We start from the raw sequence: 72,089 nt of genomic DNA, 5'->3' as shown, positions 1-72,089 counted from the left end.
GAACCGATTTTAGCACATTAGGAAGTATAGTTTTTGTACTTGCAATTCAAGCATAGAGGATTTATCCATGAACTTTTAGTAAATGTAGGTTAGATCATACAAACTACATGATGGAAGTTTAAAATGACAACAAAGTCTTGATTCTTATGCTAGAGACTAATCTAGAACCACGTCTTACCCTTGACTTATCAAATTTGGGTATGAAAATTTCTCCAAATGTTGGTTTTATATGAGCTTGGAATTGAAGAAACACAAATGGCCTAGGATATCCTTCATTGTAATATATGTTAGATCTAGGCCACACATGCCATTGTAGGGTAGTCTAGGAGACTAATTCATTTCCTTAGGAATATTCACATATCTGTTTTTAAGTTTAGCTAGGTCTACCATAGTAAAAGACTAAGGGTAGCAGAAAGATTATGCATATTGAGGATAGTATGACAAATTGACTATTGAAAAATTTTGTATCCAAGCAAGTCAAACTGTTTTTGACCCAAGATAGCCTAATGGGCGATTGTGGACAATAGATGAAATCCTTGAAGGGCTTTCATCAATTTGCGAGGGCTAATTGTGTGGAAAAAAAGGTGCATCAACAATTGCCTCGGTATTAGACTTCAATTATGTTAAGAGCTAAAAATAAGACTTAATGAAATACCAGGAGCTTGATAAAAGTATTAGGACTTTAGATGCAAGGATACTATAACAATTTAAGTATTGTAGAGGCCATGCATGGAGTATCATCTAACTTAAGTGGATTGGATGAAGGAAGATGATTATGCTAGATAGTTGTATGTTAAATCAAAAGCGAGGCCACTCCCAAATAGTCAATACCTACAAGGATGAAGAGAAAACGTATAAAACAAAGGGCTATCCTATCTATTTAGCCATGAATTGAGGATCAAAAACTGAAATGTTGGATTCTTGTTATTTGCAGGCTAGGAGTTGGAACATGTACATGGATAGTTGAGTTGATGTCCCTCCCTTGCAAAGAATTTCTAACGTGTTGATGTTGATTGAGGAAGTGCCTTTGCCTTTCAATTGCTTAATCTATTTGCCATCTTGGTTACATGCAATGATCTTCGCATAGGTACCGAATATGTTGGTTCTTACTCTATTATGCTCTCATATCAAAAGCTATAATCATGATACCCACTCTTGCAATACAAAGTAACTATCTATGCATTAGTCTTGTAGTGGATTTTCTACATCAACTCCATCCTATATTCTTTTTTGGTCTATGTTGTTGATTTACAATAATGATACTAATTTGCTCCTTTTGAAATCTAATATTAATTGATAGGTTATTGGTCATGCTAGATTTGGAGTCCTAATTTACTACCTAATAAATATCCCCATAAGAACATAGAAATTGTTTTAGTATATAGAAAGATAAACATGTTAGAAGGTGGAACGGTCATGTATACAGACTATGAAATTTTAACAATGGTGTACGCCTATTTAGGCCATTTATAGTAAGGATATGTTTTAAACAATTGGATATTGGATTTTGACCTAAATTTTCCTTTTTATTTCATCTCGATTGGTTTTGTGCGTAACAATCGTGCATACAATTTTCTAGACATGTACGCTCTCATTGGAATCTATTTGTATTCATCAAAGATTGCTCTACATGAACTTGCCTTATTATTATCCTTAGAGACATTATTGAAGTGTTTTCCTCACTCATCACTTCAAATCACTCAATCCCCTTTAAGTAATCAGGCCCTCCTATTTTGACACAATAAAGAGAATATGAGCAATCCAAGAGAGTAGAATCTATCTTAGTCTCGACAATGGAACCAAAATGTCGGGCTCTACAAGAGCTTAGCACATGCATAGAATTGAATGGAAGGCTTCTTTCAAGCTCTCTACTCTCTAAGCTCAAGTATGTTTTGTTATGTCATACTTTTATGACGATGTTCAACTACCATGTGCTTTAAATAATAGTATCAATGCAAGCAATACTTGCCTAATTAGTAGAATAGACTAGGTCATTGACTCTACAACATTTTCAGATTTACAAATTTCTCCACCCGCCTTTGTAAAAGGAAAACTTGATAGGATCACTTCAACTTTATGAATACAATCTTGGTACAATCATGTGCTTGTATGAGCTCTTGGATGTAGTTTTTGAAACCAATATAGTACCAATCCTCAATTATTTGCAATGATAAATCCAAGAAATCCTCGTATTTTAATCTTACATTATCCAACTCTAGTTTCTGCTCACAAACTTACAAACAAAATATAGGTTGTGGTGGTTACCAATGCGTTTAATTCTTTTTTTGGTATGATTCAATACACATCTAAAACTAATGAGGCTCGTGACATGCTACAGGCTCCAAAAAAATCTCCCTTCGATACCTTATCTTCTTCACATGCTCCACCTTGGATGTTATTTTCAAGTCTTTGTGGATGAGCTCTCTAATCCATGTTCACCCACTTTGAACCCCCCAAAACACCATCAAGTATAAATATATCAAAACCTAGTAGATAAATACATAACCTAGTAAACAAATGCATACTAGTATAGTAACCATATCCAATTTACACTAAAAATTTTCCAAACCATATTGACTACACTCAAATAGAAATATATACATGCGATAATGTGGCATAGACCAACACAAACACAACAACAAAGATCCATGCAGTATCATTAGGTTTTGCAACCCCTTTAGATATGTGTTTGGTATAGACCCTAGACTTTCATTACACAAACTAAGAATCTATGTGATTAGATGGTATCATGGATATTGAATATCAATTTCTTGGACTTGCATGTAAGTTTTGTTACATAAGCATAATAGCTTGATCATAGCATTGAGTACATGTGTTCAAATCCCACTTCTGACTTTTGAGGAATTATGTCCCATGGTTTGAGAGAAAATCCAACTAAATACATCTAAAGGAGAAATGGTGACAATCTTGTATTTAAATGCCAAAGCTAAAGGTAAGAATAAGATGGATGGAAAGAAGAGGTAGAAAGGGAAGTCCACTGTACTAAGAAGAGAGTGGCCAAAAGGCAAAGGACTATAGAAGGAAAGAAAATGATAAGAATACAATGTTTTCTTCCCAAGAAGATACTACTTGGACATAACATGAAGCTAATTTATAGTTATCCTTAGCATGTGAGAGGGTTTGTTCCTTAGCTTAGACTTCAAAGGTTCATGAATATTGGGTGCTACATAGTGGAGCTTCTGATCACATGACCAACAATAAATAGTGATACAATTCTCCATGGCCTCTAGGGGAACTTGGTAGTATTGAGAACATTGCAAATGCCCATTTGTAAGAATAAGCATATTTTCCTTTTCAAACTTGAATGGTGTTAACTGCAAGAAGCAATACACAAAAGAAGGAGTTGCTAATCATACAAATGCATTGTGCTAGCTACAACAATCCAAGGATAACCATTGGCAATGCGCCAAAGCAATGTCACTATTATTATGTAAATCATGAAGCAATTGCATTATTTGTATTATTAAATTTGTAGATCTGAGAGCCAATGCTTGATCTTATGCAATTTTTATTTTTTGCGGTAGACCCCCAAGGCAAAGATGGGAAATTATATTATAGTTTCACCTTAGAAAAAGCATGCAATAAGGGATGACCAATCATATGACCACAAAAGTGGACTAGATGCCCAAAGGGAATGGGGAAACCCTAACCCTAAAAATCATGTATGAAAGGGATGAAGAAGAATAGCACAATCTATTCATGTGTGCTAACTTTGTTTTCTATCTCTCTTACTATTCTATTTTCCAAGTATATGAGAGTGAAGGAGAGAGAGTGAGGGACAATGTATGTGAAGTGAGGGACCTGTGGATAGTGAAGGTTCATCCTTCCCTTATTTCCTCTTCATCGACATCCCTTCATGGTGAATTGAGAGCTTAGGCTAGAGTGCATGGTGTTGAGTTTGTGGGGGAGGAAGGATGTGTAATGCAAAACTCTTCTCCATCTCTTCTCATTCATGACATCAACTCCTCCCAATTGAGTGGATGACAAGGGAAGCAAGTAGGCAAGTGAGCAAGTATATGCATGGCTCATGGAGCATAGCTTGCATATGTGAATGACTACAATGTGGTGTGTATTGCTAGGTTCATTCACTATATTGCATTGATTAGTTCAGATTTATGTGGGTGTGTGAGCAAGCTAGTTGAGAGATAGCCACATGCTTCATGTGTTGAAAACCTTGAATCAATAAGAATATGTCCAATGGTCCTAATATTGAGCTTCTACAACAGTGCAACATTTTGTCAGAACCAAGGACACTTTTGGCACCAAACTCACTTACATGTGTCATAAGGTGGAATAGGAGAGGCATGAAAGTGCAACTCTAAAATATGTGTGATCAATCAGGCTTCATTTTTACATGTTAGAAATAAAATGGTCGTTGTCCATTCATAACATGGTTCTTAAAACATGGTTAGGTAAGAGTGATTAATCCTTTTTGTGAACATAAAAAAGAAATGTTTATTAAAAAATGGAGGGGAAAGAAAAAGAAAAGAGAGAATGTTGACTCATAAATACATATAAAAGGAAGAAAAAGAATGTACAAAATTGTTTGGATTTTTCAATACTTGTCATGCATCCTTACATTGAGTGATAAGAGAAGAAGGAGTAAGAACATAGAAGGAGGTGGATAGAATTGTTGCACTTGAATAGAGCTTGAGTTGCAATCCTAAAAAGAAAGAAGAAAGAGATAGAATTATTTGTGGCATCCCAAAAAGAAAGAAGGAAGAGACAGAATTATTTGTGGGAAATGGGGGCTTGCCACTTCTTTTTTCTCTTAATGGCTTTCATAAGGGTGGGGTAGCCCTAAGGCTAAGGTCCTCCATCATAACCATTGATGTCTCACAAACAATGCCATCACATGCAAGGCCATCACTCGACTGGATCCTCTGATGTCCACTCCCACGCCATTGACCCTTTACAAGGGGGGCTGCTCTATGCACTACCCACCACTGATTTTCTCCCCCGATGTGCAGCCATCTATTCATAAAGGCCACTAATGCCTCACTCATCTAGGCCACCGCTTGATTATGGGAGGCCATTACGACTATGTGCATCTACCACCTAGCCATTCTACACTATACCTCCCACACCACCATGCACTGCTTCCATTCATAGTCATGATCAAGAGCAAGGCCACTGACAAATCTTCCAGGATTACCAAGCACTATTGCCACTGGTAGAAAACCATCTTTGTTATGTCTGCAAACTAGTGATAATGATTACCAATTGTTTCCTATTGATAAATTCAACATGAAATGCTTCATCTTAAGGTGCAATAGCAACCAAGGTTAGCTATCTTCAGTTAGCAAGAAGCATCCTACCTACAACTACAATGCGACTCTCTTTTCTATGGTGAATGTTGTGCCCCTTGTCCTCCATTGGTGTCCAACACTTGCCTCTCCTTCACTATTATCTTTTCATCCTGACTACATTTCCCAAGCAAGCAATAGCATCCTCACCCTTGGTCTTTTGGCTCCTCCAACCACATCCACCATACCCTCCACAACTTTCGCATTAAAACCCCCCTCCCCCTTTCTACCTCTTCTCTACCCTCACCTCCATCATCTCTCCCCAATCACCAACATCACCAACACTAGCAATATTCATATGGTTGTTGATGGTTTAGTTCTAGGAGAGTGCGCAATAGAACAAGGAACACAAACAAGAGACAAAGAAATAAAGAGAGACTTCAAGAAAAGAAGAAAGAAATCTACACTGAATAAGGAAAGAATGTTGAATACAGAAGGAGGAGTGATGAATCCTTGCACATAGCTCATAGCATTAGTGACGGCACCATATTAGGTTGATGATGATGGCAATACAGAAGACGGAGGAAGATGATGGAGTCAGAGTGTGCACTTGCCAAGGAATGAGGAAGATGAATACCATTTGAGAGGGATAGGCTATATATAGCCAACTAACCCCAAATCTAATTGATTGCAATTTGAGCCCAATGATTAACATTTAATGCTGGTCTGACAAGCATTTAATGCTAACAAAATACCAAAAATATTAAAAAAATCCTAAAAAAGGTGGACAATATCTAGCTGGTGAGCCAAACTAACGAATGTGGAAACTGCCTAGGAAATTCACACAAAATACCAATTTGAGAAGAAAATGCACTAAAAGGAAATAAACTGATTGCTCTAGAATACATCCTCTATCAAAACAAGTGATAGACGGGTTAGAGCTCCTAAAGTCCTCATCATCTAACTCAAATTGAGGCTCATAGGTAGGAGATAACAAGGCATGGCAAACATGGCTGCTAACACCCCCTCTCAAATCCTAGATGTGGCAAAAGACCAAGAAAGAAACAAATCCTGGGGTGGCAAGAGGAATGCCAATGTTGACAAAATCCATTGATGTAGACTGTCGATGAAGAAATTCCTCATGATCTTAGGAACACCCCTTTGAAACATTAAGGACTAAGGAATCCACAATTGCATAACCGAGATTATCCCCCTCTAAAAGGGATGGGGGGTGGTACGAGGGAACCACCAAAAGAGAGGATGGGTGATGGGAAGGAACCTATGGAATAGATGGTGCACAAGCAGGAATGGGTGTAGCAATAGACAATTTCCTTTAAAGACCCGACGTAAGAGAAGGGGAATGGAGCTTATAAAGCCCACTCTCCTGCTAACTTGTTGCAAAATAACAGCCCCTATAGAAGAATCCTCAATACAAATGGTTTGCTCATGATGAAGACAACTCGGGTACCAAGCCTAGTAAGGCCATAAATTGAGAGGAGTGGAAAGCCCAAATCTAGAACATAAAGGGCCTATGAAAGGGAGCTTGAAGTGTGGTCGAGAAATAAAGAGAAAGTGCCAACACCACAAATAGGCACCAATACAATATCATCAATAGTGACAAAACCCTCAGAAGGGTATAGATCCTACAACAAATCACCTCACGGAGTCATATGAGTGGAAGCTCCACTATCAATCAGTCAAGGCCTCTCAGAAAACGAGGGCTCCTCCAAGTCAACAATATGAAGGAATACGAACTCATGGGTAACCACTAGAGTAGAGGTAGAAGGCTCAAATGTTTGAGCTCCATCCTTTACTCCCAGATGAAGGTGAGGGTACTTCTTCCAACATTTCTCCTCAGAATATTCTCCAAATCTGAGTCAAATCCCAAAGAACTCTCTTGTCTTTTAGCCTTTGACTTCCCTTTCTTCTTCTTCCCCCCTCCCAAACTTGCAATAAAATCTTTGTGTTGGGGGTAAAGGCACCTATGCCTAACTACCCATGCATTACTACACTAATAGGTGGTGGTGGACACCCATCACTGTTACTTCATTCTCTATTCTTTCCGTGATATTTGAATAAGGGAAGGCAAATCACACATTGTGATTGTTGGAGTTCCTACATCTTGTATCTCTCTATTTCTCTTGCTCTTACTCCTTCGACCATAGCTCTTGCTTTCACTTGCATGCTTCCACTCAGGGCTCACTCCCTTCAACTGATATTAGAGCCATCTTCCCCAAGAACTCATCGCAACCCACCATTACTTTAGCTTCCATTCGAATACCTATATCAAGGTTTCCCTATTAGCAACCATGCCTTCACCTTCAATGGTATGTATTTGATCTTAAGCTTCTTTTAGCTTATGCGGGCTTCTTCCAAGCCCCGAGTAGGATTTCTTGAGCACTCCAAAGTGCATACCCAACCCCATTGACATCAGTAAACATACTAATAGGAGCAATAGCAACAACATGAATTGCACCTATTGTTGTTGCCCGCTTCATGCTCCCATTTGGCATCTCCTCCAGCTCTTGTATGGTCATTGGCACTGGAGCAATCATCTCTGGCACCCTTGGAACTAATACTTGATATTGAGAAAGGTTTTGAGTCATCAAGCTTTAGCTATTGATTGTGCAAATAGGGCAGCCTGCTATAATACAAACAACACTTACCTCATTGTCTAAAGATCACTTATGCTTCCCAGAACGTCTATTTGATATCGAATCACTTAGAGATGCTACATCGATGTTATGAGATGCTATTGGGCTGATTTGACCGCACTCTTGGCTCAGTTTTCTTAGAGATTTCCTTGCTATAATAATAGGGTTGAATGTCATTTTTCTAGGAAAATCTTATGCCTATTGCTACTTGATGCTATCTAGGATATCTATTGGATACACTGATGTATGCCATTGATGCCACATACTTGGTCATGCTCCTGCCATGCTCTTAAGCTAAGATTGGAGATTGGATGCTTCAACATTGGCAGTCATTCAATCCATTCGATGCTACATTTACGAGCCAGAAATTCTTTACTGGGCTTGATGCTCTCGACTTATGCTACATGTATCTTAGATGTTTAGATGCTATTCAGTTGATGTATTGAGCTTGTTGCTCAATTGGCATTTGACTTTTACTTTAGTGGGAGCCATTTGGCTTTATGTATGGAGCTATTAACTTGACATTGGATGTTACATATATTGCACATTGGATTATAGTTGAGCTTGAGCTCCTTATAGTGAGACAATGGGATCTTCTCTTCATGTCTATACTCTCTATGTTGCATGTATGTAGTGGATGCCTAGTGGGCTCATCTGACGTTTGTATTTGGGCCTACACCTACCTCTATCAAATCATTTTCAATGATGCATACAACTGACATGGCTATGTATTGAGCTTCTGTTACTATTGCTCAATCAGTTGTGCCTTTAGTAGGTTTCTTCTCTTACCTATGAGACCTACTACATGCATGATTGCTATGCCATTGGATGTATTCCACTCTAAGGTTGATAGCTTTGGGTATTGATCACATGTTTGTTGACTGCTAGTTGTTCATATACATACCCCGCATTGTGTAGGATATCCCTACCATTTAGAGTTTGCAGTTTATTAGTGATAACTCATACTTGGCTTTGACTTCTTACTATTGTACTCTATTTTTAGCATGTTATAATTTCAATTCTCTGCACTATTTATAAGAGCAGTTACCTTGTCTTGATAGTTTCTTAACTACAATTTGTGGATAGCTCATGATTTTGTTAGTACCTCTTGTTTTTGACTTGATTTAGTAGTGGTTTTGGGGCTAATTTGTCGGATATTATAGCAACTTGTTTTGCCCTTCTATGCACTTGCTTAGTCTCAGTATGGCTAGTGGTTCTCACAAAAGTGCTATCTTCAATATTGAGAAGCTGGATGGGACCAACTACAACTACTGAAAGACCTAGATATGGTAGGTTTTAATGCAAAAATTGCAAGTTAGACTTCTCAAAAATGGGGGTGCCAAACCCGAAAACATTGCAGCCAAGGATTGGCATGAATTAAATGAGCTTTTCAAGTCCATAATTATTTTACCTCTCTAAGCAAGTTGACTACAATGTTGTAATTGAAAATCAGACTGCATATGAGCTTTCAATACAGACTAAGAATCTTTATGATAAGCAAAGTCCTGTATCTCAAATCTATTGGCTGTAATAGTTGATGGACCTTCACATGAAGTGCACTCGAATGAGTTTCACTCCATCGTCAACCATTTAGCTTCATAGGAGATTGAGATCAAGGATACTCTGCATCCTTTATTTCTACTTTGCACTCTACCTAAGTTATGGGACAATTTCTTGATATACTAAGGATGCACTAAAGTTGCACACCAAAGAGGTGAATACAAAGAATGTAGATGCTTCCTGTATGTCACACGCATTGACTATGAGAGGCCGATAGGATGGAAATGGCTTGGTAGAGACTCTCAAGGATCTCGGTCTAGGCACATGGACAATCTCACAGTAAGTCTGGTCTTACTTGTCATATTATTGTGGAAATGGCTATGGTACTGACTCTTAAGGATCTTAGTCTAGGACACATGGACAGTCTTGTAGTAAGTCCCGTGGCCATAAGGGTAAAGTGTAGCAAAAGAATGATGATTGTAGCATTGTGCCTAGTGAGTCTTGCATCAAGATTGAGGAGATTAATGTGGCGCAGCCTGATGTATACGATGATCTTATATTGGTAGCCTCTTTCTTGGATGTTTCACAATTGACTAATGCTTTGTTATGATATATTCGATGTTGGTTGATAGATTCAGGAGCTTCCTTTCATGTTTCACCTCATAGAGAGCGGTTTCACTCCTATCACTCTATGGCTAGATCTATCAATTTGGGTAATGACCTGGAGTTGGAGATAGTTCATATTGATGATGTCTAGCTACATATTGGTTCAAGCAACATGTTCACTCTTCATGATGTATGTCATGTGTCAGCTCTTACGAAGAGCCTTATCTCTGATAGCACCTTGGATGATGCAAGTTATGTTGTCTCTTTTAGGGATTTCTCATGAAAGATTACATGTGGGAATCTTGTTATTGCACATGGTGTTAAGTCCAGTACCCTCTATCCCTTGCTTATATTTGGGTCAATTGACCATGTTTTGGCTATTTCTTTAGTTCCATATGTATCTCTTTGGAATCATCGCCTTTGACACATGTCTTTGAAAATAATGAAAATGCTTACTAGTTTACAATATCTTCAAGGCCGAGATGGCCAAGATCCCTTATGCATCTGCAATGGGAAATTTGATGTATGCCATGATAGCCACTTACCTTGACATAGCATTTGCCATGGGAGCTATGGCATGCTATATGGCTACACTTGGAAAACGACATTGGGATATCATGAAGGATATCATGAGGTACCCAAAGGGCACAACAACTATGTGCATATCTTATGGTGGCCAAGATACAAGAGTCATGGGATACATTGACTCTAATTATGAAGGACGTACAGATAGTAGAAAGTCCATCTCTAGCTATACCTTCACTTTTGCTAGATGCACTATTTCTTAGATGTACAACATGCAAAAATGTACGGCCCTCTCTACTACCAAGACTGAGTATGTTATAGCCACATATACTTGTAAGGAGGCTCTCTAGTTAGGGCATACCTTGGCATTACTAATGTGGTCCCTACACTACATTTGGATTCTATCAGTACTATTTAGTTTAGCCAAGAATCCAGTCTTCCATGTGAAGTCAAAACACATTGAGGTGTGTTATCACTTCATCAAAAAGGTCATTGAGGCCGAGTCTATTGACCTTTGTCAAGATCTCAACTAACCAAAATCCTACCAATTTGCTCACTAAAAGTCTCTCAATGGAGTGTTTTGCCTTTCCTAGGAAGTTGATGGGCATTGGATGAGATGATATCTTTCCTCATCCTATTGTACTTATGTACATTTGTACTTCGTCACCTTTTTTCTCATTCTCTCCTTACTAGGGGTACATTTGCCTTTAAGTGGGAGGTTGTTGGGGATAAAGGCACCTGTGCCTAGCCACCCATCTATTATTACACTTTTAGTATCCACACACCTATACACTACAAGTGGCGAGTGCCCATCAGTATCACTTCATTCTTTATTCTTGCTCAGTGACATTTGAATAAGGGAAGGTTGTCACACATTGTGACTATTGGAGCTCCCACATCTTGTGTCTCTCTCTCTCTCTTACTCTTGCTCCTTCCCCCATAGCTCTTGCTTCTGGCTTGCCTACTTCCACTCTGAGCTCACTCCCTTCACTTTGGTAGAGGTGGATCCACTGGAAACCTCTTTGGTGTACTCCTCATGATCCAGAACAAGCGGGGTAAGCTCCTCCCATAGAAGCTTCTCACGAGCTCTCTTCAATGTGATGGAACCACTGAAGATACATCTATAAAAACAATAAAACATTTCTACATAGTATAGGGCATTGACATTACATTCGAAATGCCAAATTACACAAATACATAAATAGTAAAGTTAAAAGATGTACCATACAGTGGGTGATGTTGGTTTCTTCCCGTGCATTGAGAACTAGCTTTGTAAGATCATTGACTACTTTATGGAAGTTAGCTTGAGGAATGATTTGTTGATGGTTTTAGCACTATACATAATATCTTAGAATGCCGTACTTTGGCACGAGCATTCTTAAGATTTGGATCTCTTTCCAAATTTATACTAAATTTGCACAAATCTTTTCATAGATCCCACTTTAACTTTGATGGCTTGCTTGTCATCTCACTCACAAATCTTTTCATCTACATCTCATCATTGATATTTTTTGTGCTATATCATAAGTTATGCCTTGCCTTTCCTCCTCCTCTCTCCTATAGGTGCATGTGCACTTGCATTCCATACCCCCCCAACACACACACACACATGCACATGCACACGCATGCGCTCACACACGCATGTACGTACGTACATGTACACACACATATTTCACACAATTCCATTCTATATATATATATATATGTGTGTGAGATGAATGCCATATGTTGGGACAAAGAAGGGGAAGGAATACACTTACTAGGGGATGCACCTACAACATACCAATAGCCTAAGTTGAGATTCGAATCAAGGCCATTCCTCCTTTTCTTTTTGCTTTCCCCTCCACCTTATTATTTGCCTCAACATTCTCCTCCTCCTTCTCTTCATCAATGGACTCTCCCATCATGTGCATGCACACACACACACACACACACACACACACACACACGTGCGCACGTGCACGACCTTTTAGATGCATGAGAGAAACAAAAATGACTTTGCACCAAAGAGTTTGTGCTAAGGTGTGAGTTATCTCAAAATCCATTATTTGCATCATTTTGTGCCTTTGGGACCATGGCTATGTTTATGGCCATAGATATTTTTGTTGATATGCTACTTACGAGTTACAAACACAACCTCACTATATGTGTTTCCTTTTCCTTAGAATCATGATGTAACCACCCTTTGTATATGCCTCAAAAATGACATTGCTACCACACTCCTTATGCACCTTGATGAAAGATATAAGGAAAACGGTATGTCCTTGCTGTCACTGTTATATATTCATCTCTATATATGGACCTTGATAAAACCTATAAAAGTTAATAAATCAAGGCATTTTGTGTTGCACAACTACAATGAAAAATTTTGTAGAACCATACATAGATCCTTCTTGCTTCACACTATGGAAGAATTCAAAAATTTGAATTGATTTTAAACTTGATCTAGCTCTAGGATGAAGCAAACCCATATTTTTTTGAATAAGTGTATAGGTACCATTATTAAATCAAGGATGTGCAACATTGTAATTATCACAAAATCAAAGTCCCATGATCAAACCCTCCAAGCCTATATGTTAGCCATGTGGCAGTTTAAGCATTCCCTAAACATGATCATTTTGGCCAATGGGCATGTGTACAAGAAAATCAAACTCATGTCGTCCCAAATGCCACAATAATTTAACTATCAACACCCAATCTACATATATTCCTCAAGTCTCATAGCAATGCTTTGAGGCCTATCCATATATGTCCATATAGTCTTTGCATACATTCTTGCCCAAATATACCATAACATCATAAGTCATTCCATAAAATATGCAAGCCCTAAATCCACATGTCCTCAAGCATTCTAGTAAAAATAGACATCACCATCCTAAATCTTGAACCTCCATGCTATGGATCTCTAGATTGTGTATGGGTAAGTATTTAAACTCAAGCTAAAGTGGCTTGAACATAACCATCAACCATAGGTACCTTAATAACATCAAAATTCTAGTAGCTACTATGAATACACAATGTTTTAGGTGATAGGTGAAAAATGACACCTTAGATGATAGCTCTTTTAAAGGAATGGAAGGTGTTTGAAACATGGTTTTCATGTCTTAGGCTCGCTCATCTAAAGGAGCTACACATAACCAATTTCAAGCATCATGCCAACAAGAAGTATACACTTTATTTTTGAGAGTACAAATCCAATTACAAGACCTTGTCCATGTATTTTTGGGTCCCTATTTTCTCCCATTATCATTTTATTGACATAACAAGTTGGCACATTTCTATATCTATTAGTTTGGAACTTTTTCCCCCTTTCTATAACATAGATTTTGCCCTCAATTAAGTTTTCTTTTGCCTTCACTTTGTTTATTCATTCATTAATATCTATCGCCCACTCTTCAAAATCCTTGTTTTCATCATGTCATCAAAGCACACACACAATTCTTAGAATTAAATGTACCCAAAAATGGATCATTATTGTTTATGAGTGTTGTCATCAAACCTTGTATTTTTCACAACAAAAGACTTCATTGCTAGTGCAATAACATTCATCACTTCTTTGAGCACCTAGCACATCTTCCTAATAGCAAGCTAATAGATTTTTAATCATCATTGTTTATTGAGTGAGGTGTTTGATGCCAACTCCAAATCTTTTGAGATTAACCACATATAGTTCAAGGTTGTGGCTTTCATCAAAGTATGCTTGTCTCATTTATGTCATCAACTTGCTCTCACCTAGCCACTCATACAATTGACAAACTCAATGATTTGCTTGTAGTGAGCTTGCTATTGCACAATGGCTACAAACTCCATGGTTCAAGTGTGTACCCCTTCACTTCTCATCTCTTCTTGCTCCACATGCATGAAATAAGGCATAGGAGAATATTAGAGAGCTCAAAGAGAAATGGAAAGAGCTTCACTTACCATGGTTCTCTCTCTCTCTCTCTCTCTCTCTCTCTCTCTCTCTCTCTCTCTCTCTCTCTCTCTCTCTCTCTCTCTCTCTCTCTCTCTCTCTCTCTCTCTCTCTCTCTCTCTCTCTCTCTCTCTCTCTCTCTCTCTCTCTCTCTCTCTCTCTCTCTCTCTCTCAAGCAAAAACAAGAGCAAGAAAGGAAGAACACCAAGTTTGCACATACATGAATAGCTTGGTCTATTCTTTCTCATGATTTAAATACATAAAATTTAGGATTAGGGTTTCATCATCCCTCTTGGGCATCCTGCCCATTTTGTGGTCTTTCTAGCTCGTCCGGCTCTTTTTACATGCTTGTAGACCTCATTCTATGATTGAAATTTTACTAATATACTTGAAAAATTCAAAGTATCAATGGTTTATTATAATTTGCGTAGGTAGGAGGCAAGCTTTCATCAAAATAATAGCATAAATTATTCATTTGTCAAAAATTTATAAGCCTCTTTTCTTTCTTTCCTCCTTGTAGGTAACATTTTATCCCCCCTCCTAAATAAGTGCAAGTCCAATGACACTTACACCAAAGGTATGGTGCTTGTTTGGCAAGAGACTCTCAAACATCTAATGATGGATTTGATAGGGAAGGATGGTGTATTGTGCTAGAAGAGGGAACATCTCATAAGGGATTTAGTAGGGAAGGATGGTGTATTACACCATATGAGGTGTGGATGGGTGCAAAGTAGTGGTGTAGAGAAACTCAAAGCAAGATTGGTTGGAATGAAGAGAAAAGCATTCGTGATGGTTAATGTTGGAGGGATGGTGATGGTTTGAAGCCATCGATATTGATAGGCCTCGAGGAGATCCATTGTACATGTTAAGTTACTTATGCTCTTCATGTGGGACATGTCTACCTTACTTATGCAGTGGTTCAATGCGCGTGCAAGTGCAACTAGGAGTTAGGTCAAATTCCAAGCAAGAATGTTGTCCCACACTTGAGGGCCCAATTGGTGAGAGATTGCGGTGTTGTGCTATTCTCAAGGTGATAGGTCATCTAAACAAGCTTGAGATATTGTATTCGTGATATGCCTTGAGGTCATAACATTGATAGGAAAAAAGAGTGAAGGTATCCCATATTCATAAGATGTTACTAGTTGTTAGAGGAGCTTGATGAGGAGGTAGTGGTAAGTGCAAGTGGTTGATGAAGGAAGGATCAGGGTAGTTAGTAAATTCTTTTACAAAATGGAAAAAGGAGGGGACTAGGTCAATGGGTTGAAATAAGTAGATCTTATAAGCATCGATCACTTTGGTATCAGGGATCTTTGGAAAGTTGTACCTACTATACTCTTTTCCTTGATACTCTTAGCCATGCCTCCTTGGGGAGGCACAATAATCTGATCTTGTGGCCTCTTAAAGTGTTGATTATGTTCTTTTAGTTGATTTTGGAGGTCTTGAACTTGCTTCTCTTGAAGTTCTTTGAGTGTTATGTCGTATTTCTTTAGTTGGTCTTAGAGCTCTTTAAGCATCAAGTTGTGGTCTTTTAGTTGATTCTAGATATCCTCAACTTGCTTTTTAAATTCTACTAGGAAGTTTTTGTATTTATATTGTGTTTCTTCTAACCTGCCTTGGAATTCTTGATTGGTATTGAGTGCACTTGCCTTGTTCTTTTTAAGGTCAGTTGAGCAAGAGTTCTCCTGTGAATTGGTGAGGGTCACTTTAGGCATACATTTAGCTTTTGCTAGCTTACTGATCTATACATGCATATTTTCTATTTGGGCCATCAACATGCTATAAGTCCTTGTTATGTGTGGATTATCAACTACTCTTCTTTAGTGTCTATTTGGGCCATCCGAATTCCTCTGTTTGGGCTAGAAGTCCTTGTTATGTATGGATTCCTCTAGAAATATTATGATGGCCTTCTTATATCCTTCTCAAGACTACTTCATTCTAGTCTCTAATTTTCTCTACTCCTTTTTTGAGAACTTGTAGCAGCATGGATTATCAACCGCTCTTCTTTAGTGTCTCCCTCATCGGAGTCCTCTGAGGATGAACTTAATTTCTCCTCTTCTCTCTACTTCTTCTTCCACTTGCTTAGATCATTGCTAGGGCTAGGGTTTCCTATCTCTTCTCTTCACCTCTTTTCCCTTTCTATATTTTCCTCAAACAAATCCTTAGATAGTATAGGTGGCTTTGTGTGTTGTGGTGGCCGGATATCATGGAGGGGGTACCCCATTGACATCAATGATTCCAATGAGTGTGCTATCATAATTGATGATGCTATACTTGGCCTCTATGTGATTGAGCTTTACTTTAGTGTCATTTGGAAGGATCTTTTATGCTTTGGCTAGGGATTCAATGACGCATTCTAGTCATAGGGTGTTCAAGTCATGCTTGACGAGGTTTCCTATCATTATATCCTCTATGAGTCATTTGGGGATTCTAGTTAGCCTAGTTGAGGTTTTATTGTAGGTAAAGAGATGAGGAAACAATTGCACCCTTACCCTCAACTCTTCTTTTGGGATAGCTCTTAAGAGAACTCCTTCATTGGCCACCACTTTCATTGAGAATCCGTCAATTCTCACCGCTGAAGTCTTATCCACCCTTGAGAGACCTAGAGGGTTTTCTATGCTTTAATGTATTTCCATATTCCAAACCTTATACCCAAGGTCTCTTCTATTAATTTTGGGGTGAACTCAATGCTTGTCTCCTATTTGCTATAATTCTTCCTAGATTTTTCTTTTGGGATAGCTCTTAAGAGAACTCCTTCATTGGCCACCACTTCCACTAAGGCTCCATCAATTCTCATCATTGAAGACTCATCCACCTTTGAGAGACTTCAAGGGTTTTCTATGGTTTAATGTATTTCCATGTTCCAATCTTGATATCTAAGGTCTCTTGTATTAATTTTGGGTGAACTTGATGCTTGTCTTGTGTTCGCTATAGTTTTTCTAGATTTTAGGTTGTATTTAAATTTCCTTGTTTTGATGACTAGATTGTTGTTTGTGATTAGTTATGTACATGTTAGGAAGTCGATATAGGGGCTCTAATATACTCTCCAAGGCTAGAATTGGCTATGAGTTCCCTATTAGTCTGGTATTTCTCAACTAGGCTCTCAAAGTTGGTTAAAACTTGAAACACTAGGTGGCCCACTTCTCACGCGCTTGTTTCCATATTCAGTTCTTATCTCTACTTGGTAGAGAACACCAGCTTGTCCTCATTTAGTGGATCTTTAATAATACGAGCTACGATTTGGATGAGAGAAATGGGGCATGTGTGATTGCCATCTACAAAAAAGAGAGAATGCCCATTATATTTATTTGTCAAGAAAAAATCAAGCATTTAATTTACTTACCTCTTCCTTTACCTATTTTAACATTTACCACAAACAATTGTTACTTCTGTTGATGGTCAAGCTCGATGGTCATTTTTCTTGTATGGAGGAGTTGAAAGAATAGGAGATCACTGAGTTGGAAGGATTGGAGAATGCTTGAATTAAAACTCTCCTCCCCTTGCAGAAAAGAATGTAAGCTTTCAAGCTTGGAAACTCAGTTACAAAGTGTGCCAGATTTTTAAGGTCTTGGTGAACTATTAATGATAGTTTTATTAATAGTTATAGGAGAGTGTTTCTATTTATGTACAATGGTTATTGGGAACCCACTAGTCGTGGAAATCTCCATTTACTCAAGCTCGGTGAGGGTGTCTAAGTTTGTAGATTGAACCATTAGGATGCAATGTCACTAAGCAGTGTGAGGGTCCACTCAAGCGGCTAGCAATGTTGAGTTCCTATTTAGTCGATAGTGTCTTGTCCAACAATGCATGATGTAGTACTACTTTCGAAGTGTTGAGATTGCAGGATAGATAGTAAGGATTTATATTCGCAATAAGTGGGGTCGGTTTTTAGCAAAGTTACTACACATCATTTTTCAATTAAGTTGAAAAAGTGACTACCTTGGGTAGCCATGTCATGGTGCAATCGATGTTAGCTCTATCTGAAATGATTGGGAGAGGTACATAGCTATTTGAGTGTGTCAACCTTGGACTAGTCTTTAAGTTGCATAGCTATTGTGTAGGTTGAAAGGATTCGGCCCTTTTGGAGTTGTGTGCTTGATGATCCTCTTACCCTTTCCATGTAGGATCATGAAGGAAGTCTCATTGAGACCATGCCCATAAAGTAAAATGGATGAGGTTGATGGCACCAGTTGGTCAGAGGATATGATGACACAAGTGTTGGTAACAAATGCTAATTGTTCTCCTAAGCATATATTTGAGTAAGGTAGATGTTTGAGAGGGAATTGATGGGTTCACTATGAACACACAACACTATTAGTGAATTTGGAATTTTTTTAGAAGTTTAGGACTCATGGTCAAAACTTTCTCTTTGCTATAACCCTCACACCATTGCTCCAAATTTATTGTTCAATAGCTCAATAGATTCCATTTTTCATAAGGTTTCCAATGATGTGTCACATGTAGCTTTGGGAAACTTAAAATATGTCTTTTTGGAGTCTCAATATTCTAAATAATGAAGAATGGGACTTGGAAGATTCCCAAATTCAATAAAATTGTGTTTATGGAATGTTTAGGTTAATAAACCAAGGTGGTGCAAAGGCTATCGTATTGACTAAACCTCTCAAGCACAAAATTCAAGCATATAACAAAGAAAGGTGATGAAACACATCAACAATGAATACACATGTAGCATAGCACATGACAAGGTGAATGGAAGGGTCAAAATGGGCATGGATGTGAAACCATGTGTGAGGCCCCTTTAAACCCTTTTAAAGTAAGTTTCATATAAATAGATATTCTCATTTAGTTTATTCTTTATCTCAGACTTCTATTGCTCTATTTCTCATTCTCCTCATCTAGTCCATCTCAAAAGGAGGGTGACAATAGCATCAACCAAGAGGATATTAACAAGTGCAACATCTCTACTAATGAGAAAGGTGACAATAAGATGGTAAGGGCAACAATAGTGGTAACAATAATGATAGTGAGTGTAACTACAACTAAAGAACACTCAATAAGTGGCAAGGGCCCCATGTGCACCCCCACAATACAAACCTAGCAACCTAGAGCACTTCCTCCTCCTCCTCCTCCTCCTCCTCCTCCTCAACTAGCCCTTGTTGTAGTAGCCTTGACTGAGCAGCCCCAACCTCTACCCCAACAAGTGCAAGGTCTACAACAAGCACAACGAGGTCCAATTGGATCAATCTCAAGGCAAAGGCTGAATAGAAGAAAGAACTATCACTTAGTAGCCCTCAGAGAAATATGCAAGTACCAAAAGAGCATAGAACTATTGATCAAGAAAGCACCCTTCACATGAATGGTGAAGGAAATCCTTTGGTCTTATGGAGATCAATTTGGCATGTAAGGACTAATACTAGAAACTATCCTAAAGCCTCAGAAGCTTACCTTGTTGGCATTTTAGAGCATGTGTACTTGTACACAATTCATGCCAAGTGGATCACTATCATGCAGCAATACATGCAATTAGCTACAAGGTTAAAATTAGCAATGCCAAGTGCATAGTATTATTGTAGTGCCCACTACACTGCATTGCGTTTTGTAAACTTTGACATATAATTAAAAACATTTGCTTTTAACTCAACTTCAAATGTCTCGTATTATATCTGCTTTATGACTGTGTGTTTATTAAATTTGATTTGGTATATTAAAGTGAAACATTAATTAAAAATACTACAATTAAGTAGGAGTGGCACTTTGTGATTGAAATGGCTTAATATGTTCCCATCCAACCTCAAAGATGTTTTGGAATTTTTTAAATAATTTTCTTGCTCTTCTCCTTTACTAGTCAGAAAACTAAACGTGCATGTATTTAAGTGACAAAGTATAGGTGCAATGTTTTTTCTTTAAAGATGTGAAAAAAATTATTGCCTGATTACCTAGGTGGGATAATTTCGCCCCAAAATCTTACTTAGGTGGGCTAATTTTAGACCATGGAGGCCTTGGTTGCATGGGGTCTCTTGGGCCCTTTTTTTTGCTTTTCTTGGGAGTTTGGAAAAAAATTAGTCCACTTAGGCAATCAGACAACAATTTCTTTCATTCATTTTTGTATTCTATTTTTCTTGTTATCGATCACCTATGGCATCATTATCACACTTAACATGTAGCTTCAATTCATAAAGAACTTTAATATTATGCTCATCTTAAACACAAAAAGGTGCAAAATATTTAGAACAAAGAGTTTGCACGAAAAGTTTTTTTATGTTAGTAAGTAAATTACAAGGGGTGTTTTTCCCAAGGCTCCCATGATTTTTGGCGATAGTATAAATTTTATTTCATTTTCAAGTGCTTGATTCTTTGATGGGCCTACTTACATCTCTTCCTAGTCTTCAATAGTAAACCGTTCCTGACACTTTTCTCCACAGCACCCTTGCTCACCCCTATGTCCCTTCTGACACTCACAACTTGCAACACCCTCTGATCTATACATATGCTGAATGCATGCTTCACCAACTCCTTCACAATAATTATCTTGTATGTATTCAAAGTGATGGTGAAATCACATAGCATCTTCAACAAGGCCTTCAAAATGGAGACTTGAGTCCGCCCATCCATGGTGAAAGTGGCATGTATGAGGGCAATATCATCAATCAAGATCTGATCAATGTAGTGCCCTATTATTGAGGCATCCTTCCAAAAAGCTCCCCAACCCCTTTGACGACTTGTGAATTCATCAACATTGAGCATAGCCTACATTGACAAGAAGTTAGCTCAAAGTATTATGCAGAGTAAAACAAAACCTTTAAACGGACAATTGCTAGACTTATTTCTTGCTTGAAGGGTTTGGTCAATTCAAGGGGCTCACTACTTTTCATCCTATACGGGTACATCCTACCACTAAGATAGCTTGCACTACTTCTAACTCTTGGAGGCCAACTAAAACATGCTTTGTTGAGTCAATGGTGACCCCGAGAGTCGTGATTGTATGCTATACATCTTCAAGTTGTGGATTAATATCATGCCCAGGGTCTTTGATACGAGGGGGAATTCATTTGTAATTGCAATTGACAACACCTCATCCTCCCTTACTCCAAAAAATTTCTCCATATCTTGGAGAAACGCAAATTCATTGTTGTAAAGGAAGACCTTGCTCATGTTGTCAACGTGACAATATGCATTAACTGTAGATGGGGTGTCCTTTGATTCACCTAAGCCGCTCTCCATGCTAATCTTCATGGCCACTATAGCTTTGTCAACCATAAGGTCTTTTCTTTTGCCTTGTCGTGTGGTAAAGGCTTTGGGTCACATCTTTCAATAACCCTCCCACCTACTCTTCAACACTCACTATAACTAGAGGGTGTCATCGCCTTCATGGAATAGCAACACAAAGGTGGCCGCCCAAGAGAGGAGTTCTCGTGCCATGCTGATCAACTTTGTATATCTTGGCCTATCGAGGGGTGAGCTTCTTGAAGTAGACAAGGGTGAAATTTTCGAGAGATTTTCACAAAAATGACTTAGTTATTTGCTAAAGGCAATCGTGTCATTGATGTACTCAAGAAGGTCACAAGGCACCCAATTCTCAATCAATATCCTCAAAGACCATGGCATACTCTCCAAGGTAGGTAATCCATGTATTGGACAGGGTGTTGTAAGCTTGGAGCATGCCACAGGATGGTTGCATAATATTTGATGTTGGGGAAAAAGGCATAGTACATGTCTCGTCTCCAAACTCTATGCCTTGGAGAAATTGTATGAAGTTAGCAAAAGTGTGATCCATTGAGAGACGGGGGTAGGTGGCAAGTGCAAGGGGTATTTGGGAGAGGAGACGTGGTAAATGAGGGTTAGTTATTTGTTTACATAGGCAATAAACTTTAACCCTTTTATTTAAAAATCATAACTTTTTAAAACATAAATTTTAAAAAGTTGAATAAATCAAATTACAAGAGGTTTAAAAATAAATAAACCAAATTACAAAATAACCCAAAGTGTACAGTGTTAATGAATCAAAAATACATATAAAAAGTTAAAAATAAAAACCATCAATCTGTTTATCATGAATTTTTAATACATCATTTACTCTACACAAATGTCAACTTATTGCAAAGCATTCAATGCCATATAATTCTTCTCCATTCTTTTTCCATCTAAAAAAGAAAAATTTAATAAGTTTGAAAATATATTTGTCCAAACTTAAACAAAATAGTACTAATAGTAAGCAAGCTCACCTTCCTATCATCAATTCAAAAGTTAAAGCTCTCCATACTTATGCTTCTCATCAATATAAGATGCTCCCACTGATTTAACAAGCTCCAACAATCACTCCCTGTGACTAACTTAAGCATTCCAATTGGCATATGAATTTAAATATCAAAGGCTTGTCCCATCTATTCAATAGACTCCACAAGAATCCATTGGCCTACCTTCTTCATCCAGCATTGGTAATAGAAGCTCATGTATAATCATATCAAATAACGAAAGGTAACACTAGAGACCACGACTCTACACGAAAAGATATCACCTTTGTGCACCTCATCCACCTCATCCCATCCTTTCTCAAAGTTGGAATTAAAGAAGTCCTCACTTATATTCTTACAAATGAACATGGAGGGACAATTACATGTATTAGTGATTTTGAAGATATAGGTTAAGACATGATTTTGCACAAATCATAAAATGCCCATTGAACTTGAAGCTCTCACACACTTTACTGAACTATGAATGTCATGTACGATCTTCAACTTGAATGTCTGAAGCAACTACTCATTTGAAATGGGCCACTCCAAATAATTGAGAGATGGGCAAGGATGTAATTCAAGAGAACCATATGAATCAGCCAATGTAGACACTATATATAGGAATTTATAGAAACAAATCTTGTAATCTAGAAGTAGTGCGATAGCTTGCTGATCATCATTATCTCACCCACATCCACATGTAGAGCTTTGTATGTCCCATTCAAGCTTCTCAAAGGCCAATCCTCAACAATTCAAAGAAAAATTTTCTAATAGGAGAGAAGAATGAAAAACCTCAATAGCAAACAAAAATTAAGAAAATGAAAGCAGTGACTTATAATTTGAGGGAAAGACTTATCAAGTAGTCCTAAGAGGTAGTTTCAAGTCCTTCATACCATATACATGTTGAACTGATGCAATAAGACCACCATCTCAAGCCTCCTAAATCCCAAGGACTCTACCCTTCCAATGATCTTATAATACACAATGGGAAGGAACTCAATGAGGCCCAATTTTTCTACCCTTCCAATGAACTTACAATACACGATGGCAATCAGCTAGATGAGTCCCAATTGTTAAAGACTACATGTAAACCCATGAATCCTTCTCAGACATTGCTCTTTTTTGCTCATCCTTCATATTGTGTACATAGATAGAAGAGATGGAATCGTAATGTCTTCTTTGCTAACATCTAGAAGAAATTGGAGTGGATTTGAGAAGAATGCTACTTAGAGGCGAGGAGTACAAGTAAGAATACTTCAAAATAGTGGTATAAATGGAAATGGAAGAAAGGGAGGAGTTGGGAGTTGTGTAGAAGATATTGATTGTGACTATGTAGCTATGGTCGTGTGAGCATAGGAGGGATTAGATGAGAATATTTGTGGAGTGGAGATAAGAGAATGACCACATTGGAAGCATTTCTAGCAAAAAGACAACAAATTTTACTCTTTTTTTTCTGTACATGACATAGAAAGAGGATTTGGGAAGAGAAATCCCCCTTTTGGAGAGGGGGAATTTTTTCAAATGTTGGGCAATCTTTTTGGATGCTCAATGGGACCCACCTAATATAGAGGTGGTTTAAAAAAATTTGGGAGGGGAGGGGGGGTGGTAAAGGGGACATAGGGAACAAGCCTATAAGTGGTAGACCCAAGGAAAAAAAGGGAGCAGATAAAATGTGCACACCACCCCCTCTTCTATTGGTCCATCTCAGATCTCTTGCAATTAGAAAAGGTACTAACTCCTAAGTTAAAAGTCCCTTTTTGAGTCCATATTTCCCCTAATGTATTTGACATGATCCCAAGATTGTTGATCCATTGTCATTTTGGAGAGATGCAATTTTGCAATTACTATATGAATCACAAGCACAGCACATGAAATTTTGTTCTCAACAAAATTTTGATCTTTGATGCAATAATGCATTACGAAAAAACACACTATTATAAACTTTACTATCATCCTTGCAAATAAACTTGGAACTCTCCAAGAACAATGTGTTGTAATATTGCTTTTGCAAGTAAATATTTTATCTAGGTGTCATATTATCTATTACCCTTCTTCATAGGACACCATAGTATTATATTCCTCATCTTCCTCTTATATGCTTCTATGTAGAAATAGCATGTTCATATTAACACCGTCAATAAATGTATATGTTGGTCATTTGTGGAAACAAAACCACTTTAGAGAGATCATTCTAGCTACCACTGATCAACATAAATGCTACTAAGGATTTTTTAAGGAAGCAAGTGGCATAAGCAATTTGAGGCATGAAGGATGCACTACAAGGGCTTTGAAAGGCTTGCATCCAAGCCATGCATGACGTTGAGAGCACCACACGTAATGCACCCTAAATTGTGGCAAACAATTGCTCTACTAGGGTTAACAAGTTTGGCATGATACCAATTGTGTTGAGAACACACCCATAAGAAATATTATAGCTAGAGGAATGAGATAATTCCTAATTATTAGACACTTTTTGTAATATGAAGACAAATGTGGGTATTTTTGCCAATGTTATCTAAATTTATGGTAGGTGAGTCAGTAACAAAAGATGAGGTCTTCTCAATATACCTTTGGGGCCATATACCAATAACCCATCTTCTCGTGCTACCAAAAACATTTGTATCATAAAACTAGAAATCAATTTAGCACCTTATAATAATATCATCACTCTACAACTTGATTTTGCTCAACCCCTGCCTTCATTAGCAACGTGTGCAATCAGGACTTTAGCACATATTCAATCCCAACAATACGAAAACACAAAACTTAAAAATCACACTAATCTTTTTCAATGTCTCAAGTATTAGAGTATAAAACAATCCACAAAATACTAATTAACTTGTACCAACAAGACAAGTGTAATTGGATACATGTTCTTCATCATTCTTTAATGAAGAGGATGATTATAAAATATATGTCACTTGGGAAAAGTCTCTTGATCAACCACTAATTGTGACATCGAGAGCTTCTAAGTCAAGCATGTTACATGTGGTATCAGAGGAAAAATGAATAAGTTAGCAATATAATAAGCTATGCATGCATTGCCTTAACATTCGGCTCATAATTCAAGAGCAAAAGAGTTATAACTATCTTAAAAGTAATAGCCTCAATGATGTGGTCTTGATTACCAAGCACCTTTTGACCATTGTCATGTATCATTCCTAGACTTACCAATCTAGTCGAATGGTGAAGTTATAGTCCTTGGAGAAGTTTTGGGAAGAGTCGATTGTGAGAGTGCACAACGGAAGAAGAACATGAACACAAAGAGGAAAGGGAAGAGAGAGGCTAATATAGATGCAGAGAATGAAAGAAAAAATTTGTATTGAACTGCATGGGATGTTGAATATAAAAGAAAATTGATCCATGTATGCAACTCGAAGCCTTCGTGAGGACAGTAGATGAGGCTAATCATGAAGAATGCACTAGATGACTAAGGACAACCACCAAAAGATGGAGAGTGCTAAAGATCTACAAGAGATAATGGTTGCCAAGTGAGTGGGACTAATACAAGGAGTAGCATAGGCCCCAAACTAGCCAATCTGCTAACTCAACGTGTGATGTAATTGTCCTACCAACATTTAATGTTGGTCATCTATAAGAAATAGGACAAATACTGCATTAAATGCAACGAAAACTAATCAATAGTTCAACAAGTGTGAACACCAATTGGGGCAACATAAAAGCATAATGTGCCTAAGTTGGATAACTTGGCAGCAAGTGTGGACACACTAAAAATTGTATTGCACACTAATGCAAGGGTTGGAAATAGTCAACGCTCCTCCATCTCCATCAAACTCTAACAACACACAACCAAAAGATGACATGAAATAAAATAAGCTAACATTATTTATATACCTACTGCGGCATCTTTTTGTGGAGCCCTCAGGGCACAAAGGAAGGCATGGATCTTATGGGATAGATGCACTTAACCACCAAAACATATAGAGATATTTAATGCCCATGGCCTTGAAGGGGTGCTACAAGTCAAGTATGGATATTTCTTGAATGCATCACTACATTTGCAAGAAGGGAGCACACCATTTGCAAGACTATCCAAAGATGGTAGAGGACCAACTTGAGGAGGCTAAACAACCTAAAGGTATGCATGCTACAAGAAAAACAAAAGGATAGTGTGCATGAACAAGAATCTAAGCCTAGTAAGGTTGTGGAGAACAAGAAGGATGTGAAGAGAGTTTTGCAAAGCAATCAAACAAGTATAATCAAGTTATACTTGCAATAGTCATCTTTAAGGAGTCACTTTGATAGTAGCACACTTGGATAGGACTTACTCAAATAACAATTCATGGTGCTTGGCAATTGATTGTTGCAAGCTTAGGGTTACCACAAATGTGCTAGCCTTTGATCATTATCTTATTCAACTTACCTTGATATTCGAACCTAGAGAAGGATCATGAACTTTTAAGTGTAATGCTTCCTTTCTATTAGACCCACAATTTGTATAGAAGATTAAGCACGTGTGGGAAGATGTTAAGAATGTGTCACATGATATTGTGCACTACTCGATGAGCATAGTAAGGTCACGATTGAGGGCAAAAGCAATGGCAAAGATTGTGCTTGTAAAAGAGATTTTCTATGGATTGTGCCATTCAAGCTAAAGGCTTTGCTTCAACATGAATCTCTAGTGTGGTAGATATGAATTCCATAAGGCAAGGTAGATTATGAGGATAAGGTCTAGGCCTTCTTTCAAGATTAAAAGAGGGCTCTTACAATGTGCATGGTACTTGCTTTGGAGAGACCTTTCTAAAAAGAACTAATATCCTTTGCTTTGATGCAAATGAAGATGGTAAATTATCTAGCATTGATAGACTTCAAAGGAAATTCAATTAAGTGATTAAATGGAATGTCTTGTAAGGAGTTGTCTAATGCTTTGAAGTCATTTGCTTTGATGCAAATGAAGAATGGTACATTATCTAGCATTAACAAACTTCAAAGGAAATTCAAATGTTAAGTGATTTGGAAAGTGTCTTGTAAGGAGTTGTTTAATGTTTTGAAATCATGTACTAACTATGCTCAACCTATCCTACAAGCTTATGGTAAAATAATTCACCTTTAGAAGTCCTCATTATGGATTTATTTACCAAACAAATATCCAATATGCAATTTTTAATCTAGTCATGGTAATTGATTAGGCTTGGGCCATGATCAAAACCATATTCTAGTTGACAAGCCTATGATTCTCTTTTCAAATTTAATTATTATGACTCTAGAGACTCTTGGCTTTGGCAAGTTTTGTATTAATGGTTAAACCCTTTTGATCCAAGTATACATTAATGGTGCTTTCAAAGCCCTTTTCCCTTAAGGGTTCAATTCAACAAGGGACCCCATGATTGTTTGTTGTCATTACCCATAATTGATTGCGTCTACAACTATCATGGCCTTCCAAGATGTGGTAATTTTACCTCTATTTTCTGCCAGTGATAATATAAATGTGCTGAAAGCTAACAAACAAATGCTTAATACCTTGATGGAGTTCTTTTTTGACATTTCATTGATCTTTGATCAAGTAAACAAAAAAAAGATTCTTGGATCATGCAGAGCTTGATGATTGGTGTTTTGCCCATGGTTTCACAGTTCTCAATTCAGGAGAGATTTTTATATTTGTGGGATACCTCCTTGGAGCATGGTTGACTCAACATCAAGGATTCCAATGGATCAAATGTAAAATGTAGGCCGAGTTTCAAAGATGGATTCAAGAACATTCTTTTCAAGAGCCTCTAAACTTAGACCAACTTTCTTTTTTTAGGTTACTGTATTCCAAGCAATTGCATGCCATTGACGATTGTTGCCATGGGAGCACAACAATCTCCTAAAAGACTGGGGGGAACTCCTTTCCATGAGATGGCACTTAAACCTAGTATTGCAGCTACAAAGAATATCATAGCAGCTTGCTTAGCAATGCCTTCAGAATCAAGATCCCTTAACCAGTTGAAGCCAAGGAATAGTGAATTTGCAAAAGACCAAGATCAAGGAAGCCCCTGAGTAGTTCAAATGGTAAAGGTAACGCTTCATCACAGCAAGTGATTCGGTCCTTCAATGGGGCCTTTGGAAGGTTTGTCCCAAATTTTTTAATGAACCTAATTTTTGATGAGCTGTATGGAGCTGTTTGGTTCTCAAGGCAAGGCAAGGCAAGGGTGAAAACTCATGTTTGGACATTTTGGCAATTTGAATGAAAGCTTGGTAAAACTATGAAACATTTTCTTAACAGTAGCCATCAAATTTATTTGGGGCTTTAGAAATAGAAATGTTTTTAGGTCACCTGGCAGCTCTTCCCCATATACGCATGAATGAATGTAAAGGTGAAGCTTTGATAGTCCTAAAACATCTCAAGAACTCTGTTTATAGGACTGCATACAAGGATCTCAATAAGCATTCCTAAGCACTCTCGGACGGATGGCTGTTCACTAGAGTCCCCACCGTTAGATGGGCTGATGTAGTGCATTATTCAAACAAAAATATAACACCTGAACCTTTGGCATAACACAAATTTTTTTCTAAAACACAATCTGGGAACAGCAAAGTTTTTGCTGTCATATTTAAAAGTGCCCCTAACCTTGATGTTGATTAAATTTTACCCCAATACAGTGCAAAAACATATATTTGGAGTTTTCTTTCAACGAAGCCCCTTTTTCTTCATGTTTTACATGAAGTACTCTTGTACATATCTCTGCAATGTAAGATTACATTGCAAAGAGAGGTTAACTGGGTGAACCACATGAGCACATACAATATTGACTTTGTGCAACTGTTCAATGAAATAAGTTTGTGTTGCATGGCAACATGCAAGGATGAGCTCCATTATTTTAGTTTAAGAGGACACAAAGGGGCCACAATGGGAACACGACCTGATATGTTTGGGTTCTCCCAACTTTCCAAAAGAAAGATCCATCAGTCCCCAATATATGTTGATACTTTGCTTCATGTAGTGGCCTTAGAACTGTAGACATCAATATTTATTAAATTTCAGGAAAACTTTTGGAAGTCATCTCTATAGCATTTGCCGTAAAATGCATAGTTTCCTCACGTCAGCCTCAAATGTCCATACAACCTTTTGTATGTGTCAAATGTTCGTACAACCTTTTTGAGACCATACAACCTTTTGAATGTGTCAAATGTTGATATCACCTTTTACACAGACAAAGAGAGAGGCTCTCTCTCTCTCTCTCTCTCTCTCTCTCCCCCCCTGGCGAGATAAACCTGAGAGCAGAGAGCCCAACTCATCTTGCAACAGAAGCATTGAAGTCTTGCTGCAAAGCCTGGAAATTTTCAACAGAAATTAGCAGCCAAAAAACGTAACCATAGGCACGAGGGCATACCCATGCCTAGTATTATTTTTGTTGGGCCCACTTGCAGGCACACATCCTGGTATTCTTTCCTCTTGAAATGCTTCAAAACCCCTTATCAGTAATAAGAAGGCACACCTGAATCAAATTCCTGTTTGTGGACAAAATTTTCTCCAATGTGAGTAGTTGCTAGAAGTGGCTGCCATGTGTTCTGTAAATCAATTCAAGAAGTTCAAGCGACATTACTGGACCATTTCACTCGGCTCATTTTCTTCGACCTGATGATGCTTTGCCTCTGGCAGCTCCTCACACACAACCATTTCACTCTGCTCATTTGCTTCGACCTTCTGACGCTTCCCCTCTGGCTTCTCACACACCACCTTATCCACAGCTTCTTGTGGCTGTTTCTGTGGGGATGTCTTCAGTCCAAGCGAGGGCGTATGCTTGCTAGTTATTTGTCGGCCTGCCCTTGGTTTGGGTCCCCAAAACTCTTCAGGATTGGGAAGGAATCTTGGCACACCTTTGGCCCTTGCTTTACTCAAAGCAGAGCTCACCTTTGAAAAATCAGCCTGGAAAGGCTCACTAGTTAATGTACATTGACAAACATGAAAACAAATTAAAAGTGCTTCAAATCATGTCTCTGCATTAATTTGCTCCTCAAAAAACCAACCAGAACCCATTATTGACAGTTGTGTATGAAACAGCTACATCCAAGGAATTGTTTAGAGTATTATGGAGAAGCTTTTGACCAACTGTAGTATGTGGCTATGATCCAGGAATGAATTCTATAAGACGTGAGCTGAATGGACCTAAACTTGCTCCACTAGCACTAAAAAGTTGGTGAGCGAGCCAAGAAAGAACATCAAACTTCCCTTGAATGGAACAGTCTCAGTCAGTGTAGATGCAATTCTCAAGGATGGTGTTTTAAGTCCTATCCTGCTCAGCATCATAAAAATTTGACCAAGAATCAACAACTTAGTGCCCAAGGAAATGATAGCCTGTAATGTACTGCTGACTACAATACAACCCCACTTTGGTGGTCCCTGCCATCTCCCATACCTCTTAGAAGCCCCTCCATCAATAAGCAACAGGAGAATTTTGTAATCTAACAATCCGCTGAGTGGCAATGGGTATCAGAGGTTTGTTCTGTCACAAGGACATCAATATAGTAATCCTCAATTATGGCAAAAGAATTGGCATGCTATAGATTACATTTCAGCATGCTCGTGGGGATCTGTACCGTGCTGGTGACCACAATACAACCCCACTTTGGCAGTCCCTGCCATCTCACACACCTCTTAGAAGCCCCTCCATCAACAAGCAACAGAAGAATTTTGTAACCTTACAATCAGCTGGGTGGCAATGGGCATCAGAGATTGTTTTGTGACAGGGACATCAATATAGTTATCCTCGATGATGGCAAAAGAATTGGCATGCTATAGATCACATTTCAGCATGCTCATGGGAATATGCTAAACACGTTCTTGTAGGAGGAGATCAAATCTCTTCCTCTGTACTTGGGAGAAGTATTTTTCATGTTGCCGGGTGTCTGGATTTACCCACCATCCTTTTGTTAGCAGAGTATTTGTCAGCTCATGTGTGAGTCTGAGCTTGATCTGGGCTGGGCATTTTTATTAGGTATTTTAGGTTTTTTCTAGTGTGGCATTTTATGCCATTGGGGCATTTTATGCACCAGTCGGCCAGCATTAGTGCTGTCCGACCAGCATTATTGCTCCCCACTTTTTCAGCCTATTTATACACAGTGCTCCTCCTCAGTCAGTATCATCATCATCTTCACCATCTGCAGACTCTGTGGAGAGAGAAGCGAGTGCCAGTGCCAGTGCCCACGCAGCCAGCGACTCACTGTTGTATGCGACTGTCTCGTGTTCAGATATATGGATTCCATTTCCGTGCATACATCTGAGTTCTCATCTGTATCGTGTTCTTTTCTTTTCTCTTTTTGTCTTGTGTTTCAGCAGTTTATTTCAGCACATGTTTATGCTTCCACCGCTGCTCCACTTCTGACATGGTATCAGTTTTCAGGATGTGTGTTTCTGCTGTGTTTTATTGCTGATTTCAAGACTGTTTTCCCCTTTTCTGATCAGGCGGCTGCTGCTCCCTACAGGCGACCTGTTTGACCTGCGTTTTCTGCAGTTTTACCATCGCCTGCTGCCTGCGTTTTCCATCAGCAGCTGCTGGCGACAGTTTTCTACCTGTTTTTCTCCAGTTTACAGCCTGCGTTTTGCTGATTCAGCGTCTCTCGTGGCTGGGTGACAGTTACTTTAGGCCGTTTTTGCTGTTTTTGGCAGTTTTTGACTGATTTTTTGACTTTCTGCAGCAGATTTTGTCTTCTATTGATCAGATTTTGGGTTATATTGCATGTGAACTCTCATTTTCTGCCGTTTGTGCTTGTGTTTTGGCTGTGTTTCCTCTCTACATTCCATCTCTTCTCTACTTCTCTTCTTATCCTCTCCATATGGCTCCTCCGTGCACTTCCACTGATGATAAGTTACATGGACCTGATTATCTCACATGGAGTGCTGTCATTAAAGCTTGGTTTGTGCAGAAGCGGTTATGGTACATCGTCTGTGGAGCTACTCCTCGTCCTCTCCGTCCTTTTCCTCTTCCTCAAGACTTTGATGAGGACAACCATGAGGAAGCGGTGCTCACATGGGACTCGGACGATGCCCGTGCTTACTCGGCGTTGCTTCGGTGTATTTCTAAAGCGGTCTTTCCAGCGGTTACCTCCTGTAGGACATCTCCTGAAGTATGGCAGAAGTTGCAGCAGATGTATGAGGCACCTTCCACCATGCGGGCAGTCACACTTTATGGCCAGCTCCAGCAGATGAAGTTTGAGCCGAAAGATACTATTCAATCTTTTCTTCTTCGTGTTACACAGGTACAGGACCAACTTCGGCACATGCAATCTGCTCTTCCCGAGGCGCATCTCGTCGGGACGGTCCTCTACAAGCTCCCCCCGAAGTTTGATGGAGTGGCCAATGCTTTGCGGGCGCAGACATCATCGACTCCTGTCAGTTTTACACATATGACCTCGATGCTTCTTGAGCATGAGACATCCTTGAGATTACAGGGGCGGCTTCCGGCACATTATGGAGGTGAGGCTTATGTAGCTTTAGAGCGGGGTGACGCGAAGAAGAAGTCGAAGGCCCAATGTTACCACTGTGGCAAGAAGGGACATTTGCGGAAGGACTACAAGAAGTTAGCGGCTTCCAGGAAGACGGAGCAGAAGACGCAGCGGAATGTTGACTCTACCGATGAGTCCTCTCCTTCATCAGACTCCGACTCCGATCCTCCGACCAAGGTGAAGTCCAAGGCGCGGAAGGGATCCTCTTCTTCGGATCGCGGGAAGGGCTTGGTGGCCCCTTCCTCGGCTGTTTTCTAGTGGTGGTGATGAGGTCATCCCTCACGACTCTCTTGTGCCAGAGAGGGAGTGTGAGCGGGTGTTCAGATGGGGCAGCCGCGCCTCATCTATACTTTTATACAGGTGCACAGGTTCCAGAGAGGGACGTCCCTGACGCATCGCCTTCAGTCTGGCGGAATCAAATCCTGGAGCTGGGATTGACATCCAAGTTCATGCTGAGCTCGTTATCTAACAGAGAGCGGGAGGCTTTCATCTGGAGCTCACATGAGGGGACACTTTGGCAGTCTGGCCAAAGGCGGGGAATCCATGGTCACCTATGTTCAAGGGCATTTTTGACAGGATGGTCTTGTATGCTACTGCGAGATATTGGTGATGGACACAGAGACATTCTATGATCTTCTCTATTTTCCGGTGTTTGGTACGATCGACATCGACATCAACATCAGGTTCTCTCCAAGGCACCTTGGTGGTGGCTTGATCACCCACTACTTGGGTATCCATGATTCTACTTGGTGGTTCTATGTTGTATAGTTTCTAATCCCTTTTCATTATCCTATTGTATTGTATCAGATCACCCATGATCTGATCAGATCACCCATGATCTGAGAGAGGGTGTTAGCAGAGTATTTGTCAACTCATGTGTGAGTCTGAGCTTGATTTGGCCTGGGCATTTTTATTAGGTATTTTAGGTTTTTTCTAGTGTGGCATTTTATGCCATTGGGGCATTTTATGCACCAGTCGGCCAGCATTAATACTGTCCGACCAGCATTACTGCTCCCCACTTTTTCAGCCTATTTATACACAGTGCTCCTCCTCAGTCAATATCATCATCATCTTCACCATCTGCAGACTCTGTGGAGAGAGGAGCCAGTGCCAGTGCCAGTGCCCATGCAGGCAGTGACTCACTGTTGTATGCGACTATCTCGTGTTCAGATATATGGATTCCATTTCCCGTGCATACATCTCAGTTCTCATCTGTATCGTGTTCTTTTCTTTTCTCTTTTTGTCTTGTGTTTCAGCAGTTTATTTCAGCACATGTTTATGCTTCCACCGCTGCTCCACTTCTGACACCTTTGGCTTCTTTCCGCCTTCCCCCAGACCACCTTGAGAGACTCTATATAATATGACATGACCTCATCCAGCCCTACTGTTGAACCTACTTTCTTGTTTGGCTCCAGCCATGCTGTTGAGCCCTTGTACTGCCTTGTTCACTGAGTAACATAGCCACTGTTTGCTAAGCCAAAAAAGAAGTTACAGTCCCAGACCTGTTACAAACTTGAGTCAAGGCTGAATCCATCGGCAGGCCTCAAGACACTCGAGCAATGCAGCAGCCCATGCAATCAACAGCAAATAGGAAACCCAGAAGCAGGAATTACCTGACAGATTAAATTACACTTCATCAAATGGTCACTTGTGCACTAAATCTTTAGTCACACCCAGCCAAAAGAATGATCTTGACAGACGAAATTATGCTTAGACAGATGGTCACTTATGCAATAAGGCTTTTTCACACCTTAGCAATACCTAAATAGCATCAGAACTGCCCTAATAACGTTTATATAGTAATGATGACTAGCCTGTAAAGCCACCTTGACCAACCCAGAATAAAAATGTAACAAGTATGTGACCTTGTCAGTAAATGCAGAGAGCAGCTAAAACCACATTGAAAACATGACCCAAAATATTTGCTTTATCTTGACTATACACCATTTGGTAAGTTTTGAATGTCCAATCCTTACAATCATCATTATTCGAAAGCTTTATCTCGACTATATACCATAAGAGCCAGAATATAAAAGCATAAGTTGTGAGAACCATTACCTCTATTGCAGGTGGTTGGCTTAAGATTTTGCTTCCAGGAGTCTCTGCAGGCTGATCTTTCACCGGATGTTGCTTCACCTGAGTTCATGAACAAGACATTCTCTTACATAATCTGGCTAGAGTGAGCTATATCAAAAAGAGAGATTAAATAGAACCCTAACGAAAGCATACCCAACAGCGCATAATATCCCAAATCACATCCATTGGTGCATCTGTCTTTAGACCCAAGGGAGAATCATGAACACCAGAAATCCTATATCCAGCATTAGTGACCGCATAGCGAAACAAGCTAGCAGACGGAGGTGTGCACTTCAATGTAGAACTCAAAGAGTGTACACTTACATACAAAGGCACATCAAACAATTCCTGCACAGCCACCAAAAAATGTTTGTCCTGACTTTATCCTGAAGTGATTTAGCATTTCAAGCAGTAGACACGTGTCACTCCAAGAAGTATCTCAATGAAAGGTATAATATAATGAAAAGTTACCAAAAGTGTAACATTTTGAAGTCAAATTCAAAGAATGCAGGAACGTACTAACCCATGCTCTTTAATGTAACAACTCTGCTTAAGAGCAGAACTTCTACACACCAATGACAAGGTAAAGAGAATATCACTCCACTACTCACACCCAATAGATGCAGAGCCTTGAACCTCAACATTACTTCAGCAGGATGGCTAGTGATGAATGCATTCGCCTAACACAAATGTTTCCAAGAGGATGTAAGACAATTGTCTGCTGTGCAACATCAGACCTAACCTCTCAGGCTACTGCCATCAGGACATAAAAATCATGGTGTTCCACCTAAATCTAGAAATCTTCTATTCCTTACAGAAATACAAGCAAAATAGAAGAATGTACAACAACTCTAAGCTTTTCCCACCACCCATGAGCAACATTGATCAAACATGCAAGATGATAGGAAAGCTGCAACAGCTCCAGTAGACTCTCATTCAAAGCCTTGCATTGTTCCAAAATCCTGCTACAAAATGCTGGGCTCATACTGCAGCAGATTTCAAAAGCATATACAACTGTTAAGAACTGGTTAACCAAAAAAAAGGAAAAGCAGCAATATGCTTTGAAAGCTAAAAGTCCTGCAGGCACAGACATGTCATAATCAGACAGTACCCACGTAGGTTCATAAAATAAACCTTAAAAATATTCTTTGCAAGCTCAACATAGCTCATAAACATGCTACAATTAGTGAAGCTTATTTTGCCTATGTATGTAGCATAATATGCAAAGTCAAATACTACTTTCTCAAAAGTCATTTTCAGTGCTACAGAGAGGTCTGCTTGGATAGATTTATCTTTCAGCATGGCACACTTGGATCGACTAAGTAACATGAAATGTATGGTATCCACAAATGACAAAACGGAGAGCATGCACCATATCAAAGCCACAGATGGACAAAACAAGCCAGCTGAGTGAAACATATCACGCATAGTGCAACAAAATTGTCCATATGACCAGCTTTTACCGCATCTACCACTGCACCAAATGTTTTCTTTAGATGCCTAAAGCTATTTATTCTCATAGCATAAAGAAACAAACAAGGCCAGCAATTTCAGGAACTTTTATTAATAAATATCTCCTTTTACAAGTAAACATCTTGACATCAGCACAAGCTTGCACATAGACGAAGGAACAATTTTTACAGATAAGAAATTAATGTACCTCTGATATAGCTGTCAAAACTGCATGCACCTTGTTATATGCTGGGTATTTCCCCCTTTCTGCAGATAGACTTTTCAAAGTTGAATTCACCCAATTTGGATCATGGATCTGGTCAGACCATATGGGCCCCCCCATATTGAAATGCTTTCCACAATGCTTGCATTCAGGATCAATGACTGGACCTATACCAGGTAAGTAGCGCGCATTGTTGTTCTACATTATTTGATAAAGATTGTGTCAAACAGAAGCTGTCTCTCTCTCTCTCTCTCTCTCTCTCTCTCTCTCTCTCTCTCTCTCTCTCTGTGTGAAGCAGTGGCATAGCTTTAAAACAAAGCAGAAAAAGCCACGCAACTACTGGCAGAAAAATGAAACTTGCTGAAGCCCCATCCTGAATACTGAAACCTTCATAAGAAAGTATACACAAACTGTGACAGAAGATGTACAGCCATGGGGAAACCACTACATGGATAACAACACCTATTAATATCATACAAGCTAGCTGCCATAATAATGACCCCGTCCCGTAATGCAACCATTATGACCATGAATTCCAACAGCCGCGTTGAAAAGACGGGCATTTCTAGTACACCAAATGTGCCAAAGCCCAATCCAGTAAATAGCATTTCCACAGCAATGTGTCAGCATGAGGCAATCTTTCCAAACACATTAGCCAGGAGTCTCAGAAACATCTGGGCGGGGTAGCAAGTTCCTGTAAATTTTTACTTTTAGGAAACATTTGAAAGAGATAGAGTAAAACTTAATGGACTTAAGGTTTGGATACATTAAACATGCACAGAAATAACCATGTTTACCTAATACATATATAATTAATGATCACTTTCCACTACAAGGCTTCAGAAAATACCAAGGCTGAAAGACAACAGATGTCACAATTACCATTTCTAAAATATATTGACTCATGACATTAGGACACAAATCATGAGATATTGAAACATGATAATCCAAATTGAAAACAATAATGAATTGAACACCTACTGGCCCACTTCAAAGTTCAAACAGCCAACATACCAGTAGTACACTAGTAAGTCCAAGAGTCTACATAGCAGATACTACACTCTAGAGCTAAAAGGTTGCTTTTCGAAAGCTAAAACTAAAGAGCCATCCTCAAACCTGTTTATTTTCCTGAAGTATTGTTTTTTGGGCTTGGATGGATAAGAAATGTGTTTCATATGTTGGAGATTTTTCTATGTGTTTCTTATTTTAGAAAATGAATTTCCATGTGAATAAGCCCAAACCTGTGCTCATGTAATCCTTTGCAATGTTAGTGAAGGTCTGGTGCAATGTTAGTGAGGTCCAGACCTTGAAAGTGAAATTCCATATATCTCTACTCACCATGCAAGAAACAAAAAAGTGAGATGTTCCCATGCATAGTACAAAAGACACAATGGCCACTACAATCTAACTTGCTTCTACTTCCGTTCCTCCCCCCCTCTCTTTTTTCCTTTTCATGAAGGGTAATTTTATTAATTACCAAAACACAAAATTCAGAAGTACAACATGACTACAAGTACAAACGGTCTATGACTGACATGGGAACCGAAGGAACTGTAGTGTGCCAAGAAAGAAAATCCCATCAAGGAAGAATAACTACTACCTCAATGATGTCAAGCTGAGAATGGAGAAGGCCTTTCAAACAAGTAATACAACTCTGCACTCCAGAAGCAGAATCAAAACTAAATGCAACCCGCATAGTCTATATGTGACAACAGCCCTAGAAGTACACAAAGTGAAAGAGAACTTTCAGATGCGACTGCATAGGATCTGAGAATTTGGGCTGTGCAAAGACCCAGTCCACTGGAAGCATCAACAGCCCTACCACTTGAGACCAAATAGCAGACAGTATAGACCAAACTTTTCTCGTTACAGAAAAGAAAGAAACCAATGACAAGAAGTTTCTTCACATGTTGTACAATAGAAATAGCAGCCATTTCAGATATGATGTCTTGAGAGTGCGAAGGCAACAAAAAGAGCACCAACCAACATTTGCCATAAAGACTTTGGCACTCCAGAGGATCTACAATGGGAGATTTATGTCAAAATAACATATATGCTATGATACCATGTTAGAATATACGACGAACCAGAGAGATAGTAGGGTTTGCAAGGGGAAACATAGAGTGTGTATGGCAAACATTCAGAGAGAAGAGAAACTCAAAAAACACAAAAGAACAAGATGATGAAGCACTGAATCATGCTATGTGAAGAAAAGCTAATACAATGGAACCAAAGCTCAAAAGATGACTATAGTCCTGTCTAAATCACGCGGTAGCACCTGTGGGAAATTTGCACTATGAAGGGAGTGAAACGTAGTCCTCCAAGCCATTGCTACACCGGAAGGTGAAGCACAGTTGTTGAGGGAGTTGAACACGATCCTCTGATGCCGTCAGGGATGAAGAAGATGATCACCAATTGTCAAGGGAGCGAAGCGCAATCCTCAGATACCGAAAGTCGGCCAGGCTGCAAAACACAACACCAGAACGCCACTATAAAATGCGGCAATAGAATGCCGCAATAGAACACCACAATAGAAAACCGTAGTAGAATACAACAATAGAACACAAAGTGGAGATGGTGGATGGTAACCACAAACTACAATGTCCTTCCATAGGGGTATGAGCAGCAATGGTGAGGAGAGAGAAGGGTGTCGAAATGACAAAAGAAGAGTGGAAGAGAATGACGGTAGGGGGGTGTGAATGAATGGAAAGGCTACCTATTTATAGGCCTCAACTGTCAAGGGTGGCACAAGACTAAGTGGGCGCCACTCATAAAATGACCAGAATGACAACACCAACCCTTTCTGGGGATCAATGCAAAACCCTAACTAAAGTGAAGAAACTAAAAAAGTGGTTTCTCAACAATTCATGCCCCATGTGACTCACTAAAAAAGGTAGGGTACATGCTCTAGAGGGCTTTCCAATATGATAGACAATACCGTCGAGGTGAAGCAAGGGTGTCCACTCTTCACTTTCTTTATTTTGTGTATATGTCCATAGGCTCTTGGATCATGTGGATAGGTTAAGGGGACTAAGTGCGAGCTTGGTTGGCATATTGATACACATCTTGTTGTATGTTAATGATGTGGTACTAATCACACGCTTGCAAACACACATGAATGCATTGCAAGCACTTTGCATGGACATTCACAAAACCTATATTCATTGGAAAGCTTGGAGGTCTTGCAAATACATGTGAATGCATTGCAAGCGTTGAAAATGTAGGTCTTGTGAAGCACCAATTTATTCTTGGAGGGGATACAATTGAACATGCCAAATCCTATGTATATTTTGGGGGTCACATTCACAAGACCTATATTTCCATTACGAGATGCAATAGCCTCCATGATGGGCATATGGCCCTTAAAATAGCAAGAAAAAGTGTACATATATTAATTCGAAGAACCCCAAACTAAATTGTGGTTGTTAATTGGTTACCCTAGCCTTGTTAAATGGATCTCCAATATGGGACCCAAATCTTTGCGAAAGAACTTGAAGAGTATCGAGAGGCCACTAGTGATATGATTGCTTGTATCATGTGGAGCAAACCATTAGTACCCCTCTAGATTGTTAGAGCAAAGATAAGAGTAGCACTTGTGGTTATGGAGGTCTTATTTTAATCAATGACTTGCTTCAACTCCCTAGGTATATGTATCCACGATTGGCATTGACTTCCTCAAGATAGTTAACCAAGAGTGGAGAGACACATTGTTGGTATGCCAAGATTCAACCATGGTGTAGGATACGTGGATCACAAATAGATGCACTCTCACTACTACATTACGATTTGGATTACCCATACTTACATCTCACTCACATACAATAAACTTGAGTTACCACATCAAATATTGTCAAGATTGGTACATATTGTACATGGATGCAACCCTCCAAAGCCCCACCACATGAGCATGGCACAATATCAATGTCATTTCTTGCACATCTCAGCAAAGGAATTCATTTTCAGCCCATCATAAATGGATACATTATCGCACTAGCTAAAGATTGCGAATGGACAGTATACATACATATCTGAGGATGCACACATTTGGCATTTATGCTACCAAAAGGTTGAGTTTGAGAAGCATTTTATTTGTAGATGTACTGAATATTATGAGATCCAAGGGAGATTTCATTGCCTTTTAACTGATGGGTTTACACCTCTCCGTAGGATGATGGAGCACAAGGAACATAAACATCTAGGATTGTTTTTACCAGGGCTCTAGACACAGAGAGAGAAAGTTTTGAGGAGTAGGAGGACAGAGACAGAGGTAGGGCTAGGGAGGTAGCGGATTCTTACAGATTTCTTCAGTGCGAGTTTCACAGCTAGCTTGCCAGATGCTAGTACTACAGCAGCACTGCTATTACCATTCACAAGTTAGATGGGTCCCAGCAAATCATTCTCACAGCATGGGAGAAAAATAACTCGTATCGTTTTTTAAAAATTTGCGTAGTCAATTACTTATTAAGTTTGTTTCTTACGTTAATAGATATCTAGAAGATCAATAACTGTATAGTATCAAGCATGAAGGCTTTGGTCACATGAATCAATTCAATGGCAGAGTTCACATTTTCAACACACATCATTCACAATATTGTATTTTCTGTATCAACATCTGTATGTCCACATGGTTTCCTCCTGCTCATATCAAATGTGATAACTGACACCAGAAGCCAACTTGCATGAAGAGCCAAAAGAAACTGAGCAAGTATGCTTTATGCAAATTTTTATGCTTTCCAAAGTATGTTTTAAGTCATATTGCATAAACACCTGACCTTTTGAATGACACGCCCTACAGGTTGTAAGTGGAAGGCATCACACCCAACACACTGATAGAGATATGACAGCTTGCTGGGCGAAGATTTGATAGCATTAGCTGATCTGAGCACACCAGATTGGCCACACATCAGTGGATTATGCTGCAAGTGTTATTGACAATGCTGACAGAACAAAACACTATACTTACGTGAAGATGCGAACAAACACTCGTACATAGAAATCAATTGAAACAGAAAGAACAGGTACAATATATCGCTTGTAACGATTTGCATGACTCTGCGCCAACCATAAAATGAGAAGAAGTCAACACAGATTTAACATGATAAGAAGTTAACACAGCCTCAGAGGGCAAAAGCAACCTATCACCAGAACCCAACAGTAGAAGTTCAGACCAGCACAAGCACAACTGGAGATGCCATATTAGCACAAAATTTTGGTTTTGGGGATACCAACAAATCAACAAATCATCAAATCCTTGAATTCATACTATTCATGCTGGATTTTGGTTGTATTACCATCCTACATAAAAAGCTTTTGAAGGTAACCTAGAATCCTATCAACTTAACAACTACAGACTTCACCATAAAGAAGCCTAACTCATTTCTAAGGCATAGGATAGAAAGTCACTGAGACTGTGTCTGAGGTACTTGATCCTAGTTCAGAAATAAGTATAAGCATTCTGTAACTCTCTTCAGCTCCACCTCTCTCCTTTGCAAGTTGTCACTTTCCAGCCAGCACCTTTACTAGTTATACATTGTACCCTGAACCATGTGAAACTAATGTTTTGTTGTAAGAACTAATGTTTTATAATAAGTAGCTGAGAATCTGATCTCCAACCATTCAACCTTTGTGTGTTCATATTTAGGCAAAGAAACTCATGGTGCTGATCATAAATAAGGCATGAGTGAGTTTTTGAGTCCGACACTTGTCTACCCCCAGCCATGTACTCAGAAACTGTCGACTTCAAACTTTTTTGGGTCTTCTCCAGATATTAATGCAGAGACAGTGCAGCCAGATCCAATTCCAAGAACCAAGGACACAACTATGGCTTTTTGATACACTGATCACCTCCAGTCCTGATGTACAAACTGTTTTTATGGGAACCTGGCTTTGACAATGGATGGTGGAGGATGGGGAGACCACTAGTCATGATGTCATACAGCTGGAGTTTGCTGCTACAACCATGGAGGTTAAGGCTCTGTTCGAGGTAGTCATGTACATCCATAAGCTAGAGGAGCTGACTTCAGAATGCAACCCCAGTTGGCACTACACTCCTCACAGCAGCAGGTGCTTGTCTGCACAAACTTAGTACACAGTTGAGGGACCATCAACCCATGCAGATGCACTATGGCCACTATTGTACACTCTACACCCATAATGCAGATCAGCCATCTGGAGCGGATCCAAGTCATCAAGATGAACATCACCAGGATAGACATAGATAACACCAACCTCATCACACTCAACACAAAGATGGCCTTCTATAAGGATATCTTCTACATCTTTTGAGGACAGCTTCATTATCAGACCAGGATACATTGGCCAGATGTTGACCACCTCACACAAGCCCCAAGTTGCCACAAGGAGATATTCTGGTGAGGCATGGAAGGACAAGCCTCTGCCAGAGATGCCAGATGTAGGAGGCCTTCTATAAGGATATCTTCTACATCTTTTGAGGACAGCTTCATTATCAGACCAGGATACATTGGCCAGATGTTGACCACCTCACACAAGCCCCATGTTGCCGCAAGGAGATATTCTGGTGAGGCATGGAAGGACAGGCCTCTGCCAGAGATGCCAGATGTAGAAGGCAGAGACATATGACCATTACAAATGCAGATGCCCTGCCTATTGATTGTTTCAGGCATGCAAATAAACAATCTAGAAATGGCAATATACTTGATGAAGGGGATAATGTGACAATGCTAGTGCAGGAGGCACAAATATGACGAATCAACAACCACAAATGCAAAGTTCATGAAGAAGTTAGAAGAACATGATGCAGATCAAAACATAGAAAATTGAAGACGTAGAGTAACAGCACAAAAGCTACTAGTGAAAGATAGAATAATTGTTGAGAATGATTTGTGAAAAGTAAAGGAGAAATTGTGACAGTGAGTTAAAAGATCAGTGCATAGGATCAATAGTTGGCAAATGTTAGAATTGCTGCTGGTCATTCACACGGATACCCCTTAAATAGGCAACTTCATTCAAATATCACAGAGACCTATCATAATGAAAATAACAAACAGCCAGACTAATAACTTCATCAGCAAGTCATAAAATCTGGATCTTAATACCTCAATAGAAGTCTGGATCTTAATACCTCAATAGAAGCAAGCAATATTCGCAACGCCATTTCATGGCAATACTTTCCACGGACAGGATAAGACCCATACCTAAAGCAGAAATCTAAACTGTCAGTTGTTGAGCCACTTCAAGAAGATTAAAAAGGAGTACAACTTATGATACCAAATCACCCATGTAGCTTACTTGCTGTAGCAAACTTCTCCATTGTTCCCACATAATACAGCCATATCAGTGGCTGTGCACATGAGAACACCACCATCGGCCACAGATTGAACAGCCGAATCCAGAAACACGGATGGAGATCCATAAGGATCAATGTCCACCTAGACAAACATCCAAGATTTGCTATCAGAAATGCTTAATGTTCAGAGTCAATTTATGTCCTTCAGCTGTATTATGATAAGTCTAAGTGTCAATTTGTGAAAAACAAAGACTTCCTTGGATCAAGCAAGCTACTTTTGCACTGCAAAATGCTGCATCCTTTTAGGTATAGAACTGAAAAGCATATAAATATAAAGGAGATCAATCATTGGCCTTCGAACTGGAATATTGTAGGCAAAAAGTCAGATTCTTGAAAACACACACACACACAGTAGAACACATGGTGGAGGTGGTGGCATTTGTTGTGTGGTGCTGTAGCTCTATTGTTATAAATCAAGTTATCTAAATCGGCTGTATATTTGACAAACAAGTCTTTGAGCTTTCAATTTCTTTGCAAAATTATCTGAACCAGGAAGTAGAAGAAGTAAAAATTGATGGTGATCAATACTTCACTAATTTGATGAGGGACCTTGAAGAAAGCCCCTAGAATTGAGGGAGTTTTGCAAATCAACAAAACTCTGTAAACAATCAAGCTTTCGAAAGAAAGAGTGGAAGGATAAAAAGGTGTGAAGTTTCAAAGTGGGATTTCTAAACCATTCCATGGAGCTTACAGAGATGAGAGCTTTTAGCATGAGAGCTCAATTGTTAATAAATTAAGCTATCTAAATTGGCTGTATATTTGACATACAAGCAAAGTTTAGTTCTTGAGCTTTCAATTCCTTTGCAAAATTATCCGAACCAGGAAGTAGAGGAAGCAAAAGTTGATGGTGATCAATACTTCACTAATTTGAAGAGGGGCCTGGATGAAAGCCCCTAGAATTGAGGGAGCTTTCCAAATCAACAAAACTCTGTAAACAATCAAGATTGGAAGTTTCAAAGTCGGATTTCTAAAGCATTCCATAAAGCTTCCAGTAGATGACCTCCAAAGCTTTTAACATGAGCTCATGGTACATGACCTTGTAAATTTTCAACGTACGATTATTCAGAACCACATGAACTTGATTTGAACTTTTACTCTTGCAATCTCTCTCAAGTCATTTAGTAAAAGACCATGAAAATTACCACATCAAATTCCTTTTCATGAGTCATCATGTACATTCTTGAATCTGCTTTTTCAGCTTGAACCTTTGAAATAGCAATCTTGCCATTCAGCTTTATGTTACGCTTGCAAGCCTCAACAGCAACTGGATATCAAAAAAACATGCCCAAGTTATCTTTAGCAATATCAAGATTCTGCAGTAAACTAGAAAATGAAAAGGACGAGTACCATTGTCAATATCCAAAGCTACCACTGACCCCACCTCTTCAACTTCCCGTGCATACCGTAATGCTCGCAAGCCTGAAGCTGCCAAGGCCTTGAAAAAAGAAGACAATCATGGTCAATACAGTTTTTGAAGTTCTGAAAAGAAAAGAGGCCATATACTCCAGGAATTGTAATTGCAGCTAAAAGCTACATGTACACCGAACATGAAAAAACAAGTCTCAAGTTTGAATTATTATACAGCCATAATGTTGCCTAAGGAAAAGAGACCCTTTATTACAGAAAACAACATTGTCTGATTGAGATTTCAGCTTTATCAGCCTGTGTAGCATTGACAATACAGAAAAGCAAGACAGTGTAGCAGACCTCCAGGATACGGAGTGGTTTCATTGCCACAATATTTGCTTCCATTGATTCAACATGCTCTGATGCAGCTTTTGCTTCTGCTTCAATATGTTCTACTTGCACACTATCTGTTCTACAGTCCCCCTCCTGTAAATGGCTGGCATTAGATGGAACATCATTGCCTGAGATCATATCTTCAGCATGTTCTGCCTGCAGACTAGACTTCCCCTCTTCTGAATTGTTGGTGTTGATCAGAGCATCATTACTTGAGGCTACATTCTCAATTCGTCCATTCGCAGACTTCAGGCAAGCTGATTGAATTTTTCTTTTCCCCTTCCTACTCAAATGTTCCTCTTTACATTTGCTAGCAAACGTCTTCATTATTGCAATAGATAAGTCTCTGTTGACAATCTGCATGTAACAAACAAAGAGCACCACGTGTCAGTGCAAAGAGCATAATTGCAGCACCATGGTACCATATGGAAAAAGAGAACTTGCTGCTGGATAGCTCATTTTCCTCCTTTCTTATCCCTTTTTAGGGTACTTGATAAAACAGTCCTTGACAGCATGCATACCATGTGTAACTAACGTGATTCTTACAGCAATAACTAAGTAAAATTAAATCTGAAAAAGATATGCTAGCTATTCAATAGCTCATTAGGCCTACATATTCTGACTTTCTTAACAGATCCTTTTTCTACATATACTACCGTATGTGTTTACTCAATAGATAAGTCTTTTTAGCAATACACACCTCAAGGGAAAAAAAATGCCATGTCTGACTGCACAAGAAGTGCTATCATAGCTTCATCAGAGGAACATGCCTAAATTTATTTGCAGCAAATGCTCTTACAAGATCTGATTTCATTGAGTTAGAATATCATGAAAATACAAACCTTTATGCCACAGCTCTTGCTTGCACATCATGACATGTAAAGGTCATACAAGTAGGCATTATGACAAACCAGGAACTAGTCTTGCAGAATGATAGAATGGCCTTAATGAAACCCTCAATGCTTCAGCTAGGTCCGAGTACTTTAAGAATGTGTAAACATATTGCAAAAGCCAGATCCTGATATGATCCACCCTCCCAAGTCTTTGCACACCACTCTTTTAGAGAAGGAGAGACGTGTCATGGAGATTGCAGCTGAAAACACTTGATTGCAGATGAGTGGTGGTTGGACACTCAAAAGGCATTCCATTAATGGTGTGGTTGCATATTCACATGGTGAGATGTATTTTATTAACTCTCATGATGCCACTAAAACTAAAAAGTTGGCTGATGTTTTTGCAACTCAATGGATCAATAGCATTCAGATGGTTGGCTTTGATTTTATCACTAGACTTCTTGTGGATGGAAACTCAGAGAGCCTACAAATAGGGCTGCCATTATAGTCATCAAGGATGGGGTGACCAAAACAAATAGGGAAGGGGGGATCGGAACCGGGACAAGAGCTATGGTTGAAAAACAGTTTGGTTGTCACATAAAATGTTTGAGGTTTGATAATGGAGGAGAGTACATGTCATATGAATTTTCAGATTTTTTGGGAGATCATGGAATCAAAAGACAAGTGACATCCAGCTACACACCTCACAAAATGATGTGGTAGAAAGGAAGAACTATATCCTTGCACAGATTGCTAGGGCAATGATGAACCAAATGAATATGCCATTGACATATTGGGCAGAGGCAGTGCATACTGCAGTACATAACATGAACAGGACACCTACAGCATTGACTCATCATGTATCACCGTATAAAAACTTAAAAGATGTATGGTAGAACACCCACTGTTGCCTACTTCAGGGTTTTTGGATGTGTTTGTTTCTTTGCACCTTTTTCTTGTGGGCCGTGGATGCAGAGCAAAGAGGACAAATCACAACGGGGGCTTTCACATACACACACATTCAATGAGCTATTATTGATGTAATCCTAAAAATCAAAATTTAAATCTTTGTTTATAGTTCAATATTCATTTTACCGTTTACGTTTCGCTCTATATTTTTTAGAATCTTTCAATCTAGATTACTTATAAGTTGTCATGACTCATGAGTAATGACTGATTCTTCTACCTTCCCTAAATCTAATTTACATCTTTTATCTCATCATTCATAACTTATAATTCATGATTCATCTATCTCAATACCTCTTCCACTTCATCTACACCCTCAATCTTGATTCTCACCTACCTTCTCTTTCTCTTGTACCTTGTAGATTGGTATGGCCAACCTGGTACAAGTGGTCACTGAAATCAGAGCATAGGATGCTTGCTTGAACCACAATTTCCATCCATTGTTTGGACCCCAAGTGCCACCCAATGCATTGAGCTTCTCATGGAAGACATTGGGTCACTTGATTGGGTGAAAAAGATTGTTGTGGATTCTTGCCGCATTGTAGATTTCATCAAGAAAAAGGTAAAGCTCTTAGCTATCTTTTGAGCCTACATTGATATGGAGTTAAACAAGCCCTCCAAGTCCTGTTTCGCTGCCATATGGTTGGTTTTAAGAAGACTATATGATCAACAAAATAAAATTCAGCAAGCCATGGTCTCCAAGGAGTTCAAGGCGCACCTGCAAGAGGAGTCACTCTCAAGTATGGAAGAGGGGAAAGCCATTTAGAGGCTTTCCTTGAGAGAGACATTTTGTCTCAATGTATGGGCATTGATCATAGCGATTATCCCCTTGTATAGGGTATTATGCAAGCCTTTGACATGAAAGGTACCACATTAGGGCTTCTCATACACTTTATCAAAAAGGCCATTGAGGAGAGATCAAGACATGTAGAGCACTTGATGTCGAGGACCTAAGATAAATACTTTAATATATAAAAGTTCATTAACTAAGTTTTAAAATCGAAACGCTAAATGTAATGGTTTTTTTTAATGTGGTGTCAATCTATTGGATACCACACCAAGGTGTAATGACATCCTTTACTTGGTCGAGAAAAATATGAAAATGGATAAGATGATCCATCCACAATTTTTGCTATCCTCTTACATCCTACCTATAAATCTCCATCTCTTTTCATGGATCGAGAGTTGACAACCGATAGAAATGTCTATCTTCTAAAGCCATTAAATGAGGACCAACACATAGCATTTCTACAAAAAATCATAAACTATAGCAACCAAAGAGAGATTGCTTTTGCCAGCGCTCTGCACTAGAAGAGGCTCTCTTTGATTAAGCCTCTATTTTGGCAAAAATATTTTGGATATCAAGCATCCAATGTCCAAAAATTTACTTTGAGACTGCTTGCACATAGGAGTTGAACTTTCGAAGTTTCAAGCTTGCAATTTAAACTTGTAAGTGGTCACCTAGAAAGTAGAACCTTAAGAGTTTATAATTTGTTATTGCTATGTGAAGTTTGAACATTGAAGATCTTTTTTTTTTTTTAACCTAATCTAGGATTGCTCAACTAGTTCGTGCAAGAGAAATTGGTCAACATACTCTCTCATACATACTAAGATTCGAAATAAATTAAGCACACGACGATTAGGGCAACTACCTTATTGTCACTCTAACTTACATATACTACAGACTGTGCATGAGATACCTATGGCCAAACAAGTAAATGCTAAGTTAAAATTTTAATTGTCCAATGTCTTTCAAAGTTAAATTTGAATCTTCATATGCAACTTATTATTTTGCTCCAATTAGGTCAATGTTAATGAGTTGAAGTTGAGCAGGGTCACCTTGAAGAGTGTCAACAAAGAGCGAAATGAGGAGCATGAGTCTATCATCAAGGATCCTTATATGGAGCTCAAGGAGATAGAAGGTCAAGTCTCACGCACTCGTCGAGGCGTCAAGTTGTTACTCGAGTTACGAGCACTAGGACCACCACTACACTAGCTATCAAGGCCTATGTGAGGTGAGGCTCTGGGAGTTTTTCTACTGTGCATGTAGTTGTTGTAGAGAATGCTCCAGTTAGAGCCTAAGAATAATAATGACAATAACATCATCAAAGAAGTAGAGACCCTATGATATGACTAGCCTAAAAGGTGTGTAAGGTGGAGGTTGAGCCTCTCCCAAAGATGCATGAGCATCATTCTAAACTGGGTATAGAGGTTCTAAAGACTATGTCTACATTTAAAACCCCCCAATGTGGTAAATGGAATGACATGCAGTGTCTGAAATAAAAATACAAATGGTATGCATGGTACAACTAATGCAACGGAAAAAGTAACTTAAGGTTTAAATTTGTGGTATAAATAATGATAAAGATACAATAAATTGATTTTGATTTACAAATGAAAATTAAAATGAAGATGGTAATGCAAAATGCCGAAAAAAGAATCATCATACTCATTTTAACTTTGAGAAGTAAAATTCATAGAAAAAAAGAAAAAAAAATATTATCAATCTTTTTTCTATAGTCGCCCTTTGACTATTAACATACAAAAATGGGTCTTCAATGGGAATTTTACCATGATCAATATATGACACTCTAGCTTCGACATGATCTTTACCATAGTACTGCAAAGGAGGAGATGTAAAAAAAGTAAAATGGACAAATGTTAAGATTTGTGTACCTTAAACCAAAATAGATGAAAAGGTCTCAAAGTAGAGAACATACTCTCGATCTCTAAGAGAGGAACCCATCCCTAATGGATATCTCACGGCTCTCCACATCAACAGACATGTGCAACATCCAAAGAGCCATATATACCTTCCTCAAATAACTACCATTCAATTGTTATATTCTATCAAGCTCTTCATTCTTCTTGGCTCTGTGAGTCATAATCAACTGCAAACCCTCGTCTATGATAGAATAAGAATGCATCTCTATAATGTATTAAAAGAATCTCCAGCCATGTTGGGTCCTTTTAGAGTTGGTTATGGAAGCCACTCCTGCTCAATTCTCGACATAAGCTTTGTAGGGGATTGAGTAGATATGGATGTGTTCGATATCATCTTCCCTTTATAGTCTCAATTTCTAAGGATAGAGCTTTCTAATCAAGGAGCTAGATTTCTTTTGTGAACACCTAGCTCTAATACCATGTAAACAAAATACTTGTCTATGGAATGCAAACACTATCATACAAGCAACGCACAAACTAATAAAGAAATACATTTAGAATTAAGATTAACACAAAAGATAATAAAAACTAAATAATAAATGAATAAGTATAATACTCAATATAGTAAACACACTACACAAATGGAAAATTGACCAAAAACTTCTCTGAAGAATGGAGACAAAGAGTATGAGCAAAAAAGTATGTCATACTTTAACAAATGCCGAGACATTGCAAGCAAATCCCTATTGTATTTGAGATCAGCAAACAAGCAGCAAACTGTGCAGAATAACAAACCGCAAGTATATTGATAACATCGTAATTGTATGGATATAAGTGGTATTAGAGTATAGCAAATGTGGAAGTATATGACTAGATTGAAAAAAAATGAACACAAAGAGAAAAGGGAGAGAGAAAAATGTAGTAGAACGCAAAAATTTGCAATTAATGAAAGCTAAAATAAAGAAAGCAAATATCTACAACGGTCTATCAAGTGTATCTCCAATATGGATCTCTCTCCACCTACAAAACTCAAGTGGGAATGACTGAGAGCAAGCCAACAATATTAAGGCCAAAATAAAATAAAAATATATGCAAGTTGGCCATCCAAAAATTGATCAACTGCATCAGAAACTAGTAAATAATAAATAAATTTTCAGCTCCCAAAAATGTACAACGAGCTATCAAGTGTATCTCCATCATGGATCTCTCTCCACCTGCAAAACTCAAGTGGGAATGACTAAGGACAGACCAGCAATATAAAGGCCAAAATAAAATTTAAAAATATGCATATCAGCTAGCCAAAAGCTGACCGATTGCGTCAAAAAATAATAAATAATGAATAACCTTTGAGCTCCCAACCATTAGTCACTTTAGTGTTCCACTTTCGTCTTGACTCTTCATATTATACGGTATTTATTATTTTTAAGTTCTTAGTCTAAAGTCACGATTTGCCATTGTTACTTGTTGCTTCTACTCTTCAATTTGAGTATTCAGTATTCACTATTCAATTAAGTTTCATATTTCATGGCTCTTGTAGTGTTTTCAAGCTTTAGATGACACTTTAAGAATATTTTTGAGTTAAGATATTATATTAGTTTCATTTCCTTGTAAAGTATCTTAATCATGTCTAGGAAACCTATAAATTTGTCCCCACCCCTTGTCCCCCATGTTCCCTCATCCCCCTATCTCAATCCCCCATCCCTCGTCCCTAATCACTGTGGATTCCTATCACTAATTATGCTTTCTCTTTCTCGCTTCCAATCATTTGCACTCTAACACAATTATTTATGTTAACCTATGTGGTTGAAATACCAAGATAAGGTCTCGAACCTTTACAAGTCCTTGAAGAGTATCAAGGTTAGTATAGAATAATAATGATTCTTTTAGTCACTGATAAACAAAATCAAGCTTACATACACAAGTTTGTATCATCTAAATAAGCAACTTCTAGTCTATACATAAACTTCAATATATATTTACAAGCTTTGGCCACCACCAACTATCTTAATCATTTATCAGCATCATTTTACCACATGGCTTTTGCCATAATGCATGAAAGTAGTTTGCATGATTTCTATTGAGTGATTTTCCACATACATAGAGATGTTATTTGATCTTGCACGTACTAGAGAACTTTGCCCATGCCTCTAAATGAGGGTTTGGGACATTGCCCTCCTCAATTATAACACATCTAAAATTTATTCAAGTCAATGACCAAGTGTTTGGACTATTTGTAGTTTGCAAAATATTGGGTGATTACCCACATACATGCAGACTTTTTCAAAATACAAGGGACTGAGGATTTAGTTATTTGTTAAGAGTCAGCAACTGAGTATTTGGACTGTGTATGTGAGTAGTCTGCATGTGTGCACTCAGCTGGGTGGAGTCCATTTTACGCGTGTTCTTGGGAGAATCCAAAGCCTTGGAAAAACCTGCAATTTTTCAAGTTAAAGGTTTGTGCATTGGCTCTCAAAAAAAAAAAAAAGATTTCCATGAGTACTGCACTGGTCCTTCTGCACTTGACTAGTAGCAACTGCTCACTTAACCGAAACCCTACACTGCTTACTCGTGCATTTTGAACCCCTGCTCACTTTACACTGGTCATTTATGCCTTCTACAGAAACAGGAAGACCATGACTAACAGTAGCACCTGCTCATTTAATGCTTGCACTGGTCATTCGTGCACTCTATAAATAAAACCCTAACTAACAGCAGTACCTGCTCACTTAATCTCTACATTAGTCACTCCTTATCAAAAGTGACTCTCCCCTGAAAGGGTACTACTGGTCTACATAAGACGCAACTAATGTGACGGTACTGATGAGGCTTTTCTTTCTCGCTAACGAGTGACGGACAGTTACAAAAAACTTGAAAAGACCTGAGCTTTGTTGTAGAAGACATCGTTGCCGTGCATCAATATCTCTGCCTGGCCTTCTTTGAGAATGGTGAAATCAGAAGGGTTGACAGGAGGCGGGTTGCCAGAGCCCTTGGGTTTGCCCTCCCCCATATTGATGGAGGTCCCTCTGCAACACAAGACGAAAAACCTTCAACGTTCAGTCGCCTTGGAATAAAACCTCTTGACTTGTGTATTTATTAATGGTCCTTCATTGGGGTTTAGGGTAAAGGGGCCTACCTTCATGTTTAAGGTCACTTGAAGGGTTTTAATGACCTCAAGAGTCAAACAAGACTTCAGCCAATCTTAGAGCCTTTCCTCGCATCCACCTACAAAGACCATCGTGGTATCGGCCACCAAATAGCTAAAGTTCAAGTCAAGGTTTCGAAGAGACAAGACACACACCAAGTATCAGCAACCAAATAGCCGAAGTTCAAATCAAGGTTTCTAAGAGACAAGACATGCACTAAGTCCATCGACATGTTGTCTAAATTTGAAGACTGGTCAAAGGACTGCACCAAGTCCTTCGACATGTTGTCTAACTTTGAAGACTACTCAGAGGACCATCTATACATCGTTGATAGTTATTGGACCCTATGTCAGCAACTTTTCTAAAGGAGAGAGAAAGATAAAGATGAGCAAAAACGGGAAAAGAGGAAGAGAGAGGATGATAAACCAACAAGCATATGCCACGTTTTTTAACTAGCAAAAGTCAACAGGTGGTCTCCAAAAGAGGGCTACTTCGTAAACTTTCAAATTTTAAAAGGCAAAGCCAATGCTCTATTAGACTCATTGCTCCATCTACAGTCCACTATAGTTTAGATTTATATGGCAAATGTCTTATCTCCCATGTTCTAACTCGTCATAATCAATATAGCTAGATGGGCTAATGACTAGATACATGTCATGTTAGAAGGATTGCACGTGGCAATGTAAATGTGGACATATAGCCGAATGATGGTTGATAGTCCATTGTAGTGACTAGACTACCCTACCTCTAGCTTTCCACTCTAGTCCTCTAGCAAGCACAATTTTTGTTGGAGAAAAGGTATAGTTGTCATTGTGAACTTCGACTAAGGTGAGTTTTTTGAGTTTTTTCGAGCAATGCAAGGGCTCTTAGAGTAACTTGTGCAACAAAGTCATTGATGCATTGATTGTGGTGTTGGTGTGTTTTACGAGAGATTACAGATTGGTCGTTGAGAGTTGTCGTCTCTCCAATGCCCATTTCTAATGACTTAGTGTTATGGAGAGTGTTGAGTAAGGAGCTACACAAGGACAAGGTCTTGAGGGTGCTATTTTTAATCATCTTGAAAGCAGACTTTCTCGATGTTTTATTGTGGTCACTTTGGTTTAGGTGACTAGGGGCTACATCTCCAATCCAATTGCACCATTAGTGGGATGTGAGCCCTACAATAGCCATGCACCATGATAACTAGATTGGGTTGACAAGAAGGAGCCCCTTTGAATTGAGAGGGAGTTAGCCCCAAGGAAAATGGAGTGGAAGTCTTTATTAGTTGTATACATGTCATTTTGAACTATTAACATCAAGTGCACAAATGAAAAATGGCTCATAAGGATCTCTCCCTTTATATAAAAATGTGGGGCATAAACCGCCTTGTGCATAATTCTTGAGGTCATTAATATCCCAAGCATTAAATAAATCTGAATATGACAGTACGAAGGTTACTAGTAAGTTGATGTTGTGGCAAGTTTGAATCAAGTGCTATCATGATCTCAACTTACAGATTTAGCTAGCTTTTAATTTGTTCAATTGAATATTAATACTAGGAGGCATAGGAAGCACTTATGCCTCTCTTAAAGTGGTCTAAACAAACTTTCATATATGTTTGTTATGAAGCTTCCTCCTTTCTCCTAAGCTCATACATTTAACACATATTTGAATAATAAGTAGCAATTGAAATTTGGTTTAAATTTCTTTCACACTCACTTAAATGCTCTAAGAACGATTTTTGCACCATAAGCCCATATATGACATCTATGGAAAGGTGGTCAATGCTCTTTTTCACGTATTGCTTAATCTTACAAAGTTCACTCTATGACAAGGTGTTTTCACTACTCAACACAATCATTATAGCTAGGCATACTCACGATTGAACACTCGTTACATCAAAAGGATGGCATGAGTCAATGCAAATGAACATGTGGTCGAATGATGATGGATAGTCCAAGGCAACGATCGGAGTACCTTGCCTCTAGCTTTCCACTCTAATTACTCTCGCAAGCACAATGTTTGCCAAAGAAAAGGTATAGTTGACATTGTGAGCTTCACTTGAGGTGAGTGTTTGGAGTCTTCTTGGGCAACCTTGGGGCTCTTAAAATGACTTGCATAAGAAAGTTAACAACAATTGGTCTCCGAGAGTTATCCTCTCAAGTGCCCATTTATAGTGACTTAATGTTGTAAGAGCATGAACTATGAAGCTACATGAAGACAAGGTCTAAAGGGTGCTATCTATCATTTAAAAAAGTGGGATCTCTCAATGTTTTATTATGGTCTCTTTGGTCTGTGTGACTAGGGGCTACATCCCTAGTCAATTGCCAACATTAATGGGATGTGAGACCTACAATAGACATGCATCACAATCATCAATAACTAGGTTAACAATAAGTAACCCTTTTGAATTGAGTGGAGTTTGCCCCGAGGAAAACTAAGTTGAGGTCTTCATTACTTATATACACATTGTTTTGAACTACTCATGTCATTTGCATAAATGGAAAATGGCTCTTATGGATCTCTACCTTTCACCAAAGACATGGGGTATAGTAGGCCTTGTACATAGTTCTCAAGTTCCTATCGATAGTCATGGCATGCTATAACTTTAAATATTAAGTTTTTACAATTTTCAATATGCCAATAGGAAAGTCACTAGTAAGTCATGGCCTACCTTTGTCACATGAACTTTTTTATACTTTCTCCTCGCACATTCATAGCACAACCTTAAATTATAATTAACAATTGAACATTTGTTTAGAATTTATTTCTCGCTCATTTAAATGCTCTAAGAAAAACTTTGCACCATAAGTCCATATATGATGTTTATGGAAAGGCGGTCAATGCTCTCTTTCACGCACTACTTAATCTCACAATGTTCACTATAGCAAAGTTTTATTCACACTTGACTATCAAATCAAAAGGATGGCATGAGAAAATGCAATTTAACACGTGGTTGAATGATGATGGATAGTCCAATGTAGTGACTATAGTACTTTATATCTAGCTTTCCACTCTGGGTATTTTGACAAGCACAATGTTTACTGAAGCAAATGTATAGTCGATGTTCTGAACTTTGATTGAGGTGAGTTTGGAGTCTTCTTGGGCAATATAAGGGCTCTTGAAGTGACTTGCATACTAGAGTTATTGGCCTAGTGATTGTGGTGTTGATGTGTTTTATAGGTGATCTCTAAGAGATGTCCTCTCAAGTGTTGATTTCCTAGTGACTTGGTGTTGTATAGAGTGTGAAATATGGAGCTACATGAAGATAAGGTTTCATGGGTGCTATTTTATCATCTCAAAAGTGGAATTTCTTGATGTTTTATCATGGTTTGTTTGGTCCAGTAACTAGGGGCTACATCAACAATCCAAGTACCAACATTAATAGTATGCGAGCCCTTGAATAACCATACATGATGATCATCAATAACTAGATTGGATTAACAAGAAGTACCCTCATTGAATTGAGTGGAGTTTTCCCAAAGGAAAATGGGGTTGAAGTCTTTATTAGTTGAATACATGTTGTTTTTGCACTCCTCACATCATTTACATAAATGAAAAATGGCTTTCATGGATATCTACCTGTTCATTAAAGATGTGGGGCATAGAAGGCCTTATACATAATTCTCAAGGTTGTCGATATCACAAGTGTCAAACTTCATCTAACTCTCAATCAAATGCATCAATGTCTCTGTAACACCCTCATTTAGTAGAAGCAACCTCTTAGCCACACTAATGCATTGTAAGTTTATAAGTGACACCCTCAAAAGAAATGGTGTCCCCAATTGCTAGTTGTTGGCAAATAAGCTTCATTTGTGTAGGTGCATTGTTGGGGGTTAAAGGTTGCATGTGCCTAGCCACCTACATTTGCTTTGTACACAATGCTTGCACGCTTGTACACTACAAGTGATGGCTACCCATCATTGTCACTTTGTTCTTTATTATTTCTATGACAATTGAATAAGGGAAGGTAAGTCACACATTGTGATTGTTAGAGTTCCCCTTGAGCTCCCACATAGTGTCTTGCTCTCTCATGCTTGAACCTCCATAGCTCTTGCTTCCTCTTGAGCTCCCAGGCATGCTCCATCTTTCAATTCATATCAGAGTAGGTATTCAAGGAGCTTCATTAACATTCATTCAATTTAGCCTAACAAGAGAGCTTCATTCTCGGTTTTCATGGTAGCCACTCATTGAGGTATGTATCAGTCCCATTGCTTCCTTGATCACTTCCACCCTTTCTAGAATTAATCAAGACTTTTAGACATTGGTTTAAGCTCCAAAAAGTAAGCTTTGAGATTAGTAGCAGCAATAATATCCCCCATGATAGTGAGGGTCATTTGTGCCATTTGTCTTGGCTATCTTCTCTCTGTCCTTTTCAATCCCACTCCAACTCCAACACTCTTCGAGCATCGTTAGAGTTTGGTAATCATTAGCATTTGCTCCCATGAAACCTGTGGCTTTGATCTTGAGCATTTCTTAGAGAGTTTGAGGTCATACATTGATCAAGAGTTTAAGACAAACATATTGTTCACCATTTGAATAGCAAGTATTTACTTGGTTTATGCTTTATCGATGCTTATGAAGCCTATTTATTATGCACATATTATGTATTGATGCTTCAAACAGGATTTTGGACCATATAGAGCTCGTTAAGCTTGACATTTGAAGGGTTCTTTGATGTTATACCCTATGGGTACCAAGCATTCATTGCGAAAGCTTATGTATTGAATGCCTATAGATTCTTTGGGGATACTACATGGATGTATTGATGCTTGGCATTGATTACTATGCCCAAATATGCTTATATTGAGCTCTAAACCTTGGATTTGAGCTTCGTTGAATACATACTTGTAGTGGTTACTTGCTTTTAAGCTTTCTTAGTTATGGGCTTGGTCACTTATGTCATGTGTATACTCTTGGGTGTACATTTGATGCCTCTTGGGTTCATGAATGTTATGACATTAATGTCGAGCTTGCATTGCTATTTGCTATTTTGGATTTGCTTCCATGGGAGTACTTTGATATATTCATTGCAGAGCTCGGACTCTTGAGTTAGTGGCAGACTATTATATGCTTACTAGTTTGTGCATACACTATCCTTGTTGCAAACATTAATGCTTGTGACTCGATTTAGCTTTGGTTTGTACACCTTATACTTCCTTTTGTTAGATGGGTTTGTTAGCTTTGGATGTAATCTTGGTTATGTACTAAAGCTTCATTATTCATATGCAATGAGTCAATTGCAAATTGGTGGATCTCTATTGCTTTTGGAGATCTCTTATGCATAGTTGGCTTATGTACATGCCACTCTCTTATTTTGGAATACATCTATGTCTTTGACATCTTTGGGCCTCTGACAACATTTGGTACTCTAGTGGTTTATGCTTACTTTGCACTACTAGTTGCATTATATATCTCGATTGCTAATTGGATATTCTTGGGAGTGGGAGCTTTGTCTTTTGCTTGTTTTCCTATGGTTGTACATTTATTTACTATAGTTTTATGGATAGCCATGTTGAAATTCAGTTTTGAGCTATTTCTTTGGGAGTAGCCACTTGTATTATACACTCGAATGCTTCCTACTTGTGGGCATCAACGCATTGGCTTAGTCTTTCTCTCATTGTATGTTTCTTGGCTCAGTTTTGGGCTGATTTACTATTATTATAGCAATCCATGTTCTCTATGGTTGCATACATAGTTGTAGGTGTTTCAAATGCATCCAATGATAGTGTTGTCTTTAACATAGAGAAGTTAGATGGCAATACCTTATTGTATTGGAAGACTCAGATTTGGCATGTATCAATGCAAAAGAAATAGGTTAGGCCATAGAAAATCAATGGCATAAAGCTGAAAGATTGAATAGAGATGATTGGGAAGAGCTTGATGAGCTACGTAAGTCTACCATTATCTTGTCATTGTTAAAGCAGGTTTATTTCAATCTTATTGCAACTAAGGATGGTGCTTATGATTTATGGAAAAAGATACGAAATCTTTATGACAAACAAAGTCCGGCTTCATAGTTATATTGGTTGTTGTTGAAGCTTATAGACCTTTGTATGAACAAGGGCACCCCCATGTCCACTCATTTAAGTCATGCTATACTCGGGTCTTGGGATACATCCTATATTGCTATGGGTGTTAATCTTCCCAAAGATGGCTTTAAATTCTGTGACATAGAGAGTGCATTACTTACAAAAGAAGTGAACAGGAAGAACATTGATGCATCCCATGCTTCCCATGCACTTACAGTTAGAGACAAACACGATGGTAGACTACTATGGTAGAGACTCACAACCCAACAAGGGCAAGTCTAAGTCTCATGGAGAGTCACCCAATAAGTCCTATGGTCCTAAATGCTCTTGTTCTTGCCATTATTATGGGAAAAACAAGGTCACAATGCCATAAAATGTGCAAGGATAGGCTTAAAAAGGGCAAAGGGAAAGTGTAGGATCATGCGAAGTCTTCTGATGATCATAGCATTCTTAAGTCCATTGTTAAGATTGAGAAGATAAATGCCTTGGAGTACAATTCAGATGATTACATAGTTGTTGCTTTTTCAATTGATACTACTCAACTACTTGATATTCAAATTGCTTACTCTTAGTGTTGGCTTTTTGATTGGGGGCTTTCCGCCATACCTACTTCACTCTTACAAGTTTAGTTAGACTAGGTGATGATCATGTATGTGATATTGTTGGCATAAGCAATGTGAGACTACAATTTGTCATTGGTGCTCCATTTGTGTTGCATGACGTATGTCATATCCCGGCTTTGACTAAAAGCCGTATCTCAATTGGACAATTGGATGATGATAAGCACCTTATATCTTTTGGTGATTTTGCATGGAAGATAACACATTGCAATTTTATTTTTGCTAGAGGTCCCAAGGTTGATAGCATGTATCCCTTGCTTGTATATGGATTTGTTGATCATGTCTTACTCATGGTGATTGATCTTCTGCATGTATCTCTTTGGCATCCCTATCTTGGGCATATGTCCCTTAAAGGAATGAAAGTCTTGACTCATTCATAGTACTTACCACCTCTTAACTACTCATTCTTTGATTCATGTGATCATTGTTTATATAATAGACTAACTCGTAAATTGTATAAAAAGTTTGGTTCTCTTCATGTGGGTGAGCTATTAATTCATTTGTATTCAGATGTTTGTGATCCCATGCCCCGTTAGTCATTAGGTGGTACAAAGTATTGTGCTATATTCATCAATGATTATTTGCATAAGATTTGAGCCTAACACATAAAGTAGAAGTTAGAAGTTTTACCTAAGCTTCATCACTTTTTTGCTATGGTTGAAAATTAGTCTGGGCATAGGTTGAGATGCCTATGATTTGACAATAGGGGTGAATATGTATCTAAGGTATTTGAGTAATTTTTCGATGAGAGGGATATCACTCCAATATAATGCATTGGTTGCTCTGTATATGCCACCCTAGAATGGTGCTACAAAGTGTATGAATATGACTATTTAGGAAAAGAATCCATAGTATGCTCAATCAAGTAGGCTTACCACAATAATTTTGGATTGAGGTAGTCACTAATCCAATTCATTTGACTAATAGATCCCCATACACTGCTCTTGGTGCTAGAGTTGTAGAGGAGATATGGTCTGATAAAACTCCCTCATATGCACACTTGCACATCTTTGGGTTTGAGGTGTTTTCCCATATTCCCAAAGTCAAATGCAACAAGTTAGATCCAAAGCCTGTCAAATGTATCTTTCTTGGATATAGTGATGCAGGTGAGACGGGCTATCACCTTTGGGATATGCAAGCTCAAAAGGTTATCTACAACCATGATATTGTGTTTCATGAGGATAAGATATATATGAGACCAGTGAAGGGAGAAGCTCGAGTGAGAGTACAAGCAAGCAGAAGCAACAAAGGTGTGAGCTATGGTAGATAAAGAGAGAGAGAGAGAGAGAGAGAGAGAGAGAGAGAGAGAGGGGGTACCATATATGAGAACAATAGTAACAATGCGTGACCAATCTCTGTTATTCAAATGTCACTGAAAGAATAAAGAATGAAGTGATAGTGATAACTCGCCACTTGCAATGTACAAGTGCGTGAGTACTATCAGTGTAGTGAATACATGAGTGGTGTAGGCGTAGGTGCCTTTATCCCCAACAACCTCCCACTTAAAGGTGAATGTGCCTCTAGTGAGGAGACAACAAGAAAAAAGTGACAATATACAAATGTACATAAAGTACAACAGGATGAGGAAAGACATCATTTCATCCCATACCCTTTATCTTCCTAAGGAAAGCAAAATGCTCAATTGAGAGACTTTTAGTGAGTATATTTGCAAGATTTTGGTCAATTATTGAGACCTTGACAAGGTCAATGGACGTCCTCAATGACCTTTTTGATAATGTAATAACATACCTCAATGTGCTTTGTTTTCGCATGGAAGACTGGATTATTGGGGCAATTGGATAGCCCTCATTGAATTCGAATATTGTGTTGAGATCATATAATTAGTACTAAGGTCTGCAACCAAATGGCCTAACCATAGAACTTCTTTATATGCTTCAATGTGGCTGCAATATTCTCATCCATCCTCTATAGTAGATAAGGCCATGCATTTTTGCACCCTGGACATCTAAGAAACAACACCTCCAACAAAGGTGAAGACATAGCTAGAGGTAGACCTTCTACTATCTTGCATATCCTATATAATTAGAGTTAGTGTATCCTAGCCACCATAACATATGCACATATTTGCAGTGCCCTTAAGGTATCTCAAGATATCTTTCACAGCATCCCAATGCCACCTGCTAGGTGTAGCCATATAGTATGCCACAACTCCCACTGCAAATGCTATGTTATGATGAGTGGCAATCATGGCATACATCAAATTGCCCACTATGGATGCATAAGGGGTCTTGGTCATCTCAGCCTTCTACTCGTCAGACTGTGGACAATAAACTGAGTAACCTTCACATGAGAAGGTAAGGGATAGCCAATAGGCTTAACGTCCTACATATAAAATTGTTCAATGACCTTCTGGATATACTCCCTCTAAGACAAGTAAAGGATCCCCTTAGAGTGATTGTGCGTGATGCACATCCCAAAAATATGAGAGACTTGTCTCATTTCTTTCATCTCAAAGCTTTGCTTGAGCTAACTTTTCAAAGCCTCCAACTTCCAGCAATCAATATATCATCCACATAGAGTACCAAAATCATAAGGATGTCATCATGAGCCTTCTTTGTGTATATGCACATATCCATATTGCTATGGGTATATCCTTATGAATGCATTAAAGTATTAAGCTTGTGGTACCATTCCCTACGTGCTTACTTAAGGTCATAAAGACCCTTTCTCAACTTGCACACTAGGTGTTCCCTATCTTTTTCCTTAAAGCCCTTAGCTGCTACATATAAATCTCATCACACAAGTCCCCATGTAAAAAAGTCATATTGATATCCATCTGATAGAGGTCCAAATCTAGCTACACAACTAAAGCCAAAACCAAGTGTATGTTAGTCATCTTGAGTATAGCAGAGAAGACCATTGAATTCAACACCATTCTCCTACTTAAAACCCTTAGCAACCAATCTAGCCTTGTAAGCTAGCTTGGGGTGTCCAGGGGTACTCTTTGGCTCTTGTACATCCACTTACATGGTAAAGCATGCTCTTCACTAGGCAAAAAACCTAAATCCCACATATGATATTTCTACACTAATTTATACTCTAACTGCATGGCCCCCTCCCAAGAACGATTCTCACCTCTATGCATGACCTGATCATAGGTAAGAGGCTCACTAGCATTTGTCATCATAACATAATCCATGAAGGGTGAAAATTGATCCTTATCTCTAGTAGACCACCTCAAAATAGGTTGTGGGTCATGTATGTCCTATCTTAACATCATGATCCTAGGTCACTAGAGCATCAATTGCTTGCAAGCTATCTAACCGGATGTATGGTAACAAGAGGTTCCTCTTGAAATATCACCTTGCGTACCTCAAAGACATACTCAAATTGTTTATGTATTTTCTTCTCATGGAAAACAATATCGTGGATGCAGATGACCTTCCAAGCCTACGGATCCCATAGACGATAGCCCATCTCACTTGCATCCCCATAACTAAGAAAGATGCATTTCATAGACTTAGGATCCAACTTATTGCATTTGTCCTTAGGAACATGGCAAAAAGCCTCACAACCAAAGATACGCAAATGAGTATAAGATGGAGGTTTTCTAGACCATACCTCCTCAACAACCTGATAGTCAAGAGCAGTGCATGGGGATTGATTAATCAAGTGAATGGAAGTGGTAACTACCTCAGCTCAAAATTGTTGCAGTAAGCCTACCTGGCTAAGCATACTACAAATCCTCTACTAAATCATCATGTTCATGTACTCAGCCATACCATTCTAGAGTGGGGTATACAAGGTGATTAATTGACACTTAATGCCCCTCTCATCACAAAATTGCTCAGGTGTTAAATACATACTCTCCCCCATTTTCAAGACATACACATTTTAGCCTATACCTAGACTGGTTCTCAACAAAAGAAAGCCAACACTAAAATGTAGCCATGACTTTCAATTTCTACTTTACGGGGTATGCGTAGGCTTTATGTGAGTGATCATCAATGAAAGTAACGAAATACTTTACACCACCTAATCACTTGCAAGGCATAGGTCCACAAACATTAGATAAAAGCTAGAGGCTCACCCATGTACATAATGCCAAACTTCTTATGCGAACTACATGTCTACTTGCCGTAAAGACAATGATAACAAGAATCAAAACATTTATAATCAAGGGACAGAAGATACTGCAAACAAGTAAGAATTTTCATTTCCTTTAATGACATGTGACCAAGGCGATGATACCATAACAATATACGTGGTACTACAACCACTACCAAAACATGGTCAATAGACCCGGATACAAGTAAGGGATAAAGAGTGTGAGACTTGACACCTCGTGCTAGAACAATATTCCCATGGGTAATCTTCCATGAGGAATTCTCAAAGGATATAACAATACCTGTATCATCCAACTATCTAGCAGAAAGTAGGCTTTTAGTCAAAGCTAGAACATGGTGTATATCATGTAAAGTAAATATATTTCCTAAAGTATGGACATCTTCAACACTAATAATATCAATGCCAATCTGATAGATCCTATCATGTTGCAATAGAAGTGGAATCACTTTTGATGAGGGGTAACACGAAATGAAGCCCTTGAATCAAGTAGCCAACATTGAGGATAGGTTTGATGAGGCATTAGTCAACTACAAAACATTAAGAGAAGAAGTTGCAAGTATGTAATCATCATCAGAATTAGTTTGCATGACATTAGTCTCTTCGATCTTGATGTTGGACTTGCTAGGAACAATGTTGCGATCATCAATCTTTTCCTCCACTTTGCCCTTTCCCTTTTCCTTGCACTTGTCAACTACAAAACATCAAGAGAAGAAGTTGCAAGTATGTAATCATCATCATAATTAGTTTGCATGACATTAGTCTCTTCGATCTTGATGTTGGACTTGCTAGGGACAATGTTGTGATTGTTGATGTTTTCCTGCACTTTTCCCTTTTCCTTTTCCTTGCGCTTGTCATCACACATTTTATGGCACGGTGGCCAAATATGACCCTACTTCCCACAATAATGACAAAATGCAGACTTATGGCCACACGACTTACTATGAGACTAGTCACATGACTGAGAACAAGCTTCTGAGAGTCTCTCCCATGGCGGTCATTACCACTCTTAACATTATTGCCTTTGATTGTCAAACCATAAGAAATACAGGAAGCATCAACATTCTTTTTGTTAACCTCATCATTCGTCATCTATAATGCACCCTTTTACATCCTACAATCTCAACCCATCAACATGCATATTTACACACATAGTAGTATGCAATGTGTTCCATGACTCATGCAATGTAACTAGTAAGAATAATGGCGGAAGATTATACAGTCAATCCGCTATAAAGACAAGAGGCTGAAAATAGAATGAAACTCATTCAAGTTCATGGACATAGAAGTGCCCTCCTTCATATGAAGGTTCATGAGTTATGTCAACTGATACATTTAAGATAAAGGGCTCTACTTGTCACAAACATTAAGAATCTTGTCCCATAACTGCCATGTAGTCTACCCTTCAGAGACAACATCATAGAAAACATCATGTGAAGGTCAATCAAGTAGATGATGATGAGAAGGATGAGATGGCCAAGTTTCCGTATGCAACTATAGTGGGAAACTTTATGTGTGCTATGATAGCTACTCGTTACCTTCTCATGTGAAGGTCAGTCAAGCAGATGATGATGAGAAGGACGAGATGGCTAAGTTTTCATATATGCAACTATAATGGGCAACTTGATGTATGCCATGATAGCCATTATACCTAACATATTGGAAGTTGCGGATTGTTATATGGCAACACTTGGCCTATGACATTGGGACACCATGAGATATCTTAAGGGCATTGCAGATATGTGCATTTGTTATGGTAGCTAGGATACTGGAGTCATAGGCTAGTGTAGACAGGAGGAAGTCCACCTCTAGATATGTCTTTGCCTTTGTAGGAGGCACTATTTCTTGGATATCCAAGGTGTAGAAATGCAAGACATTGTTAAATATCAAGGTTGGTATAGATAATAAATTGTCTCACTGCTTGAATAGCCTTGAGACCTCATGCAAGCATTAAACTTATGATACCATTCCAAGGAGCTTGCTTCAATTCAAATAAGCTGTTGTTGAGCTCACATAGTGATTGTTCCTTGCCCTACACAACAAGTGCTATGACTAGTGTAGTCAAGTGAAAGAAAGCTATGCAGTCAAAGATGGACTATTTGGTTAAGAATGACACTTGGGACTTAGTTCCATTGCCTAAGGGTAAGCATGCGTTACCATGAATATGGGTTTATAAGTTGAAAATGTCTCTATCTGATACACTGTCTAAGTATAAGGCAAGATTGGTAGCCAAGGGATTTGATTAGGAGATGAGATATTCTCACTAATAGTCAAGATGACCACTCTTTGTATGGTGTTTGTATTAGTTTCCAAGAAGGATATTAGCCAATGAAGAGACATTCAAGACAAAGAGCCCGTCTCCTCATTTGTGTCCAAAGCACTATATCAATACCTCCCCTACTCATCCTCATCAATCCCCCTCCTTCCCACTTAACTCTACCATATCTCCATTCAAATCCATTACCTACCCTTCTTAAATTCCTATTTGAATTAACCTTTGGGATATATGATGGACATTCTTGAGCACAAAATAGGACACATTGGCAAGCAGTAATTGTACATATCCTACTCTAATGATGTTGCATGTAAAGTCATAGCCTTTCCACCTTTATCATAAGTAGCAAACCACTCCATATGAGGAGTAACACGGAATGATGCCCTTGAATCAATGATCTAGTCCTATGATACACGATAATCTAGAGTAATAAGAAATGCATAACAAAGAGTAGAGACACATAATCCATCACCATCGTCATTGTTGTTGCATATGGTGTTTAGCTCCTTAATTTTTGCCTTTGATTTTTCTCCATTTTGCACTATTCATCATTCTTTTTCTTGCCTTTGTTTATTTCTCTCCCACTTAAAGTAGTCCTTTTAAATGTGACCCTCCTTGTTGGAATAAAAGCATTGCACATCTTTTCTTCTGCCACACTTGCTTCTCGAGTTTCCTCTATGATGCAAATTTTCCCTTGCATTTGATCTCCCTCACATCATAGCTGTAGTAGAGCCCTTAGCACTTGCATTTGACCTCTCTCTCATCATAGTTATAGTAGAGCCCTTAGTACTTGTATTATTCTTTCTAATGAATTCTTCTATAAGCAAATTACTCTCATTATTAGAGCTAGTCAATCCAATAGAAGGTGCCAAATTATTGTTTGAACTCTTAAAAGTATCCCAACTTTTAGGTGATGTCATAAGCAAAAAATGGCTTTGATTGAATCCTCAAAGGCAAATTTTTGAGCAGACAATTAGTTGAAGATATTGCTAAGCTCATTTAAATGGTTGGACATGGGTGTACCCTCCTCTATACAAATGTCTAGGAGCTTGTTTTGTCGAAATGACGGATGCCTACTTGAGTGATGTAGGTGAGAACATCTGTGAGGAAGTCACCCGAGTCCATTCGACTGGCAATATGCAACTCTTCCTCAGCCAAAATGCAATCTAAATACAAGTGAGTCAGGAGATGCTCTTCTAGGGGTCAATTACAAATGGTGCTCAACACCCTATAAGAGATTGAAGCTACATAAGTGGGGTCATACTCCAAGGTTTTGATGGCACGTCATTGCTTAGTGTTGGTCATGATTTGGTAGCCCTCTTGCTCCCATTGAAGTCGGAGAGCATACCATTTCCTCAAGAAGGAGGAGTCAAAGGCAGCTAGCTCTGTCATCTCTTCTAGCTCTTGGCCTGTTGCAGCAACTTTTCTCCTACGATATGATGAGATCAATCGTTGGATCTCATTGTGTCAATCAATTCCTTCACTACTTCAGGAATCTTGATGAACACAAGCTCATAGTTCTCCCAAGTGCATGGCAAGGAGCGCACTTCCATTGCTAATGTCTTATCAAGGACGCCTAAGTCCTGAGCCGCTCACATAGGTTGGGTTGTACTCCGAGGTCTTGATGGCATGCCTTTGCTCCGCATTGGTCATGATTTGATGTCCCTCTTGGGCCCATGAAAGGCACAAATTATACCACTTATGCATGAAACTGGACTCATATTCAACGAGTCATTGGAGTTTAGAGAGTTCCTGGAGTGGCATGGGAATTTTACTTTTTTGATAAGATGTGATTAGACATTGGTTTTTGGCCTTCTCTCATGAAATTTCATCACCGATCATCTCATTTGCAATAGCAAAAGTTTTAATGAAAATGAATTCATAGTCCTCCCAAGAACATGGTAAGGAACGTACCTTGGTTGCTATAGGCTTGTCAAGTAGATCTAGGTCTAAACATTCATAGCTTCTAGCGAGCAGTGTGAAAGTTGAATCCAACCATTGGATGCATATGGCCAAATCATCCCTTGTGGCCATGGCCATGTTGGATGCCACTTCAAGGATAGATCGTCGTGGTGGCGGAGGCTTAAGGTGTTTTGATAGTTTGGGTTTGGTTGGGCAGGATAGGTTGACTTGAGGCCCTTCCACCATTGGAAGATCCGTAGTGGATGTGGTAGGCTTGGATTGTGAGGGTTGCAGTTCTATTGATGTGTAGGTGTCGGGGGTCTTGGTGATTATCTTAGAGCCTTTAGGCAAGACTATTTTTGGTTGCACTTGGACTCTCGGTTGCACTTTAGGTCGGTAGACCCTTCAAGTGCTCAAGGATTGAGCACTTTCTATCTCAATTCCTCTCCTCCCTTGTTTCGATTGAGGTTGTGGAAGCTTAGTTTGTGGGGCCTGAGATCAGGGATCCAAGTTAGCATTTGCCAGTTTGGGCAACCACAGTGAGATGTTACCTTCATAGTATCCTTGGGCTTGCAACAAGGCCTTCAGGACCAATGCTGCTTAATTCCGACTCTGCCGTTTATGCCTAGAGTAAGAGGTATGGAAATTACATGCACCTAGTGCTTGACATTTGTAAAATTGTGGTTTATGCTTGGGAATCCACTTGCATTTTTGGCCCATGGTCCTTTGATGTGATAGGTTAGGCACTATGGAAGCACATTGAAACACACCACTCCCCTCCTTAGGGTGGTCAATAGGTTTAGCTATTGATAGCACTACAAGATTTGGGATAACTGCAGTGCTCTTGCTGAAAGCCGTTACAATTCAACATACCCGATGGCAAGGTGAATGCACAACAAGTCATAGTCTACATTGCAATGAACTTGCTTTTTAAATGCTCGTCCCAATAGGGTTTCCTTGCCAACACTTTGCTTGTTTGATAGCACGTAGAAAGTGAGTGGCAGGCTCTCAGTCTCGATAGAAACCTGGGTAGGATTGCCCCCCAAATGGGGTCAATTTTTCTTTGGTTGGTTGTAGTTGGGGTTGACCCAATGCATTCCATTGTTCATGTGTCAAGATATTGGTGTCGGCTCCCTAATCAATTAGTGCATCAGGTGTGCATGTCATTTGGGAGGTCACGATGATCCACACGTAGGCCGGTGCTACTGCTTCCTCATCCACATCCTTGAGATCTATGATGGTCACAACTCTTACACTTGATGAGGTCAATCGGAATGGGGTCTATCCTGTGAGCATGCTCATCTTTCAAGGTTTAGAGCTTGCCTTGATCTGTTCAATTACTCTTCCTTCCGAATTGTACTCTATGGTCTATACTTCCTCCTTACTCCCTCACTGGTGGAGCCATAGACCTCGTACTCGTCATCAGAACTTTCAGATTGGTTCTGTGGGTTACTTGCAAGGTCCCTACACCCGGATGCAGTCTCACTTACTAAGAGAGCCCAATTATATGATAAATTTAGATCGTGCATCTGGGTCCATTGCCACCTCCTACTTTCCATAAGATCCTTAAGGGGTTTCAAGTTGGTGGCTAGGTTGTTGACCACCAACTTTCTTGACGTGTTTGAGGATTCCTTGAAGATCAAGTTTTTTTGCTGGGACTTGATAGGTGATTGACATTGATTGGCCCATGGGACTTCCATCCATCATGCACATAGGTACTATGACTAGTTTAGAAGTGATGGCGCTCTTAAGGTTTCTTGCAAAATTCACAACTTGCCTATACTCGTCCTCTTTCTCTGAGAAGTACGCTAACCCTTGCTCTCGTGTCCACTATCCCCTTTCGTGTGGTGTCTCCTAAGGCAATGACATGTAAGACTCTATGCATCTCAGTGCCCTCCCAAATGGGGTTTATTTGTGGGGACTTAGACATGGGATTCAGTGCTAGGCTGGATATGTGTGCCATGGCATCCTGGTTTGGAAATTCTTGTGGCTTATGGTCATCACTGTGTTCTACCCATCACTTCCACTCCTGCTAGAGTGCGGGGTTTTTATAAGTAGTTCCCCCAATGACACTCTCACAGGAGTCATTATATGTGTTGCTAGCAGGCCACTATCCCTCTCTCCCTCCTCAGTTTTGTGGATTTCTGGCCAATGTTCTTGAACCATTTGTGTGTTCTTGGTCCTCTTGCTTTGTTCATGTAGTTGCTCATGTGCTGGTGTTATCTCTAGTAGACCACCTCAAAATAGGTTGTGGGTCATGTATGTCCTATCTTAACATCATGATCCTAGGCCACTAGAGCATTAGTTGCTTGCAAGCTATCTAACTCGATGTATGGTAACAAGAGGTTCCTCTTGAAATATCACATTGCGTACCTCAAAGACATACTCAAATTGTTTATGTATTTTCTTCTCATGGAAAACAATATCGTGGATGCAGACGACCTTCCAAGTCTATGGATCCCATAGACGATAGCCCATCTCACCTGCATCCCCATAACTAAGAAAGATGCATTTCATAGACTTAGGATCCAACATATTGCATTTGTCCTTAGGAACATGGCAAAAAGCCTCACAACCAAAGATATGCAAATGAGTATAAGATGGAGGTTTTCCAGACCATCCCTCCTCAACAACCTGATAGTCAAGAGCAGTGCATGGGGATTGATTAGTCAAGTGAATGGAAGTGGTAACTACCTCAGCTCAAAATTGTTGCAGTAAGTCTACCTAGCTAAGCATACTACAAATCCTCTACTGAATCATCCTGTTCATGTACTCAGCCATACCATTCTAGAGTGGGGCATACAAGGTGATCAATTGATGCTTAATACCCCTCTCATCACAAAATTGCTCAGGCGTTAAATACATACTCTCCCCCATTGTCAAGTCATACACATTTTAGCCTATACCTAGACTGGTTCTCAACAAAAGAAAGCCAACACTAAAATATAGCCATGACTTTTGATTTCTACTTTACGGGGTATGCGTAGGCTTTATGTGAGTGATCATCAATGAATGCAATGAAATACTTTACACCACCTAATGACTTACAGGCCATAGGTCCACAAACATTAGAAAGAATAAAAGCTAGAGGCTCACTCATGTACATAATGTCAAACTTCTTATGCGAACTACATGTCCACTTGCCATAAAGACAACGATAACAAGAATCAAAACATTTATAATCAAGGGACAAAAGATACTGCAAACAAGTAAGAATTTTCATTTCCTTTAATGACATGTGCCCAAGGCGATGATACCATAACAATATATGTGGTACTACAACCACTACCAAAACATGGTCGATAGACCCGGATACAAGTAAGGGATAAAGAGTGTGTGAATTGACACCTTGTGCTAGAACAAGATTCCCATGGGTAATCTTCCATGAGGAATCCTCAAAGGATATAACAATACCTGTATCATCCAACTATCTTGCAAAAAGTAGGCTTTTAGTCAAAGCTAGAACATGGTGTATATCATGTAAAGTAAAGATATTTCCTAAAGTATGGACATCTTCAACACCAATAATATCAATGCCAATCTGATAGATCCTATCATGTTGCAATAGAAGTGGAACCACTTTTGATGAGGGGTAACATGAAATGAAGCCCTTGAATCAAGTAGCTAACATGGAGGATAGGTTGGATGAGGCATTAGTCAACTACAAAACATCA

The 72,089-nt window shown here is 38.9% G+C and overlaps 1 protein-coding gene across 3 annotated transcripts; it reads right to left on the bottom strand.

Annotated features, from left to right (window-relative positions):
* Window positions 1–29,285: 29,285 nt before the first annotated feature.
* LOC148013325 (tRNA (guanine(26)-N(2))-dimethyltransferase 2-like) lies at window positions 29,286–53,428 on the bottom strand. 3 transcript variants are annotated; one of them, XR_015688795.1, is made up of 13 exons: window positions 53,257–53,428; window positions 45,883–46,272; window positions 45,523–45,610; window positions 45,318–45,439; window positions 44,118–44,257; window positions 43,951–44,023; window positions 41,812–41,900; window positions 41,621–41,726; window positions 36,834–37,046; window positions 35,327–35,521; window positions 35,156–35,233; window positions 34,600–34,710; window positions 30,386–30,521 (listed from the first exon to the last, which is right to left on the bottom strand). XR_015688795.1 is itself a non-coding variant. In XM_087667513.1 (12 exons), exons 1-12 carry the CDS (start codon window positions 53,383–53,385, stop codon window positions 30,195–30,197), a joined length of 1,950 nt encoding a protein of 649 aa, XP_087523639.1. In that variant the 5' UTR covers window positions 53,386–53,428; the 3' UTR covers window positions 29,286–30,194. The 3 variants fall into 3 exon arrangements, 2 of the variants coding, with proteins under 2 accessions (XP_087523639.1, XP_087523640.1); XM_087667513.1 differs by lacking the exon at window positions 34,600–34,710 and having other exon boundaries at window positions 29,286–30,521; XM_087667514.1 differs by lacking the exons at window positions 30,386–30,521; window positions 34,600–34,710; window positions 35,156–35,233; window positions 35,327–35,521 and adding an exon at window positions 35,532–36,159.
* Window positions 53,429–72,089: the final 18,661 nt, after the last annotated feature.

The sequence above is a fragment of the Lygodium microphyllum genome, chromosome 26, assembly GCF_053477565.2.
Source record: "Lygodium microphyllum isolate KBCC chromosome 26, Lygodium_microphyllum_v1.1.10, whole genome shotgun sequence".
Taxonomy (NCBI): Eukaryota; Viridiplantae; Streptophyta; class Polypodiopsida; order Schizaeales; family Lygodiaceae; genus Lygodium; species Lygodium microphyllum.
This window is presented reverse-complemented; position numbering and strand designations above follow the sequence as displayed.

Excerpts from the sequence above, each read along its gene's own strand:
- LOC148013325 (XM_087667513.1), bottom strand. The coding sequence starts at position 53,385 with ATGGGGGAGGGCAAACCCAAGGGCTCTGGCAACCCGCCTCCTGTCAAC. Across the intron at positions 44,258-45,317 it reads ATGAAAAGGAATTTGATGTG|GTGGACATTGATCCTTATGG; the intron begins GTAATTTTCATG and ends ATGTTTGTCTAG. Across the intron at positions 35,234-35,326 it reads GGGATATTATGCGCTGTTGG|GTGAAGCAACATCCGGTGAA; the intron begins GTATGCTTTCGT and ends TCATGAACTCAG.